The 72,089-nt window shown below is 48.0% G+C and overlaps 1 protein-coding gene across 2 annotated transcripts; it reads left to right on the top strand.

Moving 5' to 3' along the window:
• The first annotated feature begins 25,364 nt into the window (after positions 1–25,364).
• Positions 25,365–55,002, top strand: LOC139759162 (uncharacterized). 2 transcript variants are annotated; one of them, XM_071681205.1, is made up of 6 exons: positions 25,365–25,499; positions 44,108–44,328; positions 47,461–47,576; positions 49,323–49,479; positions 51,330–51,501; positions 52,107–55,002. In XM_071681205.1, the coding sequence occupies exons 2-6, from the start codon at positions 44,113–44,115 to the stop codon at positions 52,685–52,687; spliced, it is 1,242 nt and encodes a 413-aa protein (XP_071537306.1). In that variant the 5' UTR covers positions 25,365–25,499; positions 44,108–44,112; the 3' UTR covers positions 52,688–55,002. The 2 variants fall into 2 exon arrangements, with proteins under 2 accessions (XP_071537306.1, XP_071537305.1); XM_071681204.1 differs by lacking the exon at positions 25,365–25,499 and adding an exon at positions 25,596–25,873.
• Positions 55,003–72,089: the final 17,087 nt, after the last annotated feature.

The following is a 72,089-nucleotide window of genomic DNA, read 5'->3' as shown; positions in this document are numbered from 1 at the left end:
TCTCCTTCCCCAAGAATACGGAGACACAACGTCTCCTCCTCCCCTCGCTACTGGGGGTGATGCACCCCAGACCTCTGGGGTTGGGAGAAAACACCCTCTTCTAACAGTTCTCCTTCCTCAGTGGGATGGGAGATATCCCAGCCCTCTCCGTGCTGTTGGTTTTATGTATCCCTCCCCCACTGGGGAGTAGAGATTCCCATCATCATATCTCCCCTCTACTGGGGAGCAGACCTTCACCTGCTCTCCCCACTCTACTGGGGTGGTGCAGACCTTCTTCACCTGCCCTCCCCACTCTGATGGGGAGCAGAGGTTCTTCACCTGCCCTCCCACTCTACTGGGGAGGAGACTTTCACCTGCCCTCTTCACTCTGCTTGGGTGCAGACCTCCTTCACCTGCCCTCCCCTCTCTGCTGGGGAGCAGACCTCCTTCACCTGCCCTCCCCTCTCTGCTGGAGAGCAGACCTTCTTCGCCTGCCCTCCCCACTCTGCTGGGGAGCTGACCTCCTTCACCTGCCCTCCCCTCTCTGCTGGAGAGCTGACCTTCTTCACCTGCCCTCCCCACTCCACTGGGGAGCAGACCTCCACCCACCCGTCTCTTCTAGTGACCACACTTTCCTCACCTTGACCCTCCCCTTGGCCAGTCGCGAACCACAGCGCCCTCACGTGTCGGGCAGTGCCCTACCCCAGTCATCGGGTTGTTCACACAGTCAGCATGACCACCCGGTACGCTGTCTGCCGGCGGAGAGAGAGAGAGAGAGAGAGAGAGAGAGAGAGAGAGAGAGAGAGAGAGAGAGAGAGAGGAAAAATGTTAATAAAACATAAGTATATTTGGGTCGAAATAAAGTCACCTTCGCATAACGCGTAGCCAGTAACGTTGCTAGTGGTGGGGGGCCCCCAGAGTCATTGCAATTCCGGTCCCGTGTGTGTGTGTGTGTGTGTGCGTTTTTTTTTTTTTTTTTAGACCAACTAAACGATCATTAATGGATTATCACACATTTAAAATTTCGCTCGGACAGGACCGGATTTCAGTTCACACACACAATAAAAATCATCCCATGACACCAGGGGAAATAATTCCGGCCCATGTCAGTGTATATTATATTTCATGGTGGGGCCAGGGCCCGGGGCCCGGGGCGGCCGGGGCTTGAACACGGTGTTCGGACACGCATTGATAAATGCCAATACTTCTCTCATTAGGGCAAATCTTTCCATACAGGCATTAATAAATGCCCCGGGATGGGGGTTGGGGGGCGTTCGTGCGTTTTCGCCCCATTATGGCTCCTATGTACGTGTGATCGTAACGTTAGTTTGACGAACGTCTGTGTTGGGGGGGTGGGTGGTTCTGTGGCACTTTAGGTCGGTATGTGTTCTGTGTGATGGGAGGGGGTTTTTTATATTTTTTTCCAGCCTATGTTTCCCCACAGATGGTGGGAAATATTAGTGTGGGGTTTTTTTCTTCTTCTTTCCCCCCCGCTTTCTTTGCCGATCGTCTGGTGGGTAGAACTGACGGACTTCCTGCCCGAGACGGACCGGTGTGTCCCTTCATTTTTCCGCGGCCCGAAATTATACACGAGAATGTTTCCGGTGTTGAGTTTTACCGTGTGTTGTCCGGTGTGTGCGTGTGTGTGTGTGTGTGTGAGAGAGAGAGAGAGAGAGAGAGAGAGAGAGAGAGAGAGAGAGAGTTAAGTCGTCCTTATGGTCTCTCTCTCTCTCTCTCTCTCTCTCTCTCTCTCTCTCTCTCTCTCTCTCTCTCTCTCTCTCTCTCTCTCTCTCTCTGGGGTCTCGCACCCGTCTCCACGTCTCGTCTCACACTCACACACACGCCCCCGCCATCCTCTTTCACACGAGACAAACCAGCACTCAGTCGTTGGACTCCCGCTACACCTTGCAGGAGGAGGAGGAGCAGGAGGAAGGAAGGAGGAGGAGGAGGAGGAGGGGAAATATACCACCCTCCCTTTGAGTTCGGGAGGATGTGGCCGCCTTGGAAGGCGCCGCTAGTGGTGATGTACACCCACAAGGACGTGAGGGGACGAGGCGTGTTTTCCCATGGGTTTTTTTCTCTCGAAGTCAGGAAATACTTCGGCCCGGTGCACTCTTTGTGTCCGTGAAATGCTAGAGTGGAGAGAGTCGGTGTAGATGCATTTTTAAGCCCGCGAAAGATTGATGGGATGATTGTACACATTAGCGCAGCAGCTGAAAACGCACACGCGGATGCTTGTCCAACCGCTGGACGCTGGCTCAGACGGGCCGAAGGGGGACTTTTGGAAAGCATTGGGATTGTTGACGCAAGACATAAGGTAGTCCTGCGTAGGGATTTTGTGTGCTCGGACGCACGACAGAAACGATGAGCGTGCCACTTGAGGTGCTGCGAAGGACACAGATTGGCCAGTGTCGCGGGAGTGGAAGAGAGCAAATCTTGTGTGCCCATTTTTTAACAAAGTCGGTAGGGGGAAACAGCGCGCGGAAGTATATAGACTGGCATTATCAACGACTGGCGCGGCCTGCATCCTACTGGAATCTATGATTAGACAAAAAATGGAAGACCTATGTATGTATATTGTATGTATGCATGTATTTATATATGTATGAATGAATGTATGTATGTATGTATTTATATATGTATGAATGAATGTATGTATGTATGTATGTATTTATGTGTGTATGTATGTATGTATGTATGTATGTATGTATTTATGTATGTATGTATACACGGATGCATGCATATACACACACGTATGTATGTATGTTCTTGGATTTAATGGCTAAATCAACTGCTGGATGGTCATTAAGCCAGGAATCGTAACACTTAACCGGACGTAATTACTAAAGAGAGAGAGAGAGAGAGAGAGAGAGAGAGAGAGAGAGAGAGAGAGAGAGAGCGAGAGAGAGAGAGAGAGAGCAAAAGAATAATTGAAATGCGTTTTGTTTCCAGAGCGATGATGATGATGATGATGATGATGATGATGATAATAATAATAATGACGAGAGGGCTGGCCAGCGGCGGCGCCTTTGCGACAGCAGTGCTACACACTTTACAGGCAAACCGCTAAATTAATTAGTTGAGCGTCGTCGGGTTTCATTTCTGGTGGTGGTGGGGGATTGAGGTGGGGGGGTCGACGGTGGCGGTAGGGTGGTGGTGCGGATAGAGTGGGGATGAGGTGGACGGAGGGAGAGGGAGGAGGTGGCCGGGCATTATCCTGGGTGCCATACCGTTGTTGCCATTTGTGTGTCGAGGCAAATTGTCACAGTAACTGCTGACAAGTCCGCCTGGCGACTAGGGTTAATTTACTCGCAAAATGAGATAGGAGTTTACAAGCCATCAAGAGAGAGGGTAACGCGCTGTTGCCACTCTAGCGGTCGCTCAGTTTAGCGCATATTGCTCGGCGCTGTATCAGAGCCCGCCAGATAATGGCCATGGTAATGAAAGCCGGCGCTGTTAATAGCTTCATTAGAGACGAGATTCAATGATTTAATCGTCGGACGGGGGCCTTGGGGGTGTGGGTGGTTGGGTGGTGTGGGGGATGGTAGTCCGGATGAGGGTCCTTTTCAAAGGGCAGGAATAAAATGTAAATCGGAGACGCGCGCGGGTACCCAACCCCGCACCCCGTCCACCGCTACCGAGGCACCGAGGCGTCTTGAGAGAGAGGGAGAGAGAGAGTGATGGATGGAAAGCGGGGTCATTATAATACTCTCCTCGGTTCCACTTAGCTGTTGGAGGAGGGAAGGAAGGAAGGGAGGTGGTGGAGGAGGCAGGCAGCAGCAGGGAAAGCCACAGCTAAAAGAACGAGCCCTCCCACCTCCTCCTCCTCATCATTACCACCTTGACATTCCTAATGCCAAGTGATACCTCAGCTCGCCTCTGATTACCGAGTCCTTCCTTCCCTTCCCTTTCTCTCGGCCCCGGGGCGCGAGAGAGCAGTGGCAAGTGCTACGGTATTCGCGAGGGGCATCGATAATGAGCAAACTTTTTATTCAGATGTGGGACAGATGTTTTCCCCCCCGCAACTCCTCCTGGAATTTCTCGCCTCCCAAGTTTAAGGCGAGGCTTTTGAGCGGCTGTTGTGCGTCCCTTTTTGGGACGTTTGCTTGTTGCTGTTGCTGCTGCTGACGATTGAGGAGAGCAAGAGGAGGGGGAAGAAGAGCCACAGAAGCCACTTGTGTTCTTCAGGTGGAAATAAGCCACGCATGATGACCACCCAGGCCCGGCAGTTCTTCGAAGGCGTTCAAAAGGGGTGTTTTCGTTCTTCAGCACGCGTGAGCATTTTCGAAGTCCTTTGTGCGCTCGTCGCGTTCACGTGCCCCGGGTGGGCATCTTCAGAACGCTTCATTCAAGAGCTTGTGGGCGCTGGGACTTACACTGGTGATGGCCGGTTTGGTCCTACGGGTCATAGGTATCAGGATGCTCATATTGTGTGGCATGTGGTACTCCATGTTGTCGTGTGGACTGGTGCCTCAAGTCGTGTGTGGAGTGGTCTGTGGACGAGTCACTTACGCTCTTGTAGACGAATTGCGTCGCAGTGATCAAGAAAAAGCAAGCAAGCAAGAACTGGCCGTACCCGTGAACGATTCTGTGAACCAGTGCCTCATTGCGAAGCGTCCAGACTGCAGAATGATGCCATTCGTGCGGTGTGGCGACAGTGTTGTACACCAGACACAGAGCTACACTGTACCCGACGGCGTCCGGGGAAGGAGGGGACGGACGGCACACGCCAATCCTCCATGAGTTCGTCTTCATGAGATGAAAAGGAATTAAACGGCGATCAAAATCCTTGCTGGATATTTAACCAACCCCTTTCCCCAGAGCGGCCTGAGCCCATTATCATTCACCCAATTGCACATCTCAACACCCCGTGGTCTGACACCACCACCCCCCCTCGCCCCCCCTCCACCCCAAACACTCCCCCCCCCCCCCCCCCCCCCCCCCACGTTGAAACCTCCTCATAAGGGAGCTGGATTCCCCGGCGCCCGAGCCAAGGAAAATCCTGGACAAATTAAATACCTATCGTTGAATCCATGAGACGATCCATCATACGGCCCGCGTCTCCCCCTCGCTCTCCAACAATCTCAATCTCTCTGAAATTACGTTCAAATGAAGAGAGATGGGTCCACCAGTCCCCCTCCTTCAGCTCTCAATATGTGGTGGCCAAGGATCGTCGGGAATGCGCCATGTTCTTAATTACAACCTTGATATACTGGCTACGGTGTGGGCTCCTTCATCCCACCCACCCCTAACCCACCCCCAGTGGCTCTCTCTCTTTCTCTCTCTCTCTCTCTCTCTCTCTCTCTCTCTCTCTCTCTCTCTCTCTCTCTCTCTCTCTCACACACACACACACACACACACACACACTCTTCGTAAGGGGGGGGGGGGGTGTGGTTGTCCGTGGCCACGGGGTCAGCAGCTTCCGCTGGTCTCGCCCTTGTGTGCGTGGCATGACACAGTCTCCGCCTCCTTCCCCCGCCAGACACTGCCGTTATTACACGATGTTGCGGAGGGAAGAAAAAAGGAAAAAATACGAAGAGAAAAGTTTCCCCCTCCCCTGTGGTAGTTAGGTTAGGTTAGGTTAGGTGAGGTGAAAAATACATACGGGTTTCCTGCGACAGATGTGAGACTGGATTAACTGGGTGGCTGGCTGACTGACTGGCTGGCTGACTGTCTGGCTAGCTGACTGACTGGCTGGCTCGCGGGTTGACTGGCTGGCTGACTGACTGCCTGGCTGGCTGACTGACTGGCTGGCTGCCTGGCTGGCTGGCTGACTGACTGGCTGGCTGACGGGCTGGTTAACTGACTGGCTGGCTGGCTTGGTGGGTACTTCATCTGGTCAGCCGCTGGCAGAACTGACCGCAGTAGCTGCACTTGTTGAGTTAACTGTAACAACTGTACTGACTGTAATGACTCACTGAACTCATGACAAGATTAGTAATAGTAGTTTGCCTAAGGGCCGTGCCGTCGTGCTCAAGGGGCAGTACCACTATGCCTAAGGGTCGTGCCGTCGTGCTCAAGGGGCAGTACCATTATGCCTAAGGCCCGTACCATCGTGCTCAAGGGGCAGTACCACTATGCCTAAGGGTCGTGCCGTCGTGCTCAAGGGGCAGTACCACTATGCCTAAGGGTCGTACCATCGTGCTCAAGGGGCAGTACCACTATGTCTAAGGGCCGTACCGTCGTGCTGAAGGGGCAGTACCATTATGCCTAAGGCCCGTACCATCGTGCTCAAGGGGCAGTACCACTATGCCTAAGGGTCGTGCCGTCGTGCTCAAGGGGCAGTACCACTATGCCTAAGGGTCGTACCATCGTGCTCAAGGGGCAGTACCACTATGTCTAAGGGCCGTACCGTCGTGCTGAAGGGGCAGTACCATTATGCCTAAGGCCCGTACCATCGTGCTCAAGGGGCAGTACCACTATGCCTAAGGGTCGTGCCGTCGTGCTCAAGGGGCAGTACCACTATGCCTAAGGGTCGTACCATCGTGCTCAAGGGGCAGTACCACTATGCCTAAGGGTCGTGCCGTCGTGCTCAAGGGGCAGTACCACTATGCCTAAGGGTCGTACCGTCGTGCTCAAAGGGCAGTACCACTATGCCTAAGGGTCGTACCGTCGTGCTCAAAGGGCAGTACCACTATGCCTAAGGGCCGCACGGTCTTGCTAATGAGGTTGTCCTGAAGGCCTTTAGCACCAGCTGGTGTGACTCTGAGGCCACTGTGTTGACGTCGTGGTTGTGGTGTCCTCCGAAGTGGGCGACCGACCTGCTGGCGTCCACTCTCGCCGTCGCCCAAGACACACAAGCAGGTCGGCGTATACCCGCCGAACATTCGCATCAACTCCCGACCTCAGCTCAGAATCACCTGTCTATACGGTACAGTATCCCTTTAACGAACTTCTCTGCACGTAACGAACCCGCCTGTCGTTGTGTGGTTATGTAGGCAGGGAGGGTAGTTTGGGGTGGGTGGGTGGGGGGGGTCAGTCTTGCATCGCAGCCGTCAGCTGTAGTCTGTTGCATTCGTCAGTTGTATTGATTGCTGCAGCTGCTGCATCTCTCTCTCTCTCTCTCTCTCTCTCTCTCTCTCTCTCTCTCTCTCTCTCTCTCTCTCTCTCTCTCTCTCTCTCTCTCCCCCTTGTGGTAGACTCAGAACAGGAGATTCGACTCGTGATGATCACCATCAAGGAGAACGTTTTTCTTTTTTTTCTTTCGTTCTGCTCGTTCACCAGCGCCTGGTCACGCGTCGTGGAGAGCCAGTACAGCGAGGGGTGTGTGGCGAGGCCGTCCGCCCGGTCTTGTGTGTCGTTGACACACTGGCGAGGCTCGAGGTGGGTGCTCCTCTCCATCCCTGCCTGCATGTCGTCAACTCAAGTCATACGTATCTGTCACCTTGAACACTTGACGTTACGACCCCTTGACCACGACGGTGCGACACCCTTTGACCACGGTGCTACGACCCCTTGACCGCGACGGTGCGACACCCTCTGACCACGGCGCTACGACCCTCGACCGACCGCGGCATTTTTGACGTCCGAACGCGAAGGTACGACCCTCGACCGCGGCGATAGGACCCCCTGAACACCACGACGGCACGACCCTGGGCAAGACGGTACCACCCATTCTTAGACGTGATGGTCTGGCCTTTGACTCGAAACGAAGCGATTACGTCAAAGGTCGGACTCTCATACCCAAGGGTCGTTCCATTAGGTCCGGAGGGGTCCAAGGTCAGCTCGCGACCTCGAAAAACACCCGATCCTGTAATTCCGCGATACGTTACAAGATTCCCGAGCTCGGAACCATTAACGACTGATTGGAGTCATTTGAGTCACTCTCTCAGCCAATCAGCGTGGGGGTAACAGGTAGTGGCAGCGAAAATCCTTTCCTATTTGGTCGAGGTTTTCGTATTGGTAAGGGCTTGGGGGGGGGGGGGGGGGCTAAAACCAGGCCAGTAAGTTCGTTATCCTCGTTTCCTAAACAAAATCGTCGTCTTTACCAGAGACCGTTTTCTATAGATACATTGTTGGCGAGAATGTAGGTTTTATTACCGAGGTGTAAGAAAATGCTTAAACTTGTTAGCACAGTTGGTAAGTAGAATTATTTGCAGATGATTTTGAGGAACATATTTTTGGGAAAAGTAGATGAGTGTCTGTGGTGGGTGTGTGTGTGTGTGGTGGTCAGCGTCGCTGGTGAAGAATTCGGCGGGTCTGGGTTCGAGTCTGTAAGCAGACAACGTCTTCACACTTCGTTAATGTGTGTATATCTCACCCGTGTATTGTACACATATCTGATGTGAATTGTTTACCAGTTTACTCCGAGAATCGATCCTCGGAGAGGGGGAGTGGGAGGTTATGGTGGTAAATTGTTTACATCAGTAACATGTGTACATGGTTGATATATATATATATATATATATATATATATATATATATATATATAGATATAGATAGATAGATAGATAGATAGATAGACAGACATAGATAGATAAGTGATATATATATATATATATATATATATATATATATATATATATATATATATATATATATATATATATATATATATCCGCAGTTTATTTCGTTAAGATACAGAATACAAGGCCACCAATATATTCACCCCAAGATATTAAAAAAATCAGGAAAACTTAGCGAGAGAGAGAGGAGGGCGCCCCCCCTGCCCCTCCACCCCGCGCGAGGCGCCCAGGACGGTAATTAAAACCGCTCGCCTTTCCCGTATGCTAATGTGGCGACAAGTTTTGCCGGGGTGGGTGTATGCCGAGTGACAGATGCCGCAGCCCCTCTGCCAATAAAACATTTCTCTCATTATGCCCTACAGAGGGAGTACTGGGGATGAGGGGAGTGGAGTGGGAGAAGGGGGATGTGTGGATGGGTGGGTGGGAGAGAGTGTTGTATGCCCCAGGATCGGAGTAAATGAAAGATCGGGTTTGGGCGGGTGTGTGGAGGAGGGATGCTCTGTGTGTGTGTGTGTGTGTGTGTGTGTGTGGCGGGAAATCTCTGGGTTGTGGCTGTGTTAATTATATAAGAGGACGAATAATTTTGGTAGGCGAGGATGTCTGATTTTTTCCCCCCCTCTCTTATTAAATCGTTGGTGTATTTTTCTGCTCTCTCTCTCTCTCTCTCTCTCTCTCTCTCTCTCTCTCTCTCTCTCTCTCTCTCTCTCTCTCTCTCTCTCTCTCTCTCTCTCTTGTACTTCTTCTTATTCTTCTTCTTCTGCGTCATACAAATATTTACGCAAAATAAAAAATCTCGTCAGTAACCCAAACATATGAGGTACGCCGAGTACCTCACACACACTGGCGTTGGTACTGTTTGGCCGCCCGACGAACCCAGATACGCGACTTTGGAATCTCCGCTGAAGTAACCAACTCAGAATGTGCCCGAGTTTCCAAATTTTTCGTCTTATTTATGATGCTTTGAAGGGTATCTCAACACGAGTTCACTCCGTGAAGCTGGTCCCCCTCACGTATCAAGAGCACATATTCCAAGACGCGAAGTCCATGGTGTATTGTGAGATTCATTTTACACCTTGGTCCGGCGAGTGGGTGGTCAGCCGGGGAAGGCGAAGCTGCGGCCTCCGTCCTTTATTTTGTGTCGATGTTTTGGTCTGGCGAACGGGTGGTCAGCCGGGGAAGGCGAAGCTGCGGCCTCCATCACTTATTTTGTGTGTATGTTTTGGTCTGGCGAACGGGTGGTCAACCGGGAAAGGCGAAGCTGCGGCTTCCGTCTCTTATTCTGTGTATATATTTCTCATTCGATCATTTTTGTGGAATGATTCATAATGTACATGCTTGAAAAAAGAAATAACATTTCATAAATATTCGCTCACTAAAACACAGTAAATAACCTATTTTGTCTGACGATCAAAAGTCATGTACGATGGATGGATCTCTCTCTCGGGTTCTTATTATCCTTATTGTTGTTTGCATATGTTGTGGCACTGCCATACCTACATTAAATGACGATATGAATTTTGTTTACATTTGCATACATGGATCTCCTTTGATTATATATATATATATATGTATATATATATATATATATATATATATATATATATATATATATATATATATATATATATATATATATATTGGAAGAGGTCACAGTGGTGCGCGTGATGTTGCATTTGCTGATAACCACGAGGAAAATGTAACACATTGAGTTCCCAAGTGCACTTTCGTATCATAATCACATCGTCAGGGGAGATACAAGAACGAGATTGAAGGCGTAGAATAGTCAGTTGATGTACAAGGAAGAGACGAAGCTAATGGCGTCTTAGCCACGTTTCCTTCCTTGTATACCAACTGACTATTCTACGTCTACTATCTCGTTCTTGTATCTCCCCTGATGATGTGATCATTATACGAAAGTGCACTTGGGAAGTCATCATGTTACATTTTCCTCGTGGTTACCATATATATATATATATATATATATATATATATATATATATATATATATATATATATATATATATATATATATATATATATATATTCCCTAGAATAAAACTCTTACCAAATTGCTCATATAGGTAATCACACATACACACACACACACACTCATACAATGTTATGTTTCTCCTCTTTTTACGATTTTTCGAGCACCGACTCTTTTATCTGCCAAATAACCAGTTGACTGCGGGAGGAGGGGGAGAGTGGGAGGGGGGGGGGAGTGGTAGTTATCATACCCAGACCAGATAACCCCGATACACTATCATCATCATCATCATCATTATCATCATCATCATCATCATCATCATCATCATTCATATAGCTACCCCCCCGGGGGGGGGGGTAGAGAGGGGGAGGGGGAAGGGATGATAACGACCTTTAACCAGTGGTGGATGAGGAAGATAGTGTGAACGTTTCCCCCCCATTTCCCCCTATTCCACCCCCACTGTAAAAAAAAGAAAAATAGAAGTAAAAAAAAAGGGACGTTTCGGGCTCGTCCGTCCGGCCCGAATAGCAGCCCCCCGGACGTAAACATTTGCCCCGGGGGGCCGGGGCGGCGGGGCACGACTGTGTGACGACTGCTGCTGGTATCCCCCCCCCTTTACCCCCGCCTACCACCCCCCCACTATACCCCCTCCCCATCTACCCCTGCCTACTTACCCCCCCCCCCGCCACCCCTCGCCCCCGCCCCCCCCTCCTCCTCCACCTGTGGCCATTGCCGTTATTATGGTTATAGTTATGACGGCCGGCCGTTGATTTTGTGTGTCGCTGTTTATGTTATTGTTGTTATGGCAACTACTACTACTCCCCTCACCCTCCCCTCTTCCCCTCTTCCCCTCTTCCCCTTCACCTCCGGGGCCGACGGTGTGTTGATATTGTTATTGTTCTCACTAGGCCAGCCAGTCCGGGGGATGAACACCCACACACACACACACACACACACACACACACACACACACACACACACACACACACACACACACCTACACACATCCCAGGTGGGGGGAAAGGTACATCGTCCTGGGATTCGGACAATCAGAGCAGTGGTGTACCGTCCTGGGGATAATATTTTTATTTTTTTTTTTCCAGTGTCATGGTGGGATTGAACATCATCCTGGGATTCCGACGTCACGGTCGTGTATCATCCTGGGCTTTCAACGTCATTGGGGGGAGGATGGGTTTAGGGGGGGAGGGGAGATGATATTGTACATCGTCCTGGGATTCGAACCTCGTCGTAGTGCACCGTACACCGTCCTGGGGTAAACAACAAAGGCTTATATAGGTATACGTTGAATGGGGGAAAATGTATTTAATTCATATGCAAAACAGTAATGAGAAATTATATGAAAATGGGGAGACGAAGGAAAGACGTCGTGAAATTAGGGTAATGTGTAGAAAAGAATGGGTTTGAGAGAATATATATATATATATATATATATATATATATATATATATATATATATATATATATATATATATATATATATATATATATATGGGTAATGGGTTACGTCTGCTACAGAAGGTATGGGGGTAATAGGTTACGTCTGCTACAGAAGGTATGGATGTGCCCGTCTTCATGGGACGTCCATCGCCAGGTTCGGGTGTTAGATAAAGACTTAGAGGAAGTAACCGTCGTTTGATACTGTTCGAGAGAATGAGGTCGAATCATGAGGCGGGCAGTGCCCGGGAGGTGCCACTGTGTCGTGCAGTGGCTGGGGAAGTGCTGCTGTGGTGTGGAGTGCTCTGGGAAGTGCTGCTGTGGTGGGCACTGGCTGGGTAAGTGCTGCTGTGGTGTGCAGGGCCCAGGGAAGTGCTGTTGTGGTGGGGAGTGCCCGCGAAGTGCTGCTGTGGTGGGGAGTGCCCAGGGAAGTGCTATTGTGGGCAGTGCCCAGGAATTGGTGCTACGAAGGACAGTGCCCGGGAAGTGCTGTTGTGATGCGCAGTGCCAGGGAAGTACTGCGGGTGGTGGGGCAGTGCCAGGGAAGTGACCATATGTACCACCGTGCCAAGCGTGGATGACGAGATGGACAGTAATTGATGTGAAGCTACTTCGAGTCGACTGTCTTTGGGGAGTCGGGAACCACCCGCAGGCGTAGTGGGAGTGGGTGATGAAGGGGTGAGAGGGGAGGGTGAGGGGGAGATGGGAGTGGGTGGTGAGGTGGGTTGTGAGAGGGGAGGGTGGAAATGGGAGTGGGTGGTGAGACGTGCGGGGTTGCTTGGGGGTGGGTGGGTGGGAGGACAAGGGCAGGGTACACCGCGAGCGAAGACTCACCTTCTGGCCAGGCTGTGTTCGAAGTCGGTCGACGCAGAGGCGCGCGCAGCCTCCTCAGAGAACTGCTCGCTTCGGAGGACACCATCCTGTCCCTGTTGCTGAGCGTAGCGCAGTCTCGAGGCTGCACGAGCCCGTGCATTATTTGAAAGTTGCCCTAGGGTTATATATATATATATATATATATATATATATATATATATATATATATATATATATATATATATATATATATATATATATATATATTCCTATGAGTCCACGGGTAAAATGAAACACGATAAGATCCCAAGTGCACTTTCGTGTAATAATCACATCATCAGGGGAGACACAAGAGAGAAATAGAACAGTCTGTTGATATACATCGAAGAGACGAAGCTAAGACGCCATTTGGTAAACATGTGATTGTCCAAAACATACAGATTTTTTTCTGTTTTTGGTATATATATATATATATATATATATATATATATATATATATATATATATATATATATATATATATTTTTTTTTTTTCTTTTCTTTCATACTATTCGCCATTTCCCGCATTAGCGAGGTAGCGTTGAGAACAGAGGACTGGGCCCTTGAGGGAATATCCTCACCTGGGCCCCTTCTCTGTTCCCTCTTTTGGAAAAAAAAAAAAAGAAAAAAAAAAGTGAGAGGGGAGGATTTCCAGCCCCCCGCTCCCTCCCCTTTTAGTCGCCTTCTACGACACGCAGGGAATACGTGGGAAGTATTCTTTCTCCCCTATCCCCAGGGATAATATATATATATATATATATATATATATATATATATATATATATATATATATATATATATATATATATATATCGTGCATCCGCCATGGACAGATATTTGCACCTTTAGGAGAGCCTATACACACAGACACACATATACAAATATACACCAGAAGTGTGAACAATACTACACATCACAGGTCTGTCTCGGCGATGGAAAAATATACCAAAAAAAAAAAAAGAGGTTGAAATATGTATAAAGAAAAAATAACTGGAAAAAGGGGCGAGCGAACCCGGCATAGCGCCACCTACCCTTGGGAGAGGGGGACACACTCGTGATAAATATAGGGGTGGAGGAGGGTGGAAAGGGCTAGTGATAAATAGGGGGGAAACGGAATAATTGAGGGGGGAGGGGGGAAACATTTACACTGTTTGGGGATACGCTCTGTTGGGCGGCCTGGCTCGCTCAGTCGACTAGCGTGCTGTTGGTGGTGTGGTGGTAGTGGTGTCAGGCATTGTTGTCGTGGTGTTGGCAGGGGTGGTGATGCTTGTGTTGGCAGGGGTAGCGATGTATGTTTTGGCAGGGGTGGTGACGCATGTCTTGGCAGGGGTGGCGATACATGTGTTGGCAGGGGTGGTGACGCATGGTTTGGCAGGGGTGGCGATGCATGTGTTGGCAGGGGTGGCGATGCATGTGTTGGCAGGGGTAGCGATGTATGTTTTGGCAGGTGTGGTGACGCATGTCTTGGCAGGGGTGGCGATGCATGTGTTGGCAGGGGTGGTGACGCATGGGTTGGCAGGGGTGGCGATGCATGTGTTGGCTGGGGTAGCGATGCATGTGTTGGCAGTGGTGGTGACGCATGGGTTGGCAGGGGTGGCGATGCATGTGTTGGCTGGGGTAGCGATGCATGTGTTGGCAGGGGTAGCGATGCATGTGTTGGCTGGGGTGGTGACGCATGTGTTGGCAGGGGTGGCGACGCATATGTGCTCCGATGGTGGAAGAGTTGGTGTCAGTATTGGTGGTGACCTGAAGTCGACGGTACGACCCATGAGCACGACGTTACGACCCTTGAACGCGACGGTAGGATCCTTGAGTATAACGACCTGGTCCTTTAACCAGGGGGGTCGTAGGCCCCGGCCATGGTCGTACCCAAGGGTCGTTCCGTCGTGCTCGAGGGTCGTTCCGTCGTGCTCGAGGGTCGTGCCGTCGTGCTCGAGGGTCGTGCCGTCGTGCTCGAGGGTCGTTCCGTCGTGCTTGAGGGTCGTTCCGTCGTGCTCGAGGGTCGTTCCGTCGTGCTCTAGGGTCGTTCCGTCGTGCTCGAGGGTCGTGCCGTCGGTATGGAGGGCTGGGGGGAGAGTGGTCGTGTCGGTCGGCCTCTAGGAAGCCTGGCCGGCACACAGGATCACCCTTCTCCTCCCCCCACAGGTTGTGACGTCACCAATGTGTACGAGTCTTCAAGCTGTTTATTTGTCCGACCGAGTGTGTGTGTGTGTGTGTGTGCGCGCGCGCACCCCAGCCTGTGCGTACGCAAGCCGTATCTGTTTAGCTTCGTGTGTCTACGCTTATTCGTAAGTGCATGCTTTCGTGTGTGCGAGACGTTCGGGATAGGAGAATTGGCCTACCATACATGCCCACATCCCCTCCACCTGCTGCCTCAGCCATCATCCTCGCCTTAGATTCGCTCTTCCTCTTCGCCAAATAATGGTTCCTCGTTCGCACCCCTCACTTGAGAATTTTTACCTCCGCAGTCTAACCGCTGAAAACCCCGAGCTGCAAAGACGTCTTCTGGTAGCTCAGCGGTGTACGCTGGGATCTGCTGTGTCCATCGGGTCCTCAGGTGTGGGAGACGGCGACTGTCGTGCCCATCTTTCAGGATGGAGGTAGGGATGCTGCGCTGTTGTAGGGCGCAGACCAAGCGAGCGTGGTCTTTGGAAAATCATAACCCCTCCCCTCCTTCCCCCTTGAGTACGATGCAAAGACCCTTGGGATTGATGACCAGGCCTTTTGACCTGGTCAAAGGCAAGGGCCTTCTGACGCAGGGGGTTCTCCCGTCGTGCTGAACGGTCGTACCATCGAGCTAAAGGCGTTCACTTATATTTACTTTATATGTAGGAACTTAGCAGGGAACTATGCGTGTTTGGATAGAAGGATATGCCACCAGTCCACGTATCTGCTAAATGAACGTAGGGGAAATAGATAGATGCATATGAATTAAGTCCCCCTTTTTTTTTTGTCATTCTAGATTTTTAGATGCAGCAGAGGGAAGGCATAGTGTGTATTAAGAATTTAAAGCAGGATTGAGGTCCCTTTCGTTCTGTCTTGTTAAGCTCCATGCAGGCTTACTTCACTTATGATGCATATTTTCTTCTTCTTCTTCTTCTTCTTCCTTCTATGTTTTTTTGGAGGAGAGAGAGAGAGAGAGAGAGAGAGAGAGAGAGAGAGAGAGAGAGAGAGAGAGAGAGAGAGAGAGAGAGAGAGAGAGAGAGAGAGAGAGAGAGAGAGAGAGAGAGAGAGGCATCTTTCTTCCTGTCCCATCCTCGTCTCCTCCACTTACCATACAAGAACGAATAGACTCCAAAGTCCAAAGAGCAGATAACGTAAACATGGGCTAACGAGGGTAAGGTAGGGTAGGAGGGGGTGTCCTTCTTCTTCTTCTTCTTCTGTTGTCTCCCTCCCTCCTTCCCTCCCACGTACCGGGATCCGAATAAATATTTTGTCTGTTTTAAATCTTCTTGACTGCATTTCTCCAGAGTTTCTGCAGCTTCGGGATTTCTCAGTTAGTTTATTGAATATTGTGGGGGAGGGAAACACCCTTGGTGGATGGGAGATTCCATTTTTAAATCTGTTTCCTTGCGCTACCTCGCTAACGCGGGAGACAGCGACAAAGCAAAATATATATATATATATATATATATATATATATATATATATATATATATATATATATATATATATATATATATATTCTTTTCGTGTGTTGGCGAAGATGTTTGACAGTGATGACATGAGAGTTGAAGCGGTACAGAAAACCCCACTCTTCACGGCCTCCCTGGCTGGCTTGCAGGGGGTCTAAACCAGCGTCACTGGCCAGCCAGCCTATCCCCCCGGCTCGCAGGGGATTGGACCCATGTCGTCCAGTCGGCGCCTTCCTAATTGTATTCCATGTTTTGAAGTTCTCGAGCCGTTTTCTGCTGTGATAGAAAACGTGGTCCTCGGCTTTTCTAGCCGTGTTGCGAGTGAGGAATTTTATTGGTCTGATCGCGTTCTAGATGGGGAATTATTGGCCCGACCATAGTCTAGATGGGGAATTATTGGCCCGACCGTAGTCTAGATGGGGAATTATTGGCCCGACCGTAGTCTAGATGATGAATTATTGTCCCGACCGTAGTCTAGATGATGAATTATTGGCCCGACCGTAGTCTAGATGATTAATTATTGGCCTGACCATACTCCAGGTGATGAATAATTGGCCTGGCTCTACTTAACAAGATGAATAATTGGCCTGGCCCTACTCTGCATAATGAATTATTGGGTTGACCGTACTCAAGATGATAGATTATGGATCTGACCATACTTCACATGAATTATGTTGACCCATCCGTACGTTCGATGTTGAATTATTGACCCGACCATACTCTGGATGAGAATTATTGACCCGACCATACTCAAGATGAGGAATTATTGGCCCGACCATACTCTAGATAAGAATTATTGGCCCTACCATACTCTGGATGATGAATTATTGGCCCGATCATACTCTTGATGAGAATTATTGGCCCTACCATATTCTAGATGATGAATTATTGGCCTTATATTTCGACAGTGTTAGCTTGGTCGGGAGTGCGACAGTGTTAGCTTGGTCGGGAGTGCGACAGTGTTAGCTTGGTCGGGATTGCCGTTATTTTAGGTCAGTCTAAATTGCTGTCATTTTAGCTTGGTCGGGATGGCTGCCATTTTAGCTTGATCTTGAGCGCCGCGATGTCAGTTAGCTTGGTCGGGGTCGCTGTGTTGGTTAGCTTTGTAGATCCAGCTTTTTTTCTGTTAGCTGAGACGGTACGGGCAGTTGAGGCCGTAATCAAGGCCATCCCATTAACGATATATATATATATATATATATATATATATATATATATATATATGTATATATATATATATGTATATATATATATATATATATATATATATATATATATATATATATATATATATATATATATAACTCTAGCGTTAGCCAGGTACCTATTTATTTTATCCACAACCCCTCCGTTAGGGGTGGATGAACAGCTGGGTTGACTGTGGACCGTCTGCCGCAACCAGTATGTCGAACCCATGCGCCCGACCCGTGGCCGGCCCGCGCCTCACGGCCGGGAACGCTGTAGCCGATAAGCTCATCGGGTGAGCACCGCGACCATAGCTGGGTCGGGGGGGGGGTGTTGCCATAGCTCCCCCTTCGGCAGTGTTGCCATATCTCCCCCCCTTCGGCAGTGGTGCCGCCAATATCTCCCCCCCTTCGGAAGTGTTGCCATGATTGCGTAAACCCACCGCCGCTCCGTTTTTTGTCTCTCATGTCGTAAGCGTTTTGCGATACCTTGGCCGTCGGAGGCTCTTGGGCGCGATTGCCTTCCGTGGGTTGGAGGTGCGACGGCGACGATGCCACGGATGCGTCCCCCTGTCGTTACGATCGGGGAAAATAATCGGCCATTTCCTCCCCTGATATCGGATGTGATCTAAATGCGGAGTCGACGCGATCGGTACGTTCCGATGTTGGGGTGTGAATCAGCGTGCCGATGTTGTAGGGTGGAGATAACGTGTTCGGAAAGTGCCGATACTAGTACATAGAGATAACGTGATCGGAAAGTGCCGATATTGGGATACGAATTACAAAAAAAATTATCGGAAGGTGCCGATATTAAGGGATGGCGTTTTGTGTGTGGAGATAGCGCGATCGGAGAGTGCCGATGTAGAGGGAGACAATAATGTCAAGATCCCGATATTGTAATCGGACATTTTTTTTTAAAAGGGTCGAAATTCCCATTGTGGGCCCACAGTAATGTGACCTGCCCTGTGTGTTCTTTAGTGTAGGGATGGCGAAGAGTTTAAGAAAAAGAAAAGTTTACAATATGGGTTGTTAGAATAAAAAGTTTATAGGGTTTAGAAAGTTTATTGATAGAGAAAAAACGCTTAAAACTGTGGGTTTAGGATTTTTAATAAGGTTTAGAAAGATTATTTACACACAAAAACCTCTTAAAACGGTGGGTTTAGGATTTTTAATAAGGTTTAGAAAGATTATTTACACACAAAAACCTCTTAAAAACGGTGGGTTTAGAAAAAGTTTTATTAGGTTTATAAACTTTAAAAAAAAAGAAACGCTTAAAATGGTTTATAAGGAAAGGTTTATGAGTTTTGTGAGAAGGTTTATGAGGTTTAAGGGTTTATGAAGGTTTAAGGTGTTTTATATAACGTGTGAGTGTTCTATAGAAATGTTTACATAGGTTTAATAAGCAACTTCGAAAAGATCATAGACGTAAGGTTTTAAAAAAGTACTTAGAGGTAAGGTTCTTACTGTACATTTATGTACAAATGTTTGTACATTTATGTACATTTATTACAAGAAATGTTCAGAATTATTGTATTTATAAAGAAATAGTAATTGTAGGTTTATAAAATATTTACGGTATTATCACACACACACACACACACACACACACACACACACACACACACACACACAGACAGAGTCTCCGTTGCGCAGGGGCTCGCATTTCGACCCTCTAGTCAAACGACGGGCCCAGGTTCGAATCCCGGACGGGGGGGGCATGCTGGCTCACAGCCAGCCTAGCCGAGCATCCTCATCTAGTGTGATCGGTTGATAAGTTAGGTGGTTGGGGTGGGGGGGGGTGCTAGCGTAAGCTGTGGCGCGTGTGTGGATGAGGACATGTGCCCGCACGTGAATGTACGTGCTCACACGTGCGTTCTTAGACACGTATACATATTATCGAAGGATACAAAAGGAATGGATAACCAGAGACCAGAACATGAAATTAAGCAAAGACAAATAAATAACCCGTTAGGGGGAAAAAAAAAAGAGATGTAAAGACGTGTCCTTTTGTATAAGAGTGTGGGTGGATGACTGGCATTGGAGGATGAACTTATGATTGGATGACAGTGTATGGATGTTGAATGAATTATATGACAGTAGAGAATGTTCAAGAGGTGGGATGGGGGCGCTGGTATCCACCACGAGTGTACTACTCCCTCCCCGTACAGTACAGATGGGTAGTTACACACGTACACACTTAAGTACATACACACACACACACACACACACACACACACACACACACACACACACACACACAAACGCTCGCCAGACATGGAGAGGCTCGGGCCCGCAGAAAACTACCCAGTTCCCAACCCAGAATTTGTATATCGAAAACACCATGTATATATATAAATCGCTGTACAGTTGTAAGTAAAGAAAATGAGAATACAGCCTGTATGGTTCTGCATGATTGAAAGAAAATGAGAATACAGCCTGTATACTTCTGCATGATTGAAAGAAAATGAGAATACAGCCTGTATACTTCTGCATGATTGAAAGAAAATGAGAATACAGCCTGTATACTTCTGCATGATTGAAAGAAAATGAGAATACAGACTGTATACTTCTGCATGATTGAAAGAAAATGAGAATACAGCCTGTATTAGTCGTGCATGACGCTGGGTCATTCATACATAACGCACACGGTAAGCACGCCTGACAGGATCCCGTACGTGTACGTATAGCATACATAGTATGCATGGCCAGTGCCCTTGGCATGTATACCCCCACAGAACGCTGTTATGCGGATGGAGAGTCCTCCTGCTCTTATGTTTCCAGCGCTGCCCTTGCACATCTCGGCCGTGGCGATGTGTGTACAAGTGCACGCCATAGGCCATGGGTCTGAACCTCGTGGCTCATTAATGATATCAACATAGTCACACACACACCACACCACACCACACCACACCACAACACACACACACCACACCACAACACACACACACACACACACACACACACACACACACATAAGCACACACACACACACCACACCACACCACACCACACACTCACACACATAAGCACACACACACACACACACCACACCACACCCACTACACACACACACACACACACACACACACACATAAGCACACACATACACACGCACACACACACACATACGCACATTTTCTGTGCGTACATTTCGTTTATATTGTGTCCGTATTTAATACACCCGAATGATCCCTGTGTACATTAGATAGTCAGTCAGTTTGTCGTAACTTTACGCATTGTTTTTCAAAATTGTGCGTGTTGACGGCGCCGCCCCCGGCGTTTCGTTTACGGGCTCATTTTTGTCCTCGTTTTGCGTATATGTGCGTCTGTGTGTGTGTGTGTGTGTGTGTGTGTGTGTGTGTGTGTGTGTGTGTGTGTGTGGATGGTGTATGTGTCTGTGTGGTGTGTGTGTGTGTGTGTGTGTCTGTGTGTGTTTTCCACCAGGGCACATAATGACTGTGTTTATGTTTTGTGAATCTGTATGATTCATGATGTCCTTATGTGATGAATTGCGTAATTAGTTTTTTTTTTTGTTCGTTTGACCGTCTGTATGTGTGTGTGTGTATGTGTGTGTGTGTGTGTGTGTGTGTGTGTGTGTGTGTGTGTGTGTGTGTGTGTGTGTGTGTGTGTGTCTGGTGTTTCTTGTTTGTGCGTACGTTGCCGAACCGTGTGTGTTCGTTTCGTTCAGGTTTCACAGCTGTTGTGAGCGCGTTTCACAACTGTTATGACGTCCGTTTCACAAGTGTGTGTGTGTGTGTGTGTGTGTGTGTGTGTGTGTGTGTGTGTGTGTGTGTGTTCTTGTGTCTGTGTCTCGCTTATGCGTACTGTTTGGCCCACGTTTCACTGCGTATCAGTTGTGTTCAAGTTTCACGAATTAACGTTCTTACATCATCATGTATGCTACATAGATATATTATATCAGTGTCATACAAGACCCTTGTTTAGTTTCTTAAGCAAGCGTCGTGTCAGGCATTGTCTTGTTTCACTTGTTTGTTTCATAAGCAAGTTTACTGTCAGTGTTTCCCTTGTTTACTTTCGTTTCATAATCTTGTGTGTTTCTTTGCTTCATATATTTTGTTTCATGTTTCTTAAACAAGTGCGGTTTCAGTATGTCTTGCTTAGTTTCTTGTGTTATAAGCAAGTGTGGTTTCAGTGTCTATCTTGTTTAGTTCCCTGGCCTTCGTCCTGACCTTCGAGGGTCAGGTCAGAGCCCAGGTCATCATACCTAAGGGTCGTACCATGGGGATCAGGGGGTCGTACCGTCATGTTCAAGGCCGTACCGTCTTGCTCACTGGTCATACCGTCTTGTATGTATATATATATATATATTTCTTGTATCTCCCCTGATGATGTGATTATTACACGAAAGTGCACTTGGGAACTTATTGTGTTTCATTTCCCCGTGGACTCATAGCAGTGATAGTGTTGTATTCACATCAGCGTTTATCCGCCCATACAGTCCACGGCGGCTGTGTCCTCATGACGTGCATGAACAACCTATCCCAGTCGTAATGAAGGCATATGTAACGACTCGCTTATTTTGACCCGTACATGGCAATCGGTTCTGATCATCCCGTCCCTCTACCGTGGTGCACGCGTTCTCATTTTAGGTCTGGTGGTGTGGCTGTGTGTCTCGTGTATTTCGTATGGCACTGGGTGTATTGATGATGGTACAGGGCGGGTCTGTGTCACGGGGCAGTGCCAGGATGCTGGGCGTCCACCTCATATGATGTTGTGTGGCGACACGAGGTGAGTGATGTGGCGGAGCATAAATTTTGAATTGCGGACGCTTGGTAACACTGGGTGCGTATTTATGTATATTTTTGTGTTGCCACTGATGGATCGTACGGTTGGCAACAGCGTCATGATCATAGCATAACAGTGCCTGATATATATATATATATATATATATATATATATATATATATATATATATATATATATATATATATATATATATATATGTGTGGGTATTTTACTGCCTGTTTATATTACATGTGTTGTATTCACTGTGTGTATATAGCTATTTATATAACCCTTGTTTTGCTCTCGCGATGTATATAACTGGTTTGTATGATGCCTTTCTTTATGCCATAGACATACGTATGCTAACGCCACTTCCTCTCATTTCTCGAATACATGTGATGTGTTACACTTGCTTATAATACATCTCTCAGCTGTTCACAAGATATATCCTTTTATGCATACTTAGGTATTCATATAACGTAAGGGTATGAGTATACATCAAGTGGGTGACAGTTGTACATGTATACAAGTACATATTACAGCTGCAGCTGTAGTATGCATAACACAAGATATATATATATATATATATATATATATATATATATATATATATATATATATATATATATATATATTTATATATTTATTTTTATCCATTCCACTTTCCTGACTCACACAACAGTTTCTATGCCAAGAAATATAGATCGTCTTTCTAATGCTTTTTATGTCTTCAGAAAACATAATACGATTGTATGTTTGAATGGGATTGGGTGAATATTTTTCATCATATGTTATATAACATGAACTTCTCTCCATATGACAGTGTTCATTGAAGCTAACATTTCTTTTTTGTACAAGATCCCCAAGCTATAAGGGAATAATATGCCCCTGGCCCTGAAATTTCTTGTCAGATATTATATATATATATATATATATATATATATATATATATATATATATATATATATATATATATATATATATATCATACATATTCGCCATTTCCCGCATTTACGAGGTAGCGTTCAAAGCAGAGTACTGAGCCTTTGAGGGAATATCATCTCTTGGCTCCCCTCTCTGTTCCTTTTTTTGGAATAGTAAAAAAAAAAAGAGATGGAAGGATTTCCAGCTCCCCGCTCCCATATATATATATATATATATATATATATATATATATATATATATATATATATATATATATATATATATATATATTGGAAAGGATCTCAGTTTTGCGCGTGATCAAGATATTCCTGAGTCCACGGGGAAAGTGAAACACGATAAGTTCCCAAGTGCACTTTCGTGTAATAATCACATCATCAGGGGAAACACAAGAGAGAAATATAGCAGTCATTTGATATACAACGAAGAGACGTCCTAGCTACGTCTCTTCGTTGTATATCAACTGACTGTTATATTTCTCTCTTGTGTCTCCCCTGATGATGTGATTATTACACGAAAGTGCACTTGGGAACTTATCGTGTTTCATTTTCCCCGTGGACTCATAGGAATATATATATATATATATATATATATATATATATATATATATATATATATATATATATATATATATATATATCGAACCGAACTCGCCAAATGAGGCTTTTAAGACCACAATCATCACCATTTAGGCCTCCGTGTTGGAGGTGTTGTCGAGGGGGTGAATTATGTTAATGGGTGGTAGGTACACCTATGCAATCAGGGGGCTCCCGTGAGGAGGAGGAGGAGGAGAGAGAGAGAGAGAGAGAGAGGCCTCCGTGTTACCAATGTCGCAGGATTACATCCCCAGACTCGACTCTGGCGTATCCCAATTGCGACGTAAACAACATATATATATATATATATATATATATATATATATATATATATATATATATATATATATATATATATATATATATATATATATATAATGCCCATTGACAAAGCTGCATGGGTTTTGGGGGGTAGATGGATGATGGGGAAGGGAGGGGGGGTCCTTCCACCTCGACGTTGTCCATCCACAGTCTCAATAGACAGAGGAGGGAACTCCCCCTGCCTCTCCCTCCCTCCCCCAGATCTCGTCTTTTGTACAGAAAAGCTTTTGGTGAGAACATTTGACAGTGTTCCTCTCTCTCTCTCTCTCTCTCTCTCTCTCTCTCTCTCTCTCTCTCTCTCTCTCTCTCTCTCTCTCTCTCTCTCTTCTACCCCAGAGAGAGAGTCTGTGTGTGCGTGTATGGGTTAGGGGAATGGGGGTAGCCAACTGCCGTAGGTGGGGAAATGGACCTTCCCTTTCAGCACAGGAAACCGCTGGGGGAAGAGAGAGAGAGAGAGAGAGAGAGAGAGAGAGAGAGAGAGAGAGAGAGAGAGAGAGAGAGAGAGAGAGGAGTCGAAACCCCAACGTTTTCATAGATTTTACGTCTCCCAATACATCAGGCAGAGAGAGGAGGGGGGGCGCCGCGGGGGAGGCCCTGGGAGTCTTAATGGCTGTAGCTCGTTTGCTAAACGTTGTGCGGTCATCAAACTGCCCACCAGAGCAATTCTCACCCGGGGTAAATGAATCCTGTCTGGTCGGGTTAGGTATTTAGGGTGATGATGGAAACGGTGTTGCCCTTTTTTGTCGACAGATGGAGATAGTTTCTTGCCCCGCAAGCGCCAGGCGAGCTGATAGGCCAGAGGCGGCCAATGGGCGCGCGCCTTCTGTTGATCGATTCCGGCTCAGGCTCAATCAATTAGTGCACACAGTAGGTACGGGGGAAGGGGTTCCAGATATTTTTTGGCAGGCCAGAAGACCTGGTCAAGCACACAGCAGCTCGTAAAGATGTGGTCAGTTTTATGTATCGAGCCTTTGCTGCCGGTTTTTTCTATTGTGTGGAATGATTTTAGGGAAAACTATGATAATATATGAAGGTTCCCCTCAATTCCACTTCACCCTTCCCCCGGTGCGTCGGCACTGTCCGTATCCTGCGCTCGGATTGGCCGAGATCCGCGTAACTCCTCCCTAAGACCATCTGGCCCCGCCCTAATCCCGCCTCCGAAAGTGATGTAGCAGAAAAATGGTTGGACTACATAGTGTTCACTCGTGTTCCCGTTGTAGGACACGCACTTTTACAGCGTCAACTCTATGTAGCGGAGGTGATAGCAAGTCACCTACAACTCGTACCACAAGTTCAACTTGTTCATACATCCACAACTTGAACGTTTACTCCCAAAGGTAAAGATCTTCCCGAACTGAAACGTTGCTGTAGTGAATCTCTCCCCCCGTGCAGTTTGTGTGTTTACGATCACCGTCGAATTATAAGTGTTTTGGTGGAGCGAGTGTCGGGGCACCACCAGTTTTTCCTCTCTCTCCAGTCAAGCCTTGTGGAGGGGTCCTAGCGCGGGGCTTGAGCATCCTGGGGGAAGCCCTCCTCGCCATCTGGCGGACGGAAAGTTTGCATTTTTCCCTCACTCCGGCTTGAAAAAGTGGCGGTGGACGCGTGCTGGAAGTGGGGGTTTGGTGATGTGAGCCAGGCTTGAAGGACACGACCGACCGACCTCCTCCTCCCTCCCGACTACTATGAGAAGTGTTGAAGGTCGACGACATGTGTGAGTGTTTCGTAAAGAGGAGATTGTGGGCGGGCAGAGGAAGGGATCTCGACAGTCTCATTCCCGGCCACGACATGCGGGAGAGAGACAGAAGTTTGACGACCAATTTGTGATCCCGGAGTGACTCAAGTGACAAGTTCTCCTCGACTAACAATCAGTTCGTCCTCCCTCCTCCTCTCCTCCCCGCACAGAATCCAGTAACGTCCCCTCCTAATGTCAGAATGACGTGTTATCTCGTAGACTCCCCGTGATGTGAGAGCGAGTAGGGCCGGCGGGGAAGCACGGAAATTTAATGTTCTCCCCCCGGAGTATCCTTGCCCTCCGGCAGGCGTACTAGGTGTAATCAGTCTCGAGAACCGAATCTGTGTTCCGGTTCTCTCCCCCTCCTGTTGTAGCCTTCTCCGATCTGCCTGGACAAGCCGCTCCCCTTCCAAGACGCATGTTAAGACCCGACTTCGAGTCGCGAGTTCGATGGACTCAGTGCGTATAAGTCCGAGGAGGACGGGTTGTGACGGGCTAGGTGTCGGAGACACGACCCCCCCTAACCCGCCCCTTGCGTCGTCGCCTAGCGTAACGTGACGCACGGAGTGATGACTTTAGAGCAGCAGGAGGCAGGTGTGACGCCATACCCTCGCTGGACAAGCAGGGGAATCGCTGTGCAAGTGTTCCCTCACACGTAGCATAACTGAGGCCAAAGAACGAGGCTCCTATATCACGGGGATGGGGCTGGGTAGAGCGACAGAGCAAATGGGGTCAAATGACCCGTGACCTCAAGTCATTCCAGCTGTGTCATCACCATGTTAATTCCAAGCCGAGACAACCCAGTTGGTTATGATGAATTAAAGTAGATCTAGTCCTTATTAATTTTAAAAGTAGATTTTGTTCAGCCTTCCCCAGATTGGAATATTCTCATATATATATATATATATATATATATATATATATATATATATATATATATATATATATATATATACACAGCCCCCCTAGGGCGTCTAGCCTCCGAGGACCCAGGGAGGAGAAGGGCGTTGTGAGGGGCTTAGAACTTGAGGATGAACCGCACGTGCCGCTTGGCCGAAATCCCGGCCGTTCTCCCGTCACTAAATCCACTAAACGAGCTGCGGTGAAGACCTCCTCCCGGGCCGCCGCCGCCGCCGCCAGCCAGCCCTGCTGCACTCTGCGGCCAAACTCGGCCAGGTTTGGGAGCCGCCCGAAGGAGGAGACCTCAAGACCCTCGCGAAAGTTCATTTAGTACACGCGTCTGTGTGGCCGCCGCAGAGCGGGAGTGGTGGTTGTGGCCGCTGCCGCGGGACAGAAATTCTCCCCTCGCCGTTTTGGGATCTCGAAATGACCCACGGTGTTGGGATGTAATTAGCATTATTCAATGGAAAAAAAAAAAATTGTGGTGTGACTGTGCTTGAAGAAGTCGCTTTGGTCTCCCTCTTTTTCTCGTACCCGAAGGAGAGGAGCAGGAGTAGTAGTAGTGGTTGTGGAAGCGTGTGCGTGCGTCCGTGTGTATGTGTGTATGTGTGTGTGTGGCCAGTACAGCGTGTAATAAATGACGAGGCATTAATCACACGACCAAGGAGAAGCTCATTTAGATGCGCGACAGCCAGGCAGGCACGGCGCTATTATGCAGCCCACGTCCCCCCCGCGGCCACGACAAAGACCCTCCACTAGTGAAATTTTCAACGAGAGGAGGAGGAGAAGGAGGAGGCGCGGCGCCCCCCTTCAAAAAATATCAGAGAGGGGAAGGTCTTTCCCTCCCGTTCATGTCTCGTGATTCCTCAAACATCTTCAAAAAGCACGCGTCTGTTGGTGACCTCCTCGGGAGGGCCAGTGTGTAAATTAACGGCCCGTGTGTGTGTGACGGGGCTCGGAGGCGCTTGGCGGTGGTGACGGCGTCACCGTACGGGGATTTATCCCGTCGGTTTCGTGCGAGTGTCGCCCTCCATATATATATATATATGACCCGACCGTCATCCTCTCGGGATTCGCCGCGTCAGGAGGTTCACGTTAAGGGCGCACACACATCTCGCCCACTCAACCAGGGGCCTGGTTAACCTCCACTTGTCCCATAGACCTAACCTCCGCCCGGAGAGGTCGCACGCCCCTTCCAGAGCCTGTGATAACAGCCGGGCGACGGTTCCCCAGTACCGGGTGTCGGCTGTCCCGGGAACTCTCTAGTACCGTGGTTGGAATCCCCCATGGTGGATCTGGATCCTCTTGGTTGGGCTGCCTAACCGGTCGAGTCACCTCGCTCTTAATCCTGGCCAGAATTTAATCTTCAGTTTGGACTCTCTATCTCTCTCTCTCTCTCTCTCTCTCTCTCTCTCTCTCTCTCTCTCTCTCTCTCTCTCTCTCTCTCTCTCTCATCACCCCTGTAGAGCTAGCTCTCTCTCCCCCTTCCCCCTCAGCCTGCCCGTCATCGTCATCATCGCTGCCGCTGGCGCGCGCCGCGCCCCCCGGTCCGAGTGATTACGGAGAATAGTTGTTTATATGCAAATCAGGAGGACACAGATTTAACTGCGTTGTTTGGTCATTACCGTGCGCCTGTTGGGGTAATTGTCCCGGGTTATGTTTGAGTCCGTCTGTTTCAGCTTTCTTTTAATTGGTTGTTTTGTAATTGATGAATGAAATTGGATTCGATTCATTGTAATTTTTTTTTTTTTTGACGTTGAGGCGCGAGGGGTTGAAGGGAGGGGGTGGTGTCGTGTCATGTCGTTTCGCCAGGAGCGGGGCGAGACTTGTCGTCCCACCCCGCCGGCGGCTGCCCTCATGCTGGTCGTGTGGTGGTGGTGGTGATGATGCTGTCGTTGTGGTGGTGATGGTGGTGTCGTTGTGTGATGAGAGGGAGGGATGGGGGGGGTTGTTGTTGTCGTCGCTGTATCCGCCTGATGCCGCAGGTCGTCGCCGCCTGGTGATGATGTCGTCCCAGCGTGCCGCAGGTCGTTCGCCGACTGATAGTAACGTCCCAGTTTGCCGCAGGTCGTCGCTTGCGTGTTAGTTTTGACCCGGTGTCCCGCAAGTCGTCGCTGTTGGGTAGTTTTGTCGTCCCAGCGCCGCAAGTCGTCGCCGCTTGTTAGTCATGCCCTAGCGTACCGCAAGTCGCCGCTGCCTGGCAGTTTTGTCGTTCCACTGTACCGCAAGCCATCTCTGGCCGGCAGTATTGTCGTCCTAGTTTGCCGCAGGTCGTCGCCGCAACAGTAGTAGCGTCGTCCTAGTTTGCCGCAGGTCGTCGCCACAATAGTAGTAGCGTCGTCCTAGTTTGCCGCAGGTCGTCGCCACAATAGTAGTAGTGTCGTCCTACTTTGCCGCAGGTCGTCGCCACAATAGTAGTAGTAGTGTCGTCCTAGTTTGCCGCAGGTCGTCGCCGCAACAGTAGCAGTGTCGTCCTAGTTTGCCGCAGGTCGTCGCCGCAACAGTAGTATTTTCGTCCTACTTTGCCGCAGGTCGTCGCCGCAACAGTAGCAGTGTCGTCCTAGTTTGCCGCAGGTCGTCGCCGCAACAGTAGCAGTGTCGTCCTAGTTTGCCGCAGGTCGTCGCCGCAACAGTAGCAGTGTCGTCCTAGTTTGCCGCAGGTCGTCGCCGCAACAGTAGTAGTGTCATCCAAGTTTGCCGCAGGTCGTCGCCGCAACAGTAGCAGTGTCGTCCCCGTTTGCCGCAGCCATATTTCAGTGACCTCCCGCAAGGAGGGGAAGAGGGCGCGCGGACAGAATTTGCCCCGCTGCTCGTCGCATGTACACTCCACGCAAGAGATTCACCTGGCCATGTTTTTGTTTGGGGATATCCCGATATTGGGGTATCTGGGTGTGTTGGGATCTCCCGATATTGGGGTATCTGGGTGTGTTGGGATATCCCGATATTGGGATATCCCGATATTGGGGTATCTGGGTGTGTTGGGATCTCCCGATATTGGGGTATCTGGGTGTGTTGGGATATCCCGATATTGGGATATCCCGATATTGGGGTATCTGGGTGTGTTGGGATATCCCGATATTGGGATATCCCGGAGTAGATAGCACCGCCAGAGGGAAAGAAACCTACCTCCTCCCCACCTTCTCTCACCCACATACCGGAGACTGACCCCACCCTCGTGTGTTGACCTAATTAAGGGAATGATTATCATGAGCCTCTACGATTAGTCGATGATTATCATGAGCCTGTACGAGTAATCGATCGATTATCATGAGCCTCTACGATTAATCGATCGATTATCGTGAGTCTACGATTAATCGATCGATTATCATGAGCCTCTACGATTAATCGATCGATTATCGTGAGTCTACGATTAATCGATCGATTCTCGTGAGCCTCTACGATTAATCGATCGATTATCGTGAGTCTACGATTAATCGATCGATTATCATGAGCCTCTACGAGTAATCGATCGATTATCATGAGCCTCTACGATTAATCGATTATTCTCATGAGCCTTTACGATAAATCGATGATTATCATAAGCCTTTACGATTAATCGATCGATTATCGTGAGCCTCTACGATTAATCGATGTTCACCTTGGGGGGGATACATTTTTTTTGTCAGATTATTCTTATGATTCACGACGTCTTTCGCAACCAGTTTGTGTGATCATACCCAGTTGACGATTATTTGTGCGTGGATGCGCTCGAACTTCCGTCCTGTCCCGCTAGAGTGATTAATATTTGCAGCCCGACGATTCGCTCCCCTTCGTGTGATCACTTCTTAATTAATCACCATTCTTGCAGCAGTGGTGAGAGGGAGGGAGGAGAGGGAGGCACCATTACCGTCACCATCATTGTTCTCAGATGTGAGATGGTGAACTAGATAAGTCATGATGCTCACTATCGTCTTGATCACCATCAGCTGCAGCAGCCTTTTATTTCACCATCAGCTGCAGCATCTCACCATCACCAGCATCATCACCAGCATCTCACCATCACCAGCATCATCACCAGCATCTCACCATCACCAGCATCATCACCATCACCAGCATCATCACCAGCATCATCACCATCACCAGCATCATCACCAGCATCATCACCATCACCAGCATCATCACCAGCATCATCACCATCACCAGCATCATCACCATCACCAGCATCATCACCATCACCAGCATCATCACCATCACCAGCATCATCACCATCACCAGCATCATTATCATCATCACCTGCAATATTTCACTATCATCAGCTGCGGGATCTCACCATCACTATCATTACCAGCATCTCTCACCACCATCACCATCATCATCACCATCATCATCACCCCCACCATCATCATCATCATCATCATCATCATCTTCAGCTGGAGTATCTCACCATCACCATCATCATCATCATCATCATCATCATCTTCAGCTGGAGTATCTCACCATCACCATCATCATCATCATCATCATCATCATCTTCAGCTGGAGTATCTCACCATCACCATCATCATCATCACCACCATCATCATCATCATCATCATCATCATCTTCAGCTGGAGTATCTCACCATCACCATCATCATCATCATCATCATCATCATCTTCAGCTGGAGTATCTCACCATCACCATCATCATCATCACCACCATCATCATCATCATCATCATCTTCAGCTGGAGTATCTCACCACCATCATCATCATCATCATCTTCAGCTGGAGTATCTCACCATCACCATCAACTCCGTCACTATCATCACCCTCGGTTGTAGCATCACCATCAGGGTTACTCCACAACCCGGTGGTGACTGCCATCATCATCATCATTTGACCCTCACACTCGCCTCCATCACCATAGTCATCACCATAAAGCCTCTCCCTCCCTCTAGCCTTGCCATATCCATCCCATCTTCAGCTCCCTCCCTCCCTCCCTCTGTCTCCCCCCATTTCCCTCCTTCCATCTGATGGCTCCTTTCCCTCCCTCCCTCTAGCTTGTCTTACCCATTTCATTCTCTCTCTCTCTCTCTCTCTCTCTCTCTCTCTCTCTCTCTCTCTCTCTCTCTCTCTCTCTCTCTCTCTCTCTCTCTACATCTCTTCCTTCATCTGTTACTCCTCCTTCCTCCCTCCCTCCCTTTCCATCTCTTGGCTCCATATATCCTTCCCTCAACCCTTTCGCTTTTCTCACCTGTCCCATTCCCCTGCCACCTATCTCTCCCTCCACATCTTGCCTCCCCTCCCTCCCTCCCTCTCCATGTAGGTGGCATCCCGCCCTCCCATCTCATGCATGTTAACCTTCCCCACCACAACCCACCTCCCCCTACAGTAGGCGGTGGTAGTCAGCCGCCCGCCCTTTAGACCTGGCCAGGGGTGGGTTAGGTTAGGGTGTTCGCCGGTAATTACGGGCGGGCAGGGTTGTTAAGGCAGACGGACGGAGGAGGAGGAGGAGGAAGGGAGGCCCTTGGAGTCAGCCTCCAGACACCTAGACGGGAGCTGGCCCGTCCACGCGAGTTTATGGTTGGCCACACACTCCCTCCTCCAGGCACGCCATCCCCGGCGAGGCGGCGCCCTTCTTGTAATAATGTTTATCACTCGTTCTCTCCATCGCTAATTACGTTCCTCAAGACTCTAATTACCGTGCCGATGGCTGAGTGGGATTTCATCGATATCGTGTCTATATGTGTGTGTGTGTGTGTGTGTGTGTGTATATATATATATATATATATATATATATATATATATATATATATATATATATATATATATACATAGTCTTGGGCGATTGCACGTTGCCCATTTTTCTGTGGTGGCGCCGTCCCAGCGGAAGAGTCCGTGGGGGCGATCTGGAGAGCGAAGTAATTAAGAGAATTTGTTAATGTAACCACCTTGGGTGGGGGGGGGGGAAGTTGTATGTCTTTTTGGGGGGGGTTGTCAGCAGCGGGGGGCGCCACACACACACACACACACACACACACCAGGAGCCACAAGCGTGAGACCGAAGAAAATGGAACGAAGACTCAAAAGAAAAAAAAAAACGGGCGGATGGTCTTGGTTTACGACTGAAGGTGCTAATGGAGGAGGCGGAACGCGGGGTCATGGTAGGGAGGGAGGGGGGAATTGGCTTCTGTGCCGTCTCCACCTTATCGAAGACAACATCTAATTATCACGTGTAATCGAGTGGGGCTTTATCTTGGTGCACCATCAGGAGGGAGGGAGGGAACCGCCGGGGGAGTGTAGGAAAGGTGTTGCCCCGGAGGAAGGAGGGGGGGGGGGAGATTGAAGAGGGAGGGGGGGTCGGCACAGCACACACCACCGCTACGACGCGGGGCGGCGGCCGCCCCCCCTGCCTTGTGGCACCTTCCTGAAGCAGGCGCTGAGGCGTCCACCCTCGCCAACACCAACACACCACCACACCCCCTCCAACACTACACCACCAACACACCACAGCAACACACACACACACACTACCACAACAACACAAATCACCAACACAGAATGTTACCACTCGATTATTTCCCGTTCTTTTTCTTCTTCTTTGCGCATTTTGACCCCGTGCATCTCACAGCCACAGCGGGGTCGTCTTGTGATTACAATCCCGGGCTAGATGCAGTCGATCGTTAATCAACAGATGTGATCTATTATTCATAATCGTACGGCACTTTTTGCCACGTATTTACTCCATTTTTTTTCTCTTCTTAACTCATTTACAGTTGGCGCTGGTAACTGGAGGGGCTCTTAAGAACGCTGTCTTACCTGCTCATGCTGCGCAGTGTGTGTGTGTGGGTGTGTGTCTGTGTGTGTGTGTCTGTCTGTCTGTGTGTGTGTGTGTGTGTGTGTGTGTGTGTATGTACATGGCCAAGTTGTGGCTGACCCAGGGAGCTGCCAGAAGGCTGCGTGATATTTTTCGCATCTTATATTCTCTACCTGTTCCTTACACAGTGTTGATATATGATATAAGGTCTTGCGATTATCCTTATGCAGTGTTGGTATAGGATATATAAACCTCATACAGTGTTGATATATGATATACAAACTTGCGATTGTCCTCATACAGTGTTGATATATGATATGTAAACCTGCGATTATTTTCATAGTGTTGATATATGATATATAACCTTGCGATTATCCTTATATAGTGTTGATATATGTAATCCTGCCATTATTCTAAGGGATCTATGACTGTTTGAGAGGATTGAGCCGTGGCGGTGGAGTCCTTGCTTCGTGTGTGCGACGGTATAGCGTCATTTCATTGCGCATTTTTATAAAATCGTACGTTAAATTTTGCCCCCTGGCGGTAGCCGACGCAGATGTTTTGCCAGCAGCACGTGTTAAATTCTGTGGTTGTGTGTTAATGTTCGTTGTAGTGTGTCCACTCCGTGAGCTCTTGTGATTTTTTTTGAGATAACACTGCTTGGTGCTTCTTATGTTAATCGCCGTGGTTGTTATAAGTTTAACATGTTTAAGCAGCGTATTTACTGAGAATTTGACAAGTCAAATCGCAGATGTTACAGCACACACACACACACACACACACACACACACACACACACACACACACACACACACACACACACACACACACATATTAACCTCTGCTGGTGGAATAGGGTATTGAAAGTAACCATTGTATGTGCTTAAGATCTAATATGTTAAGCGTCTGTATTGAAATTTTTTTTAAATTGTTAGATCACGCAGGTGTTAATAACTTTCACTTGTTTACCCAAGTTAAAGCATGATGTTATAATGTAAATGCGTTGAGTACACGACGTTAAATCTCATATATGTTAATTCCTCGGAAGGTTTCGTAACATGCACATGGCAGGGGGCCCCCTGTAGATGTTAATGCCCCAAACAAGTTAATATTAGCAGTGTTCTGTTGTACAGGTATTTAACCCATGTTAACCCCCTCCACAGAGATACAGTAATTAACACAGATTAACCTCCATAGATGTGATACTAGTAGAGATAACTCCCCTCTGATATCTTCCCTCTTAAGATAACTCCCCTCTGATATCTTCCCTCTTAAGATAACTCCCCTCTGATATCTTCCCTCTTAAGATAACTCCCCTCTGATATCTTCCCTCTTAAGATAACTCCCCTCTGATATCTTCCTCTTAAGATAACTCCCCTCTGATATCTTCCCTCTTAAGATAACTCCCCTCTGATATCTTCCCTCTTAAGATAACTCCCCTCTGATATCTTCCCTCTTAAGATAACTCCCCTCTGATATCTTCCCTCTTAAGATAACTCCCCTCTGATATCTTCCCTCTTAAGATAACTCCCCTCTGATATCTTCCTCTTAAGATAACTCCCCTCTGATATCTTCCCTCTTAAGATAACTCCCCTCTGATATCTTCCCTCTTAAGATAACTCCCCTCTGATATCTTCCCTCTTAAGATAACTCCCCTCTGATATCTTCCCTCTTAAGATAACTCCCCTCTGATATCTTCCCTCTTAAGATAACTCCCCTCTGATATCTTCCCTCTTAAGATAACTCCCCTCTGATATCTTCCCTCTTAAGATAACTCCCCTCTGATATCTTCCCTCTTAAGATAACTCCCCTCTGATATCTTCCCTCTTAAGATAACTCCCCTCTGATATCTTCCCTCTTAAGATAACTCCCCTCTGATATCTTCCCTCTTAAGATAACTCCCCTCTGATATCTTCCCTCTTAAGATAACTCCCCTCTGATATCTTCCCTCTTAAGATAACTCCCCTCTGATATCTTCCCTCTTAAGATAACTCCCCTCTGATATCTTCCCTCTTAAGATAACTCCCCTCTGATATCTTCCCTCTTAAGATAACTCCCCTCTGATATCTTCCCTCTTAAGATAACTCCCCTCTGATATCTTCCCTCTTAAGATAACTCCCCTCTGATATCTTCCCTCTTAAGATAACTCCCCTCTGATATCTTCCCTCTTAAGATAACTCCCCTCTGATATCTTCCCTCTTAAGATAACTCCCCTCTGATATCTTCCCTCTTAAGATAACTCCCCTCTGATATCTTCCCTCTTAAGATAACTCCCCTCTGATATCTTCCCTCTTAAGATAACTCCCCTCTGATATCTTCCCTCTTAAGATAACTCCCCTCTGATATCTTCCCTCTTAAGATAACTCCCCTCTGATATCTTCCCTCTTAAGATAACTCCCCTCTGATATCTTCCCTCTTAAGATAACTCCCCTCTGATATCTTCCCTCTTAAGATAACTCCCCTCTGATATCTTCCCTCTTAAGATAACTCCCCTCTGATATCTTCCCTCTTAAGATAACTCCCCTCTGATATCTTCCCTCTTAAGATAACTCCCCTCTGATATCTTCCCTCTTAAGATAACTCCCCTCTGATATCTTCCCTCTTAAGATAACTCCCCTCTGATATCTTCCCTCTTAAGATAACTCCCCTCTGATATCTTCCCTCTTAAGATAACTCCCCTCTGATATCTTCCCTCTTAAGATAACTCCCCTCTGATATCTTCCCTCTTAAGATAACTCCCCTCTGATATCTTCCCTCTTAAGATAACTCCCCTCTGATATCTTCCCTCTTAAGATAACTCCCCTCTGATATCTTCCCTCTTAAGATAACTCCCCTCTGATATCTTCCCTCTTAAGATAACTCCCCTCTGATATCTTCCTCTTAAGATAACTCCCCTCTGATATCTTCCCTCTTAAGATAACTCCCCTCTGATATCTTCCCTCTTAAGATAACTCCCCTCTGATATCTTCCCTCTTAAGATAACTCCCCTCTGATATCTTCCCTCTTAAGATAACTCCCCTCTGATATCTTCCCTCTTAAGATAACTCCCCTCTGATATCTTCCCTCTTAAGATAACTCCCCTCTGATATCTTCCCTCTTAAGATAACTCCCCTCTGATATCTTCCCTCTTAAGATAACTCCCCTCTGATATCTTCCCTCTTAAGATAACTCCCCTCTGATATCTTCCCTCTTAAGATAACTCCCCTCTGATATCTTCCCTCTTAAGATAACTCCCCTCTGATATCTTCCTCTTAAGATAACTCCCCTCTGATATCTTCCCTCTTAAGATAACTCCCCTCTGATATCTTCCCTCTTAAGATAACTCCCCTCTGATATCTTCCCTCTTAAGATAACTCCCCTCTGATATCTTCCCTCTTAAGATAACTCCCCTCTGATATCTTCCCTCTTAAGATAACTCCCCTCTGATATCTTCCCTCTTAAGATAACTCCCCTCTGATATCTTCCCTCTTAAGATAACTCCCCTCTGATATCTTCCCTCTTAAGATAACTCCCCTCTGATATCTTCCCTCTTAAGATAACTCCCCTCTGATATCTTCCCTCTTAAGATAACTCCCCTCTGATATCTTCCCTCTTAAGATAACTCCCCTCTGATATCTTCCTCTTAAGATAACTCCCCTCTGATATCTTCCCTCTTAAGATAACTCCCCTCTGATATCTTCCCTCTTAAGATAACTCCCCTCTGATATCTTCCTCTTAAGATAACTCCCCTCTGATATCTTCCCTCTTAAGATAACTCCCCTCTGATATCTTCCCTCTTAAGATAACTCCCCTTTGATATCTTCCCTCTTAAGATAACTCCCCTCTGATATCTTCCCTCTTAAGATAACTCCCCTCTGATATCTTCCCTCTTAAGATAACTCCCCTCTGATATCTTCCCTCTTAAGATAACTCCCCTCTGATATCTTCCCTCTTAAGATAACTCCCCTCTGATATCTTCCCTCTTAAGATAACTCCCCTCTGATATCTTCCCTCTTAAGATAACTCCCCTCTGATATCTTCCCTCTTAAGATAACTCCCCTCTGATATCTTAAGCAGTTTCGTTGCGTGTTATATTTTGATCTCAGTATCTTATATCTTCACACTCTCCTGCTGGGGGGGGAGGCCAGGCATCAAAATGGACTTCAACACCACACACTCTCGGGTTCTCAGAAGAGGAGGAGGAGGAGAGGGGCGCCGCCACCGCTTTCCCTTCCCTTATAGTATATTTCGTTAATTAATCCAGGCCAAGAAATCCACAGCGGAGGGATGTACGAGTGGAACGGCTTGGGAGTGGGGTGGTGGAGGGCGGGAGTGAGTCGTGCCTTGCGTCCTTACAGCTGGCGAGCCGATGGGGGAGGATTACAATTAAGGTGCGATTACATTATCCCAGAAGGTAGTAGTGTGAGTGTGTGTCGCTGGTTCCCTGTCGGTGCCAGCAAGGTCGGTGGCGATTAATGGGGTGTCCAGAGAGGGCTCCTCCCCCACGGGCCTGATCTTCGCCCAGATGCGACAGTTTATTCCGCCACAAATTTATTTCAAGGGGGGCCCTCAAGGGCCCAATTTCTTCTTGCGTGGGGTGCGCCAGGCCGGCCTGCTGGTTCCGCGAGAGATTGTTTCAATTTTTTTAGAATGATGATTTTTGATTTATGGGTGAAGATAATTTTTTGAAATTTTAGTCTATTTTTTATTTGGTTGAAATCTGTTTTTATGGGATAGGATTGATTTTTGTATTCACAATTTCCTTATGGGTTGAATTCGATTTTTATTAACATAAATTAGTTGATTTTTGATTTTTTCGTATTGTATATCGATTGTAAGATTTTTAATTTTTTTTCTCAGGGACAGTCCAGATTAAATGCGTTATTTATCACCCGTTGGGAGAGAGAGAGAGAGAGAGAGAGAGAGAGAGAGAGAGAGAGAGAGAGAGAGAGAGAGAGAGTGAGTGGGATTTCAAAACTCCCCTGTTGAGGAGACGCAAGCCGCTGGCGTCTTGATGTATGCTTGCTTCAGTAGTGACCCCTCGAGACTTACGTGTTGCGTCGTCCCTTTTTGCGTCGTGGTAGAGTGAGGTAGTTACTCAGGGCCTCTCGTACGTTGCGTCTTAAGACAGTCGTAATATTGTTGCGTCCCTCTGCGTCGATAGAATCATTCCGATTCGTCCATGCGTGGCGTTAGTAGAAATTGATCTGTTGGTCCGTATTGTGCTGGTAGATTAATATTGTTGGTCTGTTATGTGCTGGTAGATTGATATTGTTGGTCTGTATTGTGCTGGTAGATTAATATTGTTGGTCTGTTATGTGTTGGTAGATTAATATTGTTGGTCTGTTATGTGTTGGTAGATTAATATTGTTGGTCTGTATTGTGCTGGTAGATTAATACTGTTGGTCTGTATTGTGCTGGTAGATTGATATTGTTGGTCTGTATTGTGCTGGTAGATTAATACTGTTGGTCCGTATTGTGTTGGTAGATTAATATTGTTGGTCTGTTATGTGCTGGTAGATTGATATTGTTGGTCTGTATTGTGCTGGTAGATTAATATTGTTGGTCTGTTATGTGTTGGTAGATTAATATTGTTGGTCTGTTATGTGTTGGTAGATTAATATTGTTGGTCTGTATTGTGCTGGTAGATTAATATTGTTGGTCTGTATTGTGCTGGTAGATTAATACTGTTGGTGTGTATTGTGCTGGTAGATTAATATTGTTGGTCTGTATTGTGCTGGTAGATTAATACTGTTGGTCTGTATTGTGCTGGTAGATTAATATTGTTGGTCTGTATTGTGCTGGTAGATTGGTCCTTGATATGCTGATAAATGGACACCGATGGTCCGTCGTGAACTGATAGATTTATTTTGCTGGTCCGTTGAGTCCTGATAGATTTATTTTGTTGGTCCGTAGGGTGCTGATGAATATATTCTGTGGTCCGTAGTGTGCTGATAGATATGTTTCTGTGGTCTGTAGTGTGCTGATAGATATATTTCTGTGGTCTGTAGTGTGCTGATAGATTTATGTCAGTGGTCCGTAGTGTACTGGGAGATTTATTTCGATGGTCCGTAGTGCTCTGGTAGATTTATTTCTGTGGTCCGTAGTGTGCTGATAGATGTATTTTGTTGGTCCGTACTGTGCTGATAGATTTATTTCGGTGGTCCTTAGGGTGTTGGTAGATTTATTTCGGTGATCCTTAGGGTGTTGGTAGATTTATTTCGGTGGTCTGTATTTTGCTGTTAGATTTATTGCGGTGGTCCATAGTGTGTTGGTAGATTTATTTCTGTGGTCCGTAGTGTGTTGGTAGATTTATTTCTGTGGTCCGTAGTGTGTTGGTAGATTTATTTCTGTGGTCCGTAGTGTGTTGGTAGATTTATTCTGTTGGTCCGTAGTGTGCTGGTAGATTTTATTTTGAGCGCACTTACCTCTCCGATGAACTCATTATGAGCCAGCAGCGTTCAGAAAGGTTCGGATCGTGCGTTCATCGCCTCTTCAGAGATAGTCTACTACGTCCCAAGCTTTGAATTATCTATCGAACGCGTCCCAAGCTTTGAATTATCTATCGAACGCGTCCCAAGCTAGCTTTGAATTTGCTATCAAGCTGGTCCCAAGCTTTGAATTGACGATCAAGCTCGTCCTAAGCTTTGAATTTGCCATCAAGCTGGTCCCGACCTTTGAATTAACTATCAAGCTGGTCCCAAGCTTTGAATTGACGATCAAGCTCTTCCCAAGCTTTGAATTGACGATCAAGCTCTTCCCAAGCTTTGAATTGACGATCAAGCTCTTCCCAAGTCCTCTAACCCGTGTTCAGTTAGCCCCAAGCTTTCTATCAATTACTTAGTGCGTTCTGAGCTTACATTTAGTGCGCTCCAAGCTTTCTAACAGTTATTTAGCGCATCCCAAACCTTGCAACCAATATTTTGAACGTTCCCAAGCTGTCTGAAAAGTATATAGTGCGTTTCAAGCTTGCTAACAATTATTTAGTGCGTCCCAAACTTTCTAAAAGATATGAGTGCGTTCTAAAGTTTCTAATATTCGTTTAGAACGTGCCAAACCTTTCTTAGCATTTATTTAGCGCAACCCAAGCTCTCTAACCAATATATATATATATATATATATATATATATATATATATATATATATATATATATATATATATATATAATATATATATATATATATATATATATATATATATATATATATATATATATATATGTATATGTATATATATATATATATTTATATATATATATATATATATATATATATATATATATATATATATATATATATATATATATATATATGTTATTTAGTCCGCTTTAAGCTTTATAAAGTGTATCTAGAAAATCCCAAACTTGCTTATATATACCTAGTGTGCTCTAAGCTTTAGTAACTTTAATCTAGTGCGTTCGAAACTTTATGTTGCTCTTTTCTAATGGGTTCAAAGCTTTCTGACAAGTTTAGCGCGTTCTCAGTTTTCTATTATAAATTCAGCGCGTTCTAAGCTTTCTAATATCAATCCAGCGCGTCCTAAGCTTTTTCATATCAGTTCAGCGCGTTCTAAGCTTTCTAATATCAATCCAGGGCGTTCTAAGCTATCTAATATCAATCCAGCTCGTTCTAAGCTTTCTAATATCAATCCATTGCGTTCTAAGCTTTCTAATATCAATCCAGCGCGTCCTAAGTTTTCTGATATCAATCCAGCGCGTTCTAAGCTTTCTGATATCAGTCCAGGGCGTTCTAAGCTTTCTAACATCAATCCAGGGCGTTCTAAGCTTTCTAATATCAATCCAGCGCGTTCTAAACTTCCTGATATCAATCCAGCGCGTTCTAAGCTTTCTAATATCAATCCATTGCGTTCTAAGCTTTCTAATATCAATCCAGGGCGTTCTAAGTTTTCTGATATCATTCCAGCGCGTTCTAAGCTTTCTAACATCAATCCAGCGCGTCCTAAGTTTTCTGATATCAATCCAGGGCGTTCTAAGCTTTCTGATATCAGTCCAGGGCGTTCTAAGCTTTCTAACATCAATCCAGGGCGTTCTAAGCTTTCTCATATCAATCCATCGCGTCGTGAGTTTTCTAACATATAATTCTAATGCTTCTATAGAGAGACCTGGTAATCATTCTTGGCTTGGTAGCCGAAATGTATATTGCGTGTCCAGCGTGTTGACAGCTTTATTTGACAACCCGACCCCGTCCCCCTTGGCCGCAGAGCCATGTACGATCCGATCGCGTTTGACCGCTTTACGATGCTGTCTGAGCGTTGCTCGCTTCTTGACAGAATAGTTTTTTGCGTCGACAGTTCCTTGACAGTGTCTTGGCTTGCCTGTCAAGTACCTTGACACCGCTTTGTTATTCCTAGCTCCTTGACAGACTCGTCTTGCCCCTCCCATATATATATATATATATATATATATATATATATATATATATATATATATATATTTATTTATTTATTTTGTGTTTCTAGATTCTTGACAGCCGTTCTGCCGTCAAAATGTCTTTGACAGCAGTTGTGTGTGTGTGTGTGTGTTGTGTGTGTGTGTGTGTGTTTGTGTTCTTGACAGCTTCATACTTCCGCTTAAGCGTCTTGACGTCATTGTTTGCCGATCTAACGCTCTTGACTGCAACTGCCCTGCTCAGCCCGCGCGCCTTGACGGCACCGGTGTTTGTGTTTCTGTTCTCTCCTTGACAGCTTCAGAGCGCGCCTTACTGTACGTCGTTACCTGCTTTGACGGCGTCGGTACGACCCAGTCGTGTTGACCGTTACGCCGTACGACTCGAATATCTGAGAAATGTACTTTACGACCGAAGTTTCTTGACAGCTTTAAGCGTTTTAAACGTTTAAAGTGTTTAAGGTGTTTTAAGCGTTTAAAGTGTTTAAAGCGTTTTAAGCTTTTAAATTGCTTTATGTGTTTAAAGCGTTTTAAGCGTTTAGAGTGTTTTATGCGTTTAAAGTGTTTTATGCGCTTAAAGCGTTTTAAACGTTTAAAGTGTTTTATGCGTTTAAGATGTTTTGAGCGTTTAAAGTGTTTAAAGCGTTTTAAGCGTTTAGAGTGTTTTATGCGTTTGAGGTGTTTTAAGCATTTAAAGCGTTTTAAGCTTTTAAAGTGACTTATGCGTTTAAAACGTTTTGAGTGTTTGAAGCGACTTTTTATTACGCCTGAGCGTTTTGACAGCTTTATTTTGCCGTCTCCAGGCGTCTTGGAAATGCTCTTTGGTTGTTTGCTTGTTTCTTGGCAGCTTTGTTTTGCCGTCAAGTGATTTGACAGAAGCTGTCTTAGCGTCCGGAAATGCACGTGATGGATGGGTTTATAAGTTGTGTTGTATACCGACCTTGTAAGGCTGGACGCCTTGAGTTGCGTGTGGGTGAGGAACATTTGAGTTGCGACGAGTTGAGTGATGCTTGAGTTGCGACGAGTTGAGTAATACTTGAGTTGCGAGGAGTTGAGTAATGCTTTGAGTTGCGACGAGTTGAGTAATGCTTTGAGTTGCGACGAGTTGAGTAATGCTTTGAGTTGCGACGATTTGAGTGATACTTGAGTTGCAACGAGTTGAGTAATACTTGAGTTGCGACGGAGTGACGTTTGAGTTGCGTCGGAGTGAGTAACGGTCGAATTGCGACGGAGTAGCATTTTTGAGTCGCGTTGGAGTGTGTGTAACCCTCTTGAGTTGCGACGAAGTAACACTTGAGTTGCTGCTGAAGGTTTTGACCCAACAGTTAACACTGTAATGATTTAGGATCCTGGATAAATGATAATTATCCTCTAAAGATGCCAGTTATTTATATGATGATTCTGGATAAATGATACGACCCTCGAGCACGACGGTACGACCCTTGAGCACGACGGTACGACCCTCGAGCACGACGGTACGACCCTCGAGCACGACGGTACGACCATTCGAGCACGACGGTACGACCCTCGGGCACGACGGTACGACCCTCGAGCACGACGGTACGATCCTTGAGCACGACGGTACGACCATCTAGCACGACGGTACGACCCTCGGGCACGACGGTACGACCATCTAGCACGACGGTACGACCCTCGAGCACGATGGTACGACCCTCGAGCACGACGGTACGACCCTCGAGCACGACGGTACGATCCTTGAGCACGACGGTACGACCCTTCGAGCATGACGGTACGACTCTCGAGCACGACGGTACGACCCTCGAGCACGACGGTACGACCCTAGACCACGACGGTGCGACCTTCGAACACGACGGTACGATCCTTGGGCACGACGGTACGACCCTTGAGCACGATGGTACGACCCTCGAGCACGACGGTACGATCCTCGAGCACGACGGTACGACCCTTGGGCACGACGGTACGACCCTCGAGCACGACGGTACCACCCTCGAGCGCGACGGTACGACCCTCGTGCGAGCATGACGGCCTGGCCTTTGACCTGCAAGGGTCAGGTCAAAGGTCAGGGCTTCGTATCCAAAGGTCGTACCTTCAGGCTGAAGGGCCACACCGGTGTGCCCCAAGGGCGTCTCTCTCTCTCTCTCTCTCTCTCTCTCTCTCTCTCTCTCTCTCTCTCTCTCTCTCACAAGGCCTCTCTCTCTCTCCTCCCCAGATTGGATGACCCCCTTGGCAAGCGGCAGCCAGCTGAGCCCCACGCCCACTGCGCCCACGGTCTCAGCAGCCGCCCACGCACCCACCCACGCCCCGCCCGCGCCCACGCTGCCCCACGCCCACCTGGCCGTCATGTACTCCCCGGCTGCCTACCCGGACCAGCCCACGCCTTACCCCCTGCCCACGCTCGGTGGGGAGCAGTCCGCCTTCTACTCGCCCACGGTGAGTCTCTCCCCCTTAGCCTCCCCTTACCCTCCCCTTACCCTCCCCTCACCCTCCCCTTATCCTCCTCACCTTCCCTTACTCTACCCCACACCCCATTTACGTAGCCTCCCTTTACGTCCCCTTTGTCTTCTACCCTCCTTACCTCCCCTTACCTTCCTTACCTCCCCTTACCTTCCATACCTCCCCTTACCTTCCTTACCTCCCCTTACCTTCCTTACCTCCCCTTACCATCCTTACCTCCCCTTACCTTCCTTACCTCCCCTTACCTCCCATACCTCCCCTTACCTTCCTTACCTCCCCTTACCATCCTTACCTCCCCTTACCATCCTTACCTCCCCTTACCATCCCTACCTCCCCTACCCTTCCTTACCTCCCCTTACCCTCCTTGCCTCCCCTTGCCCTCCTTTACATTTTCATACCTCCCTTTGCCCTCCCCCTAGCCTCCTTTACCCCCTTCATTCCCCCTGCCTCCCCTTAGACTCCCTTACCTCCCAAGCCCTTTTTCACCCCATCCTCCCCCCTTACCCCCATAGTGTTCACTCAAAATGTAACGCTTTGTCGCAAGTTACGCTCCCCATATTCCAGTTTTTAGTGTTCATATTCTACATGTTACAAGTATTTCCATAAGTTAGTGTTCATTCTCTACACGGTACATGTATTTCCCTAATTTAGTGTTCATTCTCTACATGATACAAGTATTTCCATAAGTTAGCGTTCATTCCCTGCGTGGTACGTTTCATTTTTCCAGTGACTAGTGATCATCCCTCACACATGACGTACATATTCTTACACATGAAGGTGTTCATTTTCCTAAGGTTATGTCTACAGTATAGATCATTATTAACATTATTACTATCATCATTATCATTTATTATCATTATCAATATCATTATTATCAATATCATTATTATCATCATTGTAATTATCAATATTCTTGATATTATGACCATTTGTTATAATTGTTATTGTTATTGTTATTATTATTATTATTGTTATGATTATTATTATTATTATTATTATTATTATTATTATTATTATTATTATTATTATTATACCAGGACCTCTTTCTGATAGGGTGATGGTCTCCCCCCCCCCATACACACACACACACACACACACACACACACACAGAACCTACCACATTGTTTACAAGCATCATTTTACTCATTACATAATGTTATAATGTTCCTGTTCACTCACACGCTCCCGTCTGGTTAACACACCCCCCCCCCCCACCTCTGGCCACGACGGTACGACCTCTGCCGATGATGGTGACCTGACCTCCGACCCCCGACCGTGAAGTGTCGTATGGAGGGTCGCACCCAAGGGTCGTGCCCTCGTTCACAGCTGTGGCAAAACATATGCCCAAGTGAATGGCCTTCTCGGGCGGTAGAGAAAAGTTCAAGATAAGGAGAGAAATTTGCCCGGCCTCCACTGGTGTGTTTTAAGACCCGGGCGTTAAAGAAAGGTTATATGCGAAGGGAACGACACAAGAGGGAAGAGAATTCCAAAGCTTATCCCTTCGAGGAAAGAGGGAGATGAGATAACGGCACATCTTCGAGTGGTCAGCCACCACACAGAAAGTGAGGGAACCAGCAGCCAAACGCGTACCCGCGGGTCCAGACCTGGTGGGTGAGGGACACATGCAGACACCTCACGAGAACAGCAACCAAGATAATACTATATATAGAAGAGAGAGAGAGAGAGAGAGAGAAGCGACATCGCGGCGTACCGAAAGGGAGGGTTGAAGAGAGGTGATGCCAGGAGAGTTCATGAGAGTGGAAGACTTGTGCTTCCACTCTGGTGAACAGAGAGGCGGTGGATGAACCACCTCACATGTGTCAGGAGTACTTCACACTTGGGCGAATCAATCCCTGCAGATATGAATTAGCTCCTCGCATGAAAATTGAGTATGGTATTTGTACAGTACTCTCGGTTTGTGGGAAGTAGAATTTGGGATGTTAATTGTGCGGGGTTTCCATGAGAGAGTGGAGGATATGGCCATGCCAAATATATCTCTGTTATTACAGGGTTGAATTGTGATGTAATTAAGCAAATGCTTTTTTGATGGAGATATAAGGAGACATTGCGTTTAAGTACTGTAAGATTTGATAAGATTACTGCTTTCCCAACTTATGACCCTGCACAAGACCGCAAGGAATTTTGATCAGTACGAGAGAGAGAGTATTAGAAAGGGGTGGATGGATGGGAAATTAAGCTAACGTACGTGAAGTGTGGAATCGTCAGAATTAAGTATCAGTAGGGTTGGAAATAGAAGAGGATAAGATCATTTACGGGAAGAGGAAACAGAGTCGGAGATAAGACAGAACCCTGGGGAACGCCACTTCGATGGGACGGCCAGAGAGAGGAATCTGTGCGTCAGAAAACACAAGAGAGAGGCTGAGAAGCTGAAGGGAAATGAGTTTGAGAAAGCAAAGACTTTTGGTATTCCACACCCTGTCATATGCCTTTGGAGATATCGATGGTTACAACGAAGAGTCACACAGGAGAGAACATTAACGGTAGACGCTGCGCAGCGCAGCGAAATCCGTATCGGCGACCAGAAAGATGGAGGGGAGTGGAACTGTACGAGAAAGTTAAAGTTTAGAAGAAGAGTTTCAAGGATTCTGATTGCACACCTTCAGCATGATTTAGTACATATACAAGTCACTACCTACAGTGTTAGCGGAGCTCCGCCTGCGTGAGGTGGTTAGACCAAGAGGGGGAAAAGGGTGCCCGTGACGGAGGGGCCTGACGAAGGGGACTGTATCATCGTCGCTGGACGAAACACGAGCACAGTCTCTCGTCGGAGAACCTCCCGCTACAAAGGAATCAAGTCTTGTCCCTGCTGCTCAGTGTAGCGCAGCTTTGAAACTACATTACCCGCTGGTAAAAGCGTCCTGAAGGCGTGGTGGGGGGGGGTTAACACCCGGACCATTCCCTGAAAGCGGTCCTGGAGTCATGTTAATCAATCGTTCACCACCTACGTAGCACACCGCTCCCGTTTCGTGCCGTTGGAACCAACAGGGCTTGTAAGGCTCGCCGTTGTGCCGCATCCAGCAGCCACCACACACCGGGTCGTCCCCCTCCCACTTACCTAACCATCCCGTTCTCTGTTCCCTCCCACAGGCGACAGGACTTGAGCTGAAGGATTCCCTGGCAGCGTCTCCGATGGCTCCTACTTGGCCCTACCCATCCGTCTACTACCCCTACGACACAGCCCTGGCCTCCTATCCCTTTGCAGGGTAAGGTTTAAAACCTCTTACAATCTCCCCCTATTATATTTAAGTCTTGTTAGCGTGAGTGCTCAGTACACGGGTCACATTGTAATGAAAACCTGATTTAATTACCTTAATGATTAGTTCTGATTTTCCAGTTTTTGTCATTGATATCCTAACGTGTTTTGCCTGTATTCAGCGTCGTCTGAGAACATAGATTTTTAAGGATCTCTCCCCCTCCTTTTTTTTAAGGGATTGGCTTCATTTGGATTTGTTTGGGGGGATTATTATGCCAAAAGGGTTGATTCCGGGAATATTTTAGCGAGAAAAATCAGTTGTAGGATTTATTTTATGAGCGGGATTAATTCTGGGGTTTATTTCTTCATTACTTTCGCGTATATCTTTTCGGCTGGATTTAATCTTAGGAAGATTTTAATCGGTGAAGTTTAGGTTTGAGGAATATTTTTTACCCTTAGGATTAGTTTTAGGGGAATATTCCCATGACAGGAATTCGTCTTGGGGAATATTTTGTCGTCAGGAGTAATCTTTAGGAGGATTTTTCGACTGGAATTAATTTGGGAGAATATTTGGCCTACGAGAAATAGTTTGATTGGAATATTTTGTAAGTAGGATTATTTTAGGGGAAGATTTTATAAGTTTATGGGATTATTTTATAAGTAGGATTACTTTAGGGGAAGATTTTATAAGTTTATGGGATTATGTTATCGTAATTATCAGTTTTTGACGAATATCTTAAGATGATTTTCGTCAGAAGTGTTGATTTGGCAGAATTCTATTAAGTGCTTTGGGATATTTTAACAAGAGTTGAAAGTGAATTATTCCACGTGTGTGTGTGTGTGTGTGTGTGTGTTTCATGCTCAAAGGTTCTGAATACATTATTTAGGTTCTAGCGCTATGCAAATCCCAGAAGATCAGTCAAAACAGGAATTTATGTTACAGAATAGATTATCATCATGGTCAGTTTTAGGGTGGGGTATCTTGTGAACACAGTCAGTTTTAGGGTGAGGTATCTTGCGAACACAGTCAGTTTTAGGGCGAGGTATCTTGCGAACACAGTCAGTTTTAGGGCGAGGTATCTTGCGAACACAGTCAGTTTTAGGGCGAGGTATCTTGCGAACACAGTCAGTTTTAGGGCGAGGTATCTTGCGAACACAGTCAGTTTTAAGGAAGGTTTAATCCACAGGATTAAAGTCTCTCAGCGTACGTTATCAACAGCTGTTATCTCTGGAGAGTATCTTATCTTCACGGATTGGTGTTTGGAAATACGTAACTGTAGAAATATTCTGAGGGCGGGAATAATTATAAATGAATAAGTATTGATTTCTAGTTATGTTTTATCAATGGGTTATTTTTTTTTCGGATTACTTTATAATCAGGATTACCTTAAAGGATAATCTGTCAAGAATTGTTTAAAAAGAAGTTAACAGTACTGTATATATGGGGGAAAATGTGCATGTTTTATTTCTTGGAAAGTATCAAGAATGTTAGGTTTTTAAGGGGTATTTTTATTGAACGAGTTAGTTTCTCTGGGAATGTTATATTAAAAAGGGATTAATGTTTTACAGTACGGGTGTTAAGGGTTTTATTTATTCAAAAATATATTTTGTTGTTGTTTTTGTATTTACGAAGACGTAAATTTTTTGGGATACGTATGTGCTGTCCCCCGATATTTCATGTTTTTACGTCGCTGCTTGATGCATCAGGAGCCGCGCCGCGATCTCTGACCCCGCCCCTGTGCTCTTCCTCCTACAGGTACGGCATGGGTCTGGACGCGGCCCGCAGGAAGAACGCCACCCGGGAGGCGACGGCGACGCTGAAGGCGTGGCTGAACGAGCACAAGAAGAACCCGTACCCCACCAAGGGCGAGAAGATCATGCTGGCCATCATCACCAAGATGACCCTCACACAGGTGAGCACCCACCCACCCACCTTCCTCCTGCTGGGGACGTGGCACTCGGGGAGATCGAAGTGACCCTGGGATCTCTCTCTCTCTCTCTCTCTCTCTCTCTCTCTCTCTCTCTCTCTCTCTCTCTCTCTCTCTCTCTCTCTCTGGGGGATGATGGTGAGGAGGGTGGAGGAGGGTGTTGGTGTTGATACCCCTGCAGCGTCCGTAGGGGGCGGGTCACAGCGAGTGGGTGGTGGCGAGGGTGACACAGAGGAGGTTACGTGGTAGTTAGTGGGGTCGTGTAGCACTGATGGTTGTGGTTGGTTGACTGGTAGCGTCGGCCGATGGTGGTGGTGGTGGTGGTTTAAGTGGTGATTTAAGGTGTTAGTGGTGCTCAAGTCGACCATTGATGGTGGCGGTATTGACTGACTGGTGATTTCAGTTGGTTTGACTTGTGCTGGGGTGGTGACTGTGTGGCTGGTGAAGTCACTAAGGGTGATTTCGCAGGCTGGTGGTGGATGGTTCTGGCTTGTTACGTCGGATGCGATAGGTGGAGATGGTGTTTGTGGTGACCAGCCATCTGGATGGGATGGTAGGAGGGGTGGCTTTGTGGTAGCTGGTGACGGGAATGGTGGTTGGTGGTGGTTCCATGCTTGTGGTGGATGATGTAATTGGTGATTGTGGTCGTGGTTTGTATTGGTGATGGTAATGGTAGCGATGTGTGGTTGTAGTTATGGTAATAGGTTAGCTGGTAGTGTTGGTAGTGCTGGTTGCCATATGGTTGTACTGGTTGGTGCCTGTGGTAGAGGATTAGGTGGCTCGTGGTGTGGTGAGATGTGGTGGAATTGCGTTAGGGTGAAGGTGATTGTGGTTGGTGATTTCCTCTGCAGTTTGATTGATGGTTGAGGTGCTGGTTGCTTTATAGTGCCTGGTGGTGGTTGCTGGTGATTTTGGTAGCAGGTTTGAGATGGTTGGTTGTAGTAATGGCCCTTAGTGTTGGTAGTAAGGCTGATGTGGTAGTGTTGGTGGGTCAGTGGTGATGGTGCTAGCCTGTGATGGTGGTAGGCGACGATTGGTGTTGACCGATGGTGGTTGTGCTTGGATGATGGTGGCTGTAACAGGCGGCAATGGTACGGATGGTTTTGGCTGGCTGTTGGAAAAGTGGTGGTTGTTGGCGATGGTGGTAGTAGTGGTTGGTGAAAGTGGTGGTTGGCAGTTGGTGATGGGTGTCGGAAGTGGCGGGTAGTATGGTAGTGATGATGGTAGCCACAGTGATGGTTATGTTTGTCACAGTTTTGTAAGGTGATGCTTGCTATGATGGGTAATGGTGGTGGGTGTAGTGTGGGACGAGACCAGTAACCTGGGTAAATTGCCTCTTGTAAAAATCCTAGTCTGTGAAGGGGTCGTTCCAGTGAACCTGTGGGGAGTTTGTTATGTATGGGGCGAGGTGTGATGATGTATGGGATGTGGAGGAAGGGGGAGTTGGCTGTAGGTGTGATGTATGGGGGTCCTGGGGAAGGAGAGTTGGCTGTAGGTGTGAAGTATGGGGTGTTGAGGGTGGGGTAGTGGCTGTAGGTGTGATGTATGGGATTTTAAGGGAAGGGTAGTGGCTGTAGGTGTGATGTATGAGGTGTTAAGGGAAGGGGAGTGGCTGTAGGTGTGATGTATGGGGGTGTAATGGGAAGGGGAGTATCTGTAGGTGTGATGTATGGGGTGTTATGGAAGGGGGAGTATCTGTAGGTGTGATGTATGGGGGTGTTAAGGGAGGGTAGGAGGTGTGATGATGTATGGGGCGTGGCACTCGTACGGCTTCTGATCCGCCACGCCCCCTTGCCTCGCCTAATCCCCGGCTTATCACGTCGTCCCACCCACAGGTGTCGACGTGGTTCGCTAACGCACGTCGGCGGCTGAAGAAGGAGAACAAGATGACGTGGGAGCCTCGGAGCAAGACGGACGACGACGAAGACGATGATGACGATAAGGACGACGAGAAGATCGATGATAAAGACGATAAGGATGACGATGACAAGAAGGATGACAAAGATAGTAAGTTGCTGTTGACTCTCGTCTTAACCGTCGATCGTCCCACAGGAGGCTTAGCCCTTTCTCAAACCCTTGAGCACGACGGCACGACCCTCAGTACTTACTGTGGCCTGGCTTGTGATCCGGCTCTTAAAAGGGCTCAAGGCTAAGGCCAAGCCATCATTCACCCAGGAGTCGTACCGTCGTGCTTAAGGGTTTTTAGGATTAAGGTACTCCCAAAAGTCCCTCCTGTGGGCAGCCCTAGATCGATACATAAGCATTTAAGGAAGCCACTCCAGTGAGGGCGTTAGGCCACCTCTCCAATGTGTAAGTCTTGGGCGTGCCAGACAGCTCTCTGACTTGTATGGTGTAAAGTTCTCTCCTGATGGGGACCACATCGAGGCCATCCCTAAGGGGTCCTTATTTTTCAAAGTCTCGTAGCTCACTGGGCACAAGGGTACGACCCTTGAGCACGACGGTACGACCCTTGAGCACGGCGGTACGACCGTCGTTCTCAAGGGTCATGCCATTGTGGCCACGGGTTAAGAGAGATCTCTACCAGGCTTAAGGACTCTTAACTGTGGTGTAGGTTGCAGCTGTGGGGCTAACTGGAAGCGTCTCTCCCACAGTCCTCTTCAGTGACGGCGAGAAGGACAAGAAGGAGGTGGAGGGCGGACGGTCCAGCGCGGGCGCGGGCGGTACGGGCGCCGGCTCGCCAGGGGTGCCGCCCACCGACGTCGCCCACCCCAAGCCCCGCATATGGTCCCTAGCCGACATGGCCACGTCGGGCGGGGTGGGCGGCGGGAGCGCGGGCGGCCTGGGCGGTTTGAGTGGCGGCGCGGGGAAGATGATGGGTGGGGGCATGGCGCGGGGGCTTCACCTAGAGGGGTCGCCCTACTCCCGGCCGCTCTTCCCCCACGCCTCCTACCCCTACATCCCGCCCAGCGTGAGCGAGAGCCTCCTCTCGTACTCCTACAGCAAGTCCCTGGCCGCTGGCTTCCCGCCCGTCACCCTCACCGACGTCACCACCGCCGGGCTCCTGGCTCCCGCCCCCCTCGTCCACGACCTGGGGCGGCCAGAGATCTCCCGACCTGAGGCCATCCGACCCGACATCTCCCGCGACCTGCCCCGTGACCTGCCGCGCCATGAGCTGGCCCGGCCCGAGCCACACCGACCGGAACCTCGCCCGCCCATGGACAAGGACGTGTGATGCCTCCCCACGCCTCCCGCCGCACCCACGCCCCTGAGTGATGATGTGTCAGACTTGTGGTGAGTGGTGGCCCGGTGCATGACCAGCACCGGTGCGGCCCGGCATCTCTCGTCTGGACCAAAGGATGGCCTGAGTGACCGGGGGCCTTCTTGTGTGGACCAAAGGATGGCCCAAGTATCTGGGGGCCTTCTTGTGTGGACCAGAGGATGGCCCTAGTGTCTGGGGGGCCTCTTGTGTGGACCAGAGGATGGCCCAAGTGATTGGGGGTCTCTTGTGTGGACCGGAGGATGGCCCAAGTAACATGCTGGATCAGAGGACGGTCCAAAAGACACCTCCCCGCCAGCAGGACCTAGCTTGTGGAGGATCGCCCCGCCTCCCAGCAAGTGGTGTTGGGAGGGTGAGGTGAGAGAGAGAGGGAGAGAAAGAGAGAGAGGGAGAGGGGGGGGGGGCGCTGCGCCCTCACAGTGTCGGGACAAGGTGCCGGTGAAGGCCCGGGAGAGGAACTCTCGAGAGAGAGAGAGAGAGAGAGAGTGCCTGGGCCTGGGGAGGACTGGGATAGGGGCCTACAGAGTGAGTGGCCAGTGAGAGAGAGAGAGAGAGAGAGGGAGAGGGGGAACGTTAGTGCCACCATCTGTCTCTTGTCGTCAGAAAACGTTAGCGTAGAAACATATGACCCTCCCCCTTCCCTAAGAAGAACACCTTTTTTTCTAAAAAAAGAAAATCTCACCCAAGTCTATATAAATATATATATATATATTTTTTTTTCTTTCTCCCCTCAAGGACACCTCTGACAGTATCATTATGAACGCCAAAGATATTTAATTTAGAATGTTCTAATAAGTTATACCTCCTGGAGAACAATGCACCGTCAAAGTACCTTGGGGGGTGAATGTAGTACCGTTCACCCATGAAGGCAGACAGAACCCACCCCCCCAAGGAATGTACCGCTCACCCTGAAGTGTACCGTTGACTGTGAAGTACCTGGGTAGTGTACCGTTCACCCGTAAAGTACCTGGCTAGTGTACCGTATACAGTGAAGTACCTGGGTAGTGTAACGTTCACTTGTAGAAGTACCTGGGTGGAGTACCTAGCACCGTTAAGTACCTGGGTAGTGTACCGTTCGCCCGTGAACACTGTGTGGTACATTTGCAGCTAATAAACCAAGTGTGTGTGCGTACGTACGTGTGTGTGTGTATGTGTGTGGAGGTTCCTCGCCACGTGGGGAGCACGTGGTGTGTGTGAGCGGCTACTGCATCCGTCGTGCCAAAGTTCAAGAAGCAACGCAGGTGCCAAACTTAGGGAGGAACACGTGTTGGATGTGCAGACCGGGTGTCGAAGTTCACGCCGTGCACGTGTGCAAGGAGCTGCACGTGGCCGGCCGAGTTCAAGGAGTCGTCAACGTGTTGGGCGACACGTGGCAGAGGTTCAGATCTGCACGTACGTGGTGGCGTGGCTGTGACCAGAATTTGCACGTAGTTCGAGACTGCAGAACCTGACTCGCCCTTTGCAACGTGCACGATCCCCCCAGCAACGTGCACGATCCCCCCAGCAACGTGCACGACCCCCCAGCAACGTGCACGATCCCCCAGCAACGTGCACGACCCCCCAGCAACGTGCACGATCCCCCAGCAACGTGCACGACCCCCCAGCAACGTGCACGACCCCCCCAGCAACGTGCACGACCCCCCAGCAACGTGCACGACCCCCCAGCAACGTGCAGGACGCCCAGCAACGTGTATGGCGTGGTGTGGGAGAGGAGGAGGAGGAGGAGGAGGGGTGGTGGCCAAGAGTGAGGTTGGAGGAGGAGTTGGAGTCGTGTGCAACGCCATTCCGTGAACGATCCTTTTTGAGTTTCCCTTAAAAAGATAAGAAAAAAATTCGGCTCGTTACGAACAACTAATAAACACCAATGTCGAATTATTATTATTATTATCATTATTATTATTATTATTATTATTATTATTATTATTATTGTCATCATCATCATCAAGACTTTTGTTATTGTGTGTCCATGCTTCCGACTGCTGTGTTATGACCCGAGGCCACGAACGATAAGGGCGAGACTCTTGAATGTACCTAAAAAAAAAAATAAAAGACGAATCTCGCCCCTATGGTTTGGTGTTACCAAGGCTCGTCAACGCAGCCCTGTTGTCACATTGTAACACTGTGTATCGTCACGTCCACCGGTCATGGAGACTATGTGTTATGTAACTCAACAACAAGAACAAAACAAAAAAAAAGTTTCATATAAGAGTGATTTTTGTACATATGTAATATACTATAATATTTGAACAAATAAATCATTGTGATACATAGAGAGGAGACTCACTTTGATATACCCTGCCCTCCCTTAACCCTCCACACCCCAAGCCTCAGAGGATCTGGTGATAAGGTGGGGTTTATTTTTTTCCAATTTCATCTGGTGACTTGGACAACAAAAAAAAATTCGTGTAAATTTTTGATTTTTTTTCACCCATGTTTGATATTTGAATTTTTCATATTAAGGAGGGTACTCTCTCTCTCTCTCTCTCTCTCTCTCTCTCTCTCTCTCTCTCTCTCTCTCTCTCTCTCTCTCTCTCTCTTTCTAAGTTTTGAGAAAACACAGCTCGTAGTCTAGAGAACGAAGTGACGCGTACGTTACTGGCCCACCGTCAATCTATGCTGTTACGTTAAATATTTCCATCATTAACGTATCCTTAAATAGATATTTGTATATCGCAGTATTTCAATACGCATTAGTTTTTAGGAATATTAATTTTTCACAAATTTATGATTTTTTTGGAATTTTTGCTATAATTCGATGTTCATATCATTGTTTTGGAAACTCTTTTTCAAAGGTTAATTTATTTTTTTCGTAGATTTTTGAAGGTAAATTTTTTTCTAGGAATATTTTTTGTCTTTTTACGTATTTTCTTAAAAGTTTCGGGATGATGTATATCATTTTAGACGAAGAAAATTATAGATGTTATACGTGTGAACAACCGTCCCCGTGTATACACACACACACACACACACACACAGTCTCCAACGAATCCTAGCCACTTGCACACACCAACATACAAGCAGCCATGCACACTAACCCATTCTCACGCAATCACTCCACCAAGTCACCCCAAAAAGCACAGCTCATACACTCGCCTCGCGCTCCCAGCCTCGTACCCACATCAGTCCTTGGACACACCTTGTCCTGAAACACCCCACGCCAACACCCACCCAACCTCAGCACGCCTTACCCACCCCTCGTCAAGCCCTACTTCAACACCTCACAGCACCCCATACCCCAACGTACCCTACCTCAACACACCCCACCTCAGCATACCCTATCTCCACACACCCCATCCAAACATGCACTACCACATCACACCCTACCCAACATACCTTACCTCAACGCACCCTTACACTTACCACAACATCCTACCCCAGCACACTTTGCCCGTAACAAACCCTCCCCCCCAACGCACTCCATCTCAACGCACCCCACCCCAAAAACACCGCACTCCAACATATGTTTAGGAACATCTGTAGCATCACCCCTGGGAACATCTGTACCATCACCCCCTGGGAACATCCCCAGCATTATCCCTGGGAACATCCTAGCACTACCCCTGGAAACATCCCCAGCACTATCCCTGGGAACATCCCTAGCACTACCCCCTGGGAACATCCCCAGCACCACCCCTGGGAACATCCCCAGCACTACCCCTGGCAACATCCCCAGCACTATCCCTGGGAACATCCCCAGCACCACCCCTGGGAACATCCCCAGCACTATCCCTGGGAACATCCCCAGCACTATCCCTGGGAACATCCCCAGCACTACCCCTGGAAACATCCCCAGCACTACCCCTGGAAACATCCCTAGCACCACCCCTGGGAACATCCCCAGCACCACCCCTGGCAACATCCCCAGCACCACCCCTGGCAACATCCCCAGCACCACCCCTGGAAACATCCCTAGCACCACCCCTGGGAACATCCCTAGTACCACCACTGGAAACCTAGCACCACCACTGGGAACATCTGTAGCATCACCCCTGGAAACATCTCCAGCCCCACTACTGAGACCATCCCCAGCAGCAACACCTCCCACCCCCCTGGGAACATCCCCAGCACCCCAGATACCATCCTCCTCCGTCCTACTGAGAGCTCGTCCTCCCTCTCCAACAAGCCGAACGACAACAGGGCAGGCCGGAGTGGTGTGGCCATCCACCAGCCCAGGAACACCGCCCGGACATGTATACCGCTCCAGTACCCACCCACCCGCCCGCCGGAGACGCCAATGGCATCACGTCCAGCTGGGCGGGACACTGGCAAGTGCGGCTGCAGGATTGACCGAGTCTCTCTCCTGCAGGAACTCTCTCGATACACAGAACACACGATGCTACGTAGATGTTCACCCACGCCTGAACAAACACCCCGCTCACCACCAGACATTAATCTACCATCTAATTATTTTCTGGTTTAAAAGGCGTTTTTGGCCTTTTAGTTCGAGTTTATATCGGTAGATTAAATTATTCCTAAATGTCCAGCCTCGTAGCGGCAGGCTAACGATGGTTAAGAGATTGGTTATTTGGTAGGGGGAGGGTGGAGTATGTCTGTATGTCACAAGCGGGAGTCATGGCCAATAATAAGAGTGAAAGAAGTCACTCACACTCGCCTCATTATGTCCCGTGATGGTATAATTGATGGGCTAACGTGCACCATTTTCCCCTGCCTCCCCTTTGTCCTTCTCTATTATTATGGCGGTCGTTTATTTGGTTTTGTTAGACATCATGATTTACATTTTATTTATAGCAGAGGAGGTAGGGAGAGGCGCGGGAGCATCCAGGCAACCGTACACGGGAAAATGGATCTTAGTCCTGGAGTTCCGAGGGCTCGTTGTGGCAGCCCTGCTCGCCGCTGCATACGTAGGGTTGGCAGGACTGTCGCGGGTGGCGGGGAAACAATATGGCGTCATGGTTGGCGGTTGGCGAGTATTCCCGCGCGAAGATCGACCGCGTAATCTGACATTATTGACTCACACTCCCGAAAGTATGATGTATGGTTCTCTGCGGAGCTCTCGCAGCCTCTAAGGACGGATGATGAGGTGGCAGATCCTCGCGAGGTAAGTGCTAGCGCCGTGATGCATCCCTCACTGGCTCGCTCGCTCTCTCCCTCCCCGCCACCTACCACCTCCTCCTCCTTCCCTGCCTCACCCTCGCCTTCCGACGTAGACTTGGATCTTAGAGGGGGTTAAAAAAAATATTTAATTTGTAATATCTTCAGTAAATATATCCTCAAATGTTCGAAAACTTTACGAGATTTACTGGGTAAGTAAATATTAGGAATGAAGATGAATTATATATCGATGATGATTTGCATATTGAGAGCATAATTTGTGGCAGGTCTTGAGGGACTTGAGCAGGCAAAGGACGTGGCAGGGAAGCACCACACAGGTCACTTACACTAATTACCTCATTATGTGTTAAGTATATTCGCTCATGGCTGGAAATGCACTTTCTCCTGAAGGGAACTGTCGGGTCGCGTTAAGCTATGAGATCGTGTTGCCGGTGAGGTACACAATTCGAAATCGTAAAAATTATTGAGTATGCAAAGCCTTCCGTTTTAATGTGAGGATAGTGAAGTAGTGAGTTGTTATTTAGTAATGTAGAATTCCGTTGCCTAAGTGCTAAAGACAATTCCGTTGGTTCAGTGGCTGGGATTAATTCTAGGACAAGAATTGGTATGGAGGGAGGGTGTTGGATGGCCCCCATGTTAAACAATGGAATCCTATCTTTTGCAGGGTGCACGTCGGGTCTGATCTTTCATTCGCTTGGGACGACGTGGGGGGAGGAGGAGGAGGAACTAATCCCCTCCTGGGTCCCTGGGAGTTCTTCCGACACCCCCTGGCAGTGTGTGCGTCACGTCTTCGTTGTGTGTCGCAAAATTCACGACGAATTATCCCGTCGATATGGCAACACCGAAGAGGAGAAGGGGGGTGGGGCTGTGCTTTGAAATGCCAATTGCAACCAACAGAGTTCGCTAACTCCGACTACCTACCTGCCTGGTGCTGATGCGGTAAGCCATATAGTCCTTGTTAATATATACATAATTGTAGCTTGGAACTACCGAATGGTTATGACGTCATGTCGGTAGTTCACAGTAGCAGCGTAGATAACGCAATAATGTTACCGGGAGAGAAATGGCGTTGATCTGCTCGAGTTAATTAACTAGATAAATTGTTTTTGCATTTTTTTTTTTTTTAGATTATGTTCGTAGTTATACGAATTAGTTGTGTATATTTGGCCCTCTCATGGTCAGCTGTTACGTTTTGGGCTTGGGGTTTGAATAATACTCTCCGGTGATTTTAGTCGGAGGCAAATGTATGCAGCGTGATTTTTTTATTTTTATTTTCATTGCGGTTAAATTGTGATGGATAATTTATTTTATTTATGTATCAACTTGTCAGGGGGACTGTGGTTCCCTGGGGGGCCGAGGGAGATTAGCACCTTGGCTCCCCCGCCCCTCCATTCCCTGGTACTCTCGGGCTGAAAATTCTTTTGACGGGAATTTAATCTGTAGTTGGAGACAAGGTGAAGCCTTTATGTGGAAATCCTGATAAAAGAGCTGCCTCACTCACTCGCCTCCCCCAGCCAGCCCCCCTTTCCAACCCCTCCTTCCCTCTCTCTCCCCCCTTCCCCTTCTCCCAACTTTCATCCGGGCCAGTTATCCGGGTGCAGGAAGCCTCCTCCCTTCATTGCCCAGACACGTTTGGTTATGTGGGACGCGCCGTAGTTCAGGGGGTTTCGGATATTAGACCATGTTTGGAGATTAATCATTTATTTTCGTTAGGTGCAGGCGGAGGTGTGTGTGTGTGTGTGTGTGTTGGGGTGGGGGGAGGAGATTGAGTGAGTGAGTGAGTGTACTCCCAGCGATGGTCGTCAACGTGGTGGATAATACGTCCTTTTTTTATATTTATTTTCTCACCGTATTTATGACCAGATTGTGTGAAAAAAAACTTGAGCTCCTAGACGTGAGTTGATGGATGGGCAACATCCTCCGTTATTCCCGTTCGTTATAATTCCAGAACGTTCGCTGGGCGTCGTATAAGCGTTACTACGAAGCGGCGGACATTTCATTCGTTGCTTGTGTGTGTGTGTGTGTGTGTGTGGCTCACGCTAACGTAGAAGTGATACGCCATGATTGGTCAGCGGCTCGCCATTTAGTAGTTCGCCATGTTCCATCTTGATGGTCCACTACCTACCTCCAACAATTGGTCGTCGCCCGCCGAGCTCAACTGGTAATCAGCCACTTTCATCTACTCAGCCACACGCAACTGGTCCGTCACGTTCAGCAGCTACGCTGCGTTCAAGTTAGTCCGCCGCGTTCGTTTAGTTCATGTTAACCGGTAGTTTGCTAGGCTCAACTAGTAACCCGCTACTTCAAGTAGTCATTCTCTGCGTTCAGCCCTTAGTCCGCCATGGCTAAGCCAGTGGTCTGCTACGCTGAGACTAGTAGTCTGCCGCGTTCTATAAGTAGTATCGGCGTTCAACTAGTAGTCTCTCATGTTCAATAAGTCGTCCGCCAAGTTAACTAATTCGCTGCGCTCAGGTTGTTAGCCACATTCGGCCAGTAGTCAAATGCGTTCAACCAGTAGTTACCGCGCTTAACCAGTAGCCAACTGCTTTCAGTCAGAAGCCTACCGCGTTCAACCAGTAGTCTGCCGCGTTCAGCCAATAGTCTGCCGCGTTCAACCAGCAGTCTGCCGCGTTCAACCAGTAGCCTACCACATTCAGCCAATAGTCCCTAGTCCGGTCGTCAAAATATGGCGGTGTTAATCAACTCCCGGGGTGAGGGAACAGGAAGATCAAATGTACATAATGGGATTAATAAATGGCAAATTCAAGTAGAGAATGACAGTGGAGTATAATCTGGTAAACCCTCCTCCTCCTCCTCCCCTCCCTCACACACCCTCCCCGCCCCACTCCTCCCTCTTTACTCACCGTTGCTGCCGCCCCCCTTTCCCCCCTCTCCTGCCTCCCCCTCCCATCCACCACGGCCACCATCACCACCGGGCCCACAGTAACAGAGTTGGCGGACCCCCCACCGCCAGCCTGTCAAAAGGGGCGGATTTGGGGAGGGAGCCGAGGGCTAATGGACCCAGGTAACCCCCCTATTGAGAGCCACTATTCTTCCCTCCCCCTCGCTCTCCCTCCCTCCTCTTCAACAGCCATGGATCTCATCCCCTGAGCCCTCCTCCCTCTCTCTTTCTCTCTCTCTCTTTCCCTCCCTCCCTTCCACCTCTGTCATTTTGAGTCTCTCTCTCTCTCTCTCTCTCTCTCTCTCTCTCTCTCTCTCTCTCTCTCTCTCTCTCTCTCTCTCTCTCTGAGAGAGAGAGAGGTAATGATAAGAGTATGTTAGTGTTAACACGATTGCGACTATGTTGTGTGTGTGTGTGTGTGTGTGTGTGTGTGTGTCATTACATATTGTGTAATTGTAACCATAGAATTAACTATCTTATTTCCAGACTGCACATTAAACCTTACGGAGTATTGCTTTCCTCTTTTCTTAACTGGTTTGCTCTCTCTCTCTCTCTCTCTCTCTCTCTCTCTCTCTCTCTCTCTCTCTCTCTCTCTCTCTCTCTCTCTCTCTCTCTCTCTCTCTCCGTTTCTTATTTCCTCCCTCCAGCTCCCACCTTCCTTCTCCCGCCACCCGCCCCACACTCTCCCTGCTCCACCACTACATGCCCTTCCACGCGTCCACCACCTAACTTAACTCTTCCCCTTCCACCCATATACACCCGCCCTCCTCCGTCCTCCTGACCGTGGTCGTGGGGTTACAGCCCGTCATGGCGTCGCCTCCACACCGGGGCCAAGGAACAGCCGTCATTAGATATAGTTTGTCCACACACTTGTCTCCGCCACCAGGGAAGTCTCATATAGCTCTTGGGTACGTTGATGACCCGTGGTGGGCATGAGCGTCGGCGGACGCTGCGCTGGGCTGCTGTGTGGCGAAGCCAGGCCCCTCCTGCCCCCGCGCGCTCTGCCCCGTTGTTGGAACCACCGGCTGCGCAAAGCTCCCGTTTTTAGGAGACTTTAAAAGGCAAGACCCTTGGCGCGTCACACAGCCTTGCTTGGTAAGTATATTGGTCGGAACGATCTTTGCCGTTCAACAGGAATTGATGCGTTACCTCTCTGATGAGTTACCTCTTTGCCGTTCAACAGTAGTTGACGAGTTACTGAAATGTGACCCACAGTATTTGCTTCGTGGCATTGGCGACCAAGGGTTAGTTTTAGGGGAGATTGAATGGTTAGAGTATCGCCTTAATTTAGCTTTATTGAATATGATTTCGATTTTTATCTTATAAAAATCTTAAGTTTGATCGAGCGCGTTCAGAAGAATATATACGTCTTTGATGATTTACTGTGGTAGTATTATGCCATGTTCAGAAGTGTAGAAACGATAGTGTATTTTCAGTAATAGATATTACGTTTCATGAGCATATATATATATATATATATATATATATATATATATATATATATATATATATATATATATATATATATATATATATATATATATAATTCACGGCATTCATGCAAAACAGAGTTGTATGCATTGGTGTGTGTGTGAATATGACGTAGGAAAATTGATTATTTTAATCAGACTAAACGGAAGGTCGTTAGAAAAAAAAATAATTTGTTTTCTCTTTATAATCATTTATCAGAGAAAATGTAAAGTCCCCCCCCAACCCCTCTAGAAATTAGCGGCAACAGTGAGTCGTTTGTGGCCGACAGAATTTGGCCTCCAAAAAAAAAAAAAAAGGGAAACGCGCGCTAAATAAACAGTGGAAATCATTTTGGAGGGCAGCGCGCACCACGGCGACCACAGAAATTTGAGAGAGTTAGTTTTTGGCATCATTAATGTTCTGTGGTCGGAGCTGGAAATGAATATTCATCACAAATTATTTTTTTTAATAGCTGAGCAAATCATGGGATCACGGAGGGAAAAATGGACTTTGTGTTTTGTTTGACACAGCGGCCAAAAAATGGCGGGTTGCGTTAATGGTGGCGGTGGGGAGAGGGGGGGTCTCTCTCTCTCTCTCTCTCTCTCTCTCTCTCTCTCTCTCTCTCTCTCTCTCTACGCTACGGGGTGGTCGGCCGGCGGAAGAGGGGGTCGGGGAGCGGGCGCTTGTAGGGGGGGTGTATATTTTTTTCGAGATGGGGTGTGGTGGTGGGTCGCTAGGGTTTAGAATTCCATAGTTTTTTTTGGGGGGGGGAGTTTTTTTTTTAAGGTTTGTATTAGGTATATCCTGTGCCACAACCACTATTATATACACATTTGTTCTGTTAATTAGTTGCATCGTTTTTGAGTCATAGTATCGAGATGATTCGTGTAGCCGGGCTTGAAAAAAATGAACGGCCGTAATGAAACACCGACCAAATACACGTAAACACGTTGCGTTTTGAAACTACGCCAGCCAGGAATAGAGGAAAGGGGGGGTAAGAAGTGGAGGTGGGGTGTTTCGGAGGGGGTTTTCCACACGCGTGGTTTGCCGTGGTGTATGCCGGCCGAGCCAGGTGAGGAGGATGTAGGGGTAAGTGGGATACATCACGTCACTCATTATGAGATGTTTATACATCATGCCGTCGGCTGCTGACTCGACCGGCTGAGTAGAACTGGGTCGCTCATTGACTCACGGTGGCTCGCGGCGGAGGTGCCGTGCGTGATCCGTTCGCTGGCGAAGACCAAGCCCTGCCCTACGAAGCAGCGATGTATTTTTCTTTTATACCTTTGAGGTCGTCGGTACGACCCTTGAGTGTGATGGCAGAGGACGACGATACGACCCTTGAGTGTGATGGCTGAGGACGACGGTACGACCCTTGAGTGTGATGGCTGAGGACGACGATACGACCCTTGAGTGTGATGGCTGAGGACGACGGTACGACCCTTGAGTGTGATGGCTGAGGTAGACGATACGACCCTTGAGTGTGATGACTGAGGACGACGGTACGACCCTTGAGTGTGATGGCTGAGGACGACGGTACGACCCTCGAGTGTGATGGCTGAGGACGGCGGTACGACCCTTGGGTGTGATGGCTGAGGACGACGATATACGACCCTCGAATGTGATGGCTGAGGTCGACGGTACGACCCTCGAGTGTGATGGCTGAGGACGACGGTACGACCCTTGAGTGTGATGGCTGAGGACGACGATACGACCCTCGAATGTGATGGCTGAGGTCGACGGTACGACCCCTCGAGTGTGATGCCCTCGGTCTTTGACCTGACCCTCAAAGTATAGGTTAATGGCTGGGTCAAGCATACCCTCGGGTCGTAGCGACCTGCCTAAGGGTCGTACCTTCGTGCTCAGGGGTCCTACCCTTCGACCTAGAGGGTCGTGCCTTCGTGCACGAGTCGTACTATCTGCTCAAGGGATCAGACTTGTCATAATGGAGGAAAAGCTGTGTTTGACTTGCCGTATTATGGGACTGGAATCCTCCTCGCCTTCATAATATGGGACTGGAATCCTTCCTCCTTATATGATAAGGGTCTGGAACCTTCTTCATCTTATGATACGGGACTGGAATCATTCTCCTTACATAATAGGGGTCTGGAATTCTCCTCCTTACATGATAGGGGTCTGGAATCCTCCTCTTCGTCATATGATATGGGACTGGAATCCTCCTCGTCACAAGATATGGGACTGGAATCCTCCTCGTCACAAGATATAGGACTGGAACCCCCCCTCGTCACCGTGATGTCTATAGACCGAGTGTTACTCACCACCCACTGCAATGCGGGTCCGTTAACTGTCCCACTGACTCATCACTCTTCCAGTCACTGGTCCCACTGCAGGTGGCATAGGACCATCACCATCCTTCAACAACCCACTACCACAGCTGGTGTGATTGTAGTGGTACAGTGACACCATGATGAGGAGCGGTGATGGTACAGTGACACCATGATGAGGAGCGGTGGTGGTACAGTGACACCATGATGAGGAGCGGTGGTGGTACAGTGACACCATGATGAGGAGCGATGGTGGTACAGTGACACCATGATGAGGAACAGTGATGGTACAGTGACACCATGATGAGGAGCGGTGGTGGTACAGTGACACCATGATGAGGAGCGGTGGTGGTACAGTGACACCATGATGAGGAGCGGTGATGGTACAGTGACACCATGATGAGGAGCGGTGGTGGTACAGTGACACCATGATGAGGAGCGATGGTGGTACAGTGACACCATGATGAGGAACAGTGATGGTACAGTGACACCATGATGAGGAACAGTGATGGTACAGTGACACCATGATGAGGAGCGGTGGTAGTACAGTGGCACCATGATGAGGAGCGGTGGTGGTACAGTGACACCATGATGAGGAGCGGTGATGGTACAGTGACACCATGATGAAGAGCGGTGGTGGTACAGTGACACCATGATGAGGAGCGGTGATGGTACAGTGACACCATGATGAGGAGCGGTGGTGGTACAGTGACACCATGATGAGGAGCGGTGGTGGTACAGTGACACCATGATGAGGAGCAGTGACGGTGCAGTGACAACTTTGACGATAACCAGTGATCGTTCCGTGACGCCTCTGATGGCCAGTGATCCTCCGGTGACATCATAAGAAGGCGAGCGTAGGAAAATGGATCGAGAAGTTGCTAGCGGTAGAAAACGGGGCTGTGTGTGATGACGGAGATGTTCGATCAGGAGTATCTGAAGGAATAGCATTAGCCACGTCGCCCTTTATGATAAGCATATCAGGAGCCTGTACAGTTGTACAGACTACCGTAGGTGTTTACAAGCCTGGTATACAGTTGTACAGGCTACTGTATGTGTTTACAAGCCTGGTATACAGTTGTACAGGCCACTGTAGGTGTTTACAAGCCTGGTATACAGTTGTACAGGCTACCGTAGGTGTTTACAAGCCTGGTATACAGTTGTACAGGCTACCGTAGGTGTTTACAAGCCTGGTATACAGTTGTACAGGCTACTGTAGGTGTTATAAGGCTGGCATAAGGTTGTAGTGGCTGAAGCTGTGGTTGTTGAGATGATGTAACGCGCAGTGTCAGGTCAGACGCCAGACCATACCCAAGGGTTGTACATAAGTGCTCAAAGATCGAATCCCCTTGCCCGAGGATCGAACCCTCGTTGTGCTAAAGGGGATTGAGGAGTCTTGTATGTGTTGCCGGGGCATTTTCGAAGCATAGTGTCTGGATTACAGGCCAGCTGGTGCCTCCCCGCCCATGCTCCTCAAGTGTACATGATAACGTGTTTATTATATACGTGATCATGTGTTTATTACGCACGTGATCACTTGTTTATTATCTACGTGATCGAATGTTTATTTATTGTGTGTGTGTGTGTGTGCGTGGTTGAAGTTCCTATTAGCCACTCACCATCCCTCGTTTTCTGATCATTTGTATTTCCATTTTCATTGCACATCCAAACCCATTTTCTCTGATTTACATATCTATTTTCTTTGTTGTGCAAACCCATTTTCTCTGATGTCCAAACTCATTTTCTGTGATGTTATCGTTTTCATGGCCAGCTGAATTATACCTGGCGTTTGTTTGGTGCGTCCATTGCCTGCCTCTCTCTCTCTCTCTCTCTCTCTCTCTCTCTCTCTCTCTCTCTCTCTCTCTCTCTCTCTCTCTCTCTCTCTCTCTCTCTCTCCACTACTCCCCATCCACACCCCCAGATCCACTATTCTTGTGTCTTCCAATCACCTGTAACAGTTGCTCCTCTCTCTCTACTCCCCATCAATCACCCCATCCTCCCCAGCTGTTACCCATCTTCTCCCCACCAGTCACCCGTCTCCTTCCAACCAGTCACCCTTCTCGCTAAATAATTTAGTCACCCCTTTCACTACCCCACCAGTCACCCCCGCCATCACACACTCCCCAACCCTCCCACGTCATCTCCCCTCAAAATCATCCCCCCATCCCTCCATTCCCCCCAGCAGTATCCCCAGGGGAGGGAGAATATTTGTTATCAATTATCTGGGTAAAATACCTGGCCTGGGGAGTATTTCCGGTCCCTAATTGACCACGAATATACATATCAATACCTCTCTCTGGCCCCGGATGGACAATGTTGCCCTCTTTGGCTCTCGAAATTTCATTTATTTGCTCTACGCCCATCGTCCCTGGCAGGGGCGTAGTACCGTGCATGGAAGAGCGTCAGCATAACGCTGTTCTCCGAGGGAGGGGGGGTCATGCAATGTGCGAAGAGACGTACGCGTCTCACGAGAAGCAACGGGAGAGGTACGACAGTTTGGTGGTGGCGGGTACGACACCTGGGCGGTCGGGCGGTGATGAGCGTGTGATTGGTGCTCATCCCGCCAGCCTCAAGGGCCTCCCAGACGTACGATAATTTAATGACGGCTCGGGCGATTAACAGGAGCCGTGTGTCCTGGAGGTTTTAAAGATGCCGCGATAATTTTCTTTTTGCATTTGGTTGTGTACATAAACCGTAAAATAGAGTTATCTGATAAAACATTGTGTTAGGTAGTAGCACTTAAAAGCTCTCCTGGATCATTAAAACATTGCGTTTTAAAGATTGTGTAACTGACTGACTGAGTCTCTCTCTCTCTCTCTCTCTCTCTCTCTCTCTCTCTCTCTCTCTCTCTCTCTCTCTCTCTCTCTCTCTCTCTCTCTCTCTCTCTCTATCTATCTATCTATCTATCTATCTATGTCTGTCTGTCTATCTATCTATATCTCTGGTGTGTGGATATGGTCAATGGTAGTGGGGATAGTGTAGAACAGAGTAGGACAGCTGTGGAGGTAGACTACATTAGTCTCCCACCCTAATGTCAGGGTTTACCCGAATCATATACTCGTTAGAGAGAAGACAGACATACGGTCGTTTGCGGGCATATATATATATATATATATATATATATATATATATATATATATATATATATATATATATATATATATATATACGTGCCAAGTGCCTGCCCATGAAACTGTTCCGTATTGAAATAATTCTTTTAATTCCCATAGAGTTTTGACGATAAGGCAAATAATTGATGAAGTGTAATCCCTCATAATTGTCGAGGTGTGATGGTCTGTGATTAACGACGCTGTGGGACTATCTCCCTCACACACATGCCTCCACAGCGCCTCATGGCGCCCCACCTGCTGCCTCATGACCGTTGGCCTCCCGCCCTCACAATCGTTACTCTCGCACAGTGAGTCTAAGTAGCGCTCTCCTCACACGACCCAGTCGTATTAACCCAACCGATCATTACCAGGACCGAGGTGTTGAAGACTGGCCAGTCTTCGTCGACTGGTGATTGGTGGTCAGTTGATGGAGGGGAACATGGCCTTAAGGAAATGCCATATATATATATATATATATATATATATATATATATATATATATATATATATATATATATATATATATATATATATATTGGAAAGGATCACAATTTTTTTTTTTTTTTTTCCCAAAAGAAGGAACAGAGAAGAGGGCCAGGTGAGGATATTTCCTCAAAGGCCCAGTCCTCTGTTCTTAACGCTACCTCGCTGTCGCGGGAAATGGCGGATAGTATGAAAAAAAAAAAAAAAAAAATATATATATATATATATATATATATATATATATATATATATATATATATATATATGGAGTCTGAGAGTCATATATGAGATGTATTATAACGGTGGATGGAGTGATAGTATTGGGGAAAGTATAGGCAATAATGGTATTGATAGATTGCCTGAAGGATTGTATTTTTGAAAGGAAACTCACGTACCGATATTCCCATAAGCATCACCACTACCACAGCCACCACCACCACCAACGCTGCCTCCACCGCCACCGTCCCATCGCCCCTTCAGGCGGGAGCCAGTCCCAAGATAGCAGGCGATAAGGTAAGACAGGTGGATGGGATGGTCGGCTATCATGAAGTATGACCCGAATCTTTGGTCCTTACCTTACCTCCTTCCTTCCCCACACCTGGTGGCTGGCCATTGGTGCCTCCCACGGGTACACGTTGTCCTCGTGTTTCCTCCCCAGGGAGAAGCTGGGGTGTTTTGTTTCATCCTCCCCCCAAGCTAGAAGTCGAGGCCTTGGTTTTCTCCCCTGTTAGAGCTTAGTATGTCCCACTAACCCCGTTTTGAAGTTGATGGCCTTTCCTCCCCATGTAGAAGGTGAGGTCTTTCTCCCTCCCCAAGTAGAAGTTGAGGTCTTGCTTTCTCCCCAAGTAGAACTTGAGGTCTCTCTCCCCATGTAAATGTCAAGGCTTTCTTTCTCCCTCATGTTGAAGTTCAGGCCTTTGTTTCCTCCCCTATCTAGAACTCGGGACCTTTGTTTCCTCCCCTATCTAGAACTCGGGACCTTTGTTATCTCCCCTATCTAGAACTCGGGACCTTTGTTATCTCCCCAGGTGGAAGTTAACATTCTTGCTCTCTCCCCAGGTATGGTCCAGGGGTCATTGTATCTTCCGCAGTTAGAAGCACAGGTGTTGTGGTAGAACGATGATGCAGTAGCTGTTGTGGCGCACAGGTGTTGTGGTAGAACGATGGTGCAGTAGGTGTTGTGGCGCACAGGTGTTGTGGTAGAACGATGGTGCAGTAGGTGTTGTGGCGCACAGGTGTTGTGGTAGACGTGGTGTGGCAGGTGTTGTAGAGCAGTTAATGTGGTACTTATGAGGGTTATCACCACTTGATGTTTTTCGTTAAAAAGAAAAAAAAAATGTTTAGTTCCACTGAACAGTAATATATTTATAAGCTCAGTCTCGGCTGATCAAAGTGTGAACATTTGTTCTCTTCACAGAGAACGATTGGTGCACATGGAGAACATATGCTGTTCAAGGAGACGAACACCTCAGGTGTAAAAAATTTAATTTCAAATTGTGATTTTTATGGTTTACGTTTAGTAAATCATTACTTTTGTTCACGTTCATATCAATCATCGTCATGTATAGTATTTTCATTGCCGCTCATATACTTTGCTACGGTTTTATGAAGTTACGTGTATACTTATATCTAGCGTTTACATCCATAATATTTTCACGTTGGCTGAGAAAGTTTACGCAGTCCTGGGGGGGCGAGCGGGCGGGGGAAGGTTTGGGTTTAACAAACTTGAAATTGAGGTTTACCTACACGGTTCTCTCCCCCAAGGACCGCGAGTAGTCTCCCCCTGATCACAGATACACGGAGCAGTGAGTCGGAGATCCGGGAGATACCCGGCAGCAGTAGCTTCCAAAAACAAGGACAAACACAAGATGGGCCCTCCGCCAGACACCATCCGACCCCCGGGGCCTCTGACAAAAACAAACATGACGCCCCCAAAGCCCCACCCTAGCCTCTCATCAGCGTGTAGCCGAGTCACTTAGGTCGAAGGGCAAGATAAGGGCGGAGGAGAAGGCTGGGTTTACGGAGGGAACAGGTGAACAAACACGACCATCCATTATAGCCCCGTGATCAAGATAAACACCAGTGGACCCAGGAGGAACCCCCTGAGGAAGAACCGGAGGAGCCACGGGCGGGGGTTCATGATTGCTGGGCCGGGGATGGTGATGATGGTGGCGGTGGCGGCTGTGACCATGTTAATGGTGATGGGCCCCGGCTGAGATGATGATGATGATGATGATGATGACGGTGCTGTAGGATGGAGGCGAAGGGAAGGAAATGTCACCTGATGTTGGCCGGGCTCAGCGCCCGGGCGACTGGTGGTGGTCGGGTAGGCGACAGTGAGGAGGAGGTGGCGGGCGTCTCGCGATTGGGGTGGTGACGTTGGAGGTGGTTCTCTAGGTAGTGAGGGTCGTTAGCCTGGAGGGTCTCTTGACCAATTATGTGATCAGGTGTATGGTGAGACGACCCTCTCCTCCTCCTCCCCAATCACACCCCACTAATCCCGGCGTCCATACCTAATCCTTCTCCCGCGGACACACACACACACACACACACACACACACACACACACACACACACACACACACACCCTACACGGAGCCACGCCTCCCGCCAGCCCTCTGAACACCTGGGTGAAAGGAGGAGACTTCCGAGGGAGGCGATTAACTGATCTCAAGTCGCCGATAATTGATCCCCTGTGTGGGTGGCTGATTCCCTAAGCCGATACTCCCAGCGAAGGACCTCCTGTAGGGGGGGGATAAGGGGAGACGGGGGAAGGGAAGGGTAGGTTTCCGTCGAAGGGATCCCAGATCCAGGCTAGGTGGGCGAAGGGGTAGAAGGGAGGGTGAGGGAGGGGCGACCTCTCCTCCAAATGACCACGTCTGGTCGGCAATTGTAAGGCGGCGGGAAGCAGTGCTGTGGACTCCTCCCGGAACACAGAGACGGCCTAGATGATCATCACCCCCCAAGGGCTTCGTGTAGAGGCGACTGCGTCGTCTGCTGCAGGTGGTGACCGCTCTGTGTAACCGGGCAGACTGGAGCGGCGGCCGCTTTCCCGGGGTATCGTCTGGAATTCGTGCGTTGTTATCCGGAGGACGGTAAATGTTTTTCTGAGGGAGGAGGACGGGGGGGTTCATTAGAGTGTGTTCGTCAGTACTTCTTCGGGAGATGGAGGGGTTCATTAGAGTGTGTTCGTCAGTACTTCTTCGGGAGATGGGGGGGTCATCAAAGTGTGTTCGTCAGTACTTCTTCGGGAGGTGGGAGGTCATCAGAGTGTGTTCATCCTTTTCTTTCTTTCTTTTTTCTTGGGGAATCATCAATAGAGTGTGTTCATCCGTTTTTCTTCTGGGGGTCAATAGAGTGCGTTCATCCGTTTTCCTTCCGGGTCCAATGAGTGCGTTCAACCATTTTATCTTCGGGGGTCAGTAGAGTGTGTTCATCCACATAGGATCGACGGTAAACTATTCACAACCCCCCCACCTCTCCTCTCCCCCTTTTCCTAATTAATTAAGAGTGCGTTCATCACATAATCAATTCCGTAGCTGAAGTTCGTTGCGCATTCCTCGTCTTTCTTTTCTCAGCGCACTCGCACGCCTTTCTACTTACGTTCCCCTCCGACTCCCACGAACGAAAAGCATATAACACCTGTCAAACAAGAGCTCTGGATCGTGCCAAAGAGCAGTTTGTTTGCTTCCACCTCCGCCAAACAAAAGCTGTACGTCTGCGACAAACAAAGAGCCTACATCTCCACCAAACAGAAGATTACCTTTGAACTCTCGACAGATTTTAAAGGGTTGAAGAGGTTTTAGGGCTGGGCTGGACTGGGGTGAGGTGGATGTGTGTCTGGGATGGCGTGTGGTTGGCAGGTGGGGATGGTAGACAGGTTAGCAAGGCCTGGAGTGGATGGTAGACAGGTTAGCAAGGCCTGGGGTGGATGGTAGACAGGTGAGCAAGGCCTGGGGTGGATGGTAGACAGGTTAGCAAGGCCTGGGGTGGATGGTAGACAGGTGAGCAAGGCCTGGGGTCGATGGTAGACA

The sequence above is a fragment of the Panulirus ornatus genome, chromosome 32 (assembly GCF_036320965.1).
Source record: "Panulirus ornatus isolate Po-2019 chromosome 32, ASM3632096v1, whole genome shotgun sequence".
NCBI lineage: Eukaryota > Metazoa > Arthropoda > Malacostraca > Decapoda > Palinuridae > Panulirus > Panulirus ornatus.
Note: the sequence above shows the minus strand (reverse complement) of the source record. Positions and strands in the feature narration are given on the sequence as shown.

What these genes read in the sequence shown, in the direction of transcription:
- LOC139759162 (XM_071681204.1), top strand. An exon ending in GCCTCCTATCCCTTTGCAGG is followed by an intron (nt 47,577 to 49,322) that starts GTAAGGTTTAAA and finishes TTCCTCCTACAG; the next exon opens with GTACGGCATGGGTCTGGACG. An exon ending in CCAAGATGACCCTCACACAG is followed by an intron (nt 49,480 to 51,329) that starts GTGAGCACCCAC and finishes TCCCACCCACAG; the next exon opens with GTGTCGACGTGGTTCGCTAA.